This window comes from Hemitrygon akajei, chromosome 10, assembly GCF_048418815.1.
Source record: "Hemitrygon akajei chromosome 10, sHemAka1.3, whole genome shotgun sequence".
Taxonomy (NCBI): domain Eukaryota; kingdom Metazoa; phylum Chordata; class Chondrichthyes; order Myliobatiformes; family Dasyatidae; genus Hemitrygon; species Hemitrygon akajei.
Window position 1 is genome coordinate 5,336,234 of NC_133133.1, and position 72,089 is coordinate 5,408,322.

Below are 72,089 nucleotides of genomic sequence, written 5' to 3' on the forward strand. Positions count from 1 at the left end.
AAGATCAAGGTTCAAAGTAAATGCACCATATACAACCCTGAAATTCATTTTCTTATGGGCCTACTCGATAAATCTACAGAATAATAGAATCAATGGAAGACCGCCCAACTTGGTGTTCAACCAGAGTGCAGGAGACAACTAGCTGTTAAAATACAAACATAAATAAATAATAATACTAAATAAATAAACAATAAATATCAAGAACATGATATGAAAAGACCATGAAAGTGAGTCCACAAGCATTTCAATGATGAGGCACGTAAAGATGAGTGAAGTTATCCCCTTTGGTTTAGGAGCCTGATAGTTGATGGGTAATAACTCTTCCTGAACCTGGTGATGTGAGTCCTGAGGCTCCTGTACCTCCTTCCTGATGGTTGAGGGGTAATAACTGTTCCTGAAGCTGGTGGTGTGAGTCCTGAGGCTCCTGTACCTCCTTCCTGATGGTTGAGGGGTAATAACTGTTCCTGAAGCTGGTGGTGTGAGTCCTGAGGCTCCTGTACCTCCTTCCTGATGGATGAGGGGTAATAACTGTTCCTGAAGCTGGTGGTGTGAGTCCTGAGGCTCCTGTACCTCCTTCCTGATGGTTGAGTGGTAATAACTGTTCCTGAAGCTGGTGGTGTGAGTCCTGAGGCTCCTGTACCTCCTTCCTGATGGATGAGGGGTAATAACTGTTCCTGAAGCTGGTGGTGTGAGTCCTGAGGCTCCTGTACCTCCTTCCTGATGGTTGAGTGGTAATAACTGTTCCTGAAGCTGGTGGTGTGAGGCCTGAGGCTCCTGTACCTCCTTCCTGATGGATGAGGGGTAATAACTGTTCCTGAACCTGGTGGTGTGAGTCCTGAGGCTCCTATACCTCCTTCTTGATGGTTGAGTGGTAATAACTGTTCCTGAAGCTGGTGGTGTCTGAGGCTCCTGTACCTCCTTCCTGATGGATGAGGGGTAATAACTGTTCCTGAACCTGGTGGTGTGAGTCCTGAGGCTCCTGTACCTCCTTCCTGATGGTTGAGGGGTAATAACTGTTCCTGAACCTGGTGGTGTGAGTCCTGAGGCTCCTGTACCTCCTTCCTGATGGATGAGGGGTAATAACTGTTCCTGAAGCTGGTGGTGTGAGTCCTGAGGCTCCTGTACCTCCTTCCTGATGGTTGAAGGGTAATAACTGTTCCTGAAGCTGGTGGTGTGAGTCCTGAGGCTCATGTACCTCCTTCCTGATGGCGGCAGTGAGAAGGGAGCAGGGCCTGCGTGGTGGGTGAGGATGGATGCTGCTTTCCTGCAGATGTGCTCAATGGTTGGGAGGTAGGTGACACGGCTCTCGGCAGCAGTGGCCTTTCAGATCTGGTGCTACTTTAATTTGTTTTTTAAATTTAATCTTAAATTAAAATTTAATTTTAAGGCACAATTAGGGTTTAGGGCAATGGATAACAGAGCGACTATCTACTATCGCCAGATACTGTACAATACAGAGATCACTCAAAAACAGCCCTTCATGAAAACCTGCTGGGTAGATTGCGCGACCCCGACTTGCTGAGGGAATCGGGCCTGCAGTCCTCGGAGTCGCCTGATGCCAATAGCCGGAGTTGGGACATCATAGGCGGTGTGCGAGGAAGCGGAAGCGAGGCGAGTGGGCAGGAGTCCGTGCCAGGAAAAAAGCAAGCCCTAGCCGGCCAGCCCTCCCGTCCACTCTGCTCTCCAATGGACATTAAATTGACTACATCTGTGGCAACAAAATACTCGGCGGGAGTACAGAAACGGACGGAATACTGAGCACCGCCATTCAGCTGTTTTATTTATGTAACAGATTTTCCCCCAAGCCATCGGACTACCAACCTACAGACCTCTGCTGTGCCTATTATCTTGTTTATTATTTATTGTAATGCCTGCACTGTTCTGTGTACTTTATGCAGTCCTGGGTAGGTCTGTAGTCTAGTGTAGGTTTTTTTGTGTTGTTTTACGTAGTTCAGTATAGTTTTTGTATTGTTTCATGTAGCACCATGGTCCTGAAAAACATTGTCTCGTTTTTACTGTGTACTGTACCACAGTTATGGTCGAAATGACAATAAAAAGCAACTTGACTTGACCTGTGAAGGACTGAACAGTGCCCAGTATTTTTAGTGGGAGTTTCTATACAAGGGCAGTGGTGTTACCATACCAGGCTGTGATGCAGCCAGTCGATATACTTTCCACTAGGACAGGTTCTACGAAATAATAACACCAAAGAATTTAAAGTTTAACTAAACCGAACCTGAATGTGAAATGTGTTGAGGGGAATTGAATCCAGGAATGGCCCCATAAACCTTGGCCACATCTCTACAAACCTGTGCTCTTTGCTTTCATTCCCCGCTTAGCTCTCTGGAACTGTCTTCGTTCAAATGGCTTCATTCCATTGTTCAGTCATCAAATGTAATCAGTCTACAGTTACTGCCAGGTCTCTGAGGCAATTCAGATCCATCTGAGGCTTTTTATTAAGATGTTACTTGAATCTTCCTGTTCGGAACACTCTTTACAATCATCCCTCCGATGTACTATACAGTACGTTATTTAAGCATTCCTTTAATATTTGGCTTAAAAGTATGGCTGGTGAAACTGTATCTTAGCCAAGGGATTACATACAATCCTCATGGCTGACCCAGATGGCAGGTCCTCAACAGATTGTCCTTTAATTACTGAGTCAGTGTACAAACACACTTTAAAAAGAATAGACAGTGGCGCTCTTATATCAGGGCTCTCTTGTGTAGATCCAGCTGCTCACAATTCTTCCCAAACTATTTCGGTGTTTGAACTGTCTGACCCCAAGATGCTGTGGTCAGCTTTTTTTTCAATATCAATTCCAACATGTAATGAAATATTAAAGGTTAAAGATTAGCTTTATTTGTCACATCTACATTGAAACGTACTGCATCATCTACATCAACGACCAACAGAGACAAAGGAGGTTCTGTGAACAACCCGTGCCTCAGGGTGCCCACAACTCACTAACTCTGTCCCGTACGTCTTTGGAGTGTGCGAGGACACTGAAGCACCTGGAGCAAACCTGGACATTCAAGGCAGACTCCTTTCGGAGAGTGGTGGGAATTGAAACCTGATGGTCTGCACTGTTACATTAATGGCTATGCTCCTGTTCTACCTTTTATCAGGGGCATGTTGAATTGCTGTTGGTTTACTAAGTTAATAGTTAGGAAGTCAAACTAGCTTTTAACAAGGGTAGTACACAGAAAATTCCATAAGAAATTTCTTTTCTTTCTAAAATGCTGGAGGAACTCAGCAGGCCAGGCAGCATCTATGGAAAAAGGGTGGTGGGGTGGAGATAAATCTCAACCAAAGGAGGGTAAGGCACTCCTTCCCACTGTTAGCCTGCAGGTCACCCTTGTGCAAGGTGTAGCACCTGCTTACCGCTCATCCACCCCCAAATTAGGGTCAGATGAAGTCATAGGAGCAGATGTTGGATGGTCATTTGAGCAAGTCGTATCGCAAATTTTGGTTATGTGACCACCGACGCCAGGCAGACAATCTCTGAAGAGTGTTGATAATGGCTGGGGTCACCCATCTTGTAAAGACACTGCCCAGAGGAAGGCAATGGCAAACCACTTCTGTAGAATAATTTGCCAAGAACAATCATGGTCATGGATAGAGAAAAGAATAAGGACAACAGTGTGAAGGGGTCAAAAGACAGATGGAAGACCATGATCACCAACATCATATGACACGGTACATAATGATGATGGAAATGACCATTTAACTGCATAACAAATTATGTATTTGAATGAATAACCCTAAACGTAACATCTTTGGAATAGGGGAAGAAACTGAAACCCACACAGCCATGGGGAAAATGTATAAACTCCTTCCAGGCAGTGGCCGGAATTGAACACCTCTCGCTGCTGCTGTACTAGCATATGCTAACTGCTACGGTACTCTGCCACCTTGAGCCTTTGGAAGCCAGCAGTTATATTGCATGAGACGGACCAGAATGGTAAACTGTGACTTCTCATCCAAGACTGAGGCAGGTTGTCTCTTCCCGTGGGATCGTGGAATTGCATGGTAAACAATTACATGTTTCTCAGAAAGATTTGGTGATTTCCATCACTTCTTGCTTGGAAAGAGGGAACAGTTTGCACACTGAATCCCTTGCACAGAGAGCAATTCTCCCTTCAGATCAGAGCAGAGGGCAATTTATTTGACTGGCTGCTCTCCATTTTAACTCACTTACCCCAATTATCTTTCAGATGCACTTAATATCTGTCAGCCAGACGTTGTGGCTTCCAAAGCTGTCAAACCTTTTCTTAATTCATCCATTCATTGCAGGGAAATCTCAAAGACGGGTGATTAGCAATGGGACTGAGATGCAGGGTGATTCAGAGGCACACAGCTATTACTGAATGGACTGGCGCAAGAAAATCAATAATTCCTTTTGAACGAATTGAAGTTACAGTAATTAAGAAGGCAGTGCATTATATTCCACATCAAGTAACCGGTCAGCCAAAGCCTCTGTAGAATGAAATCTCTGTGCTGTATTTTTATAATTGTCTGTCAATGATGCAAAAGACCCTTGGTATTTAAAAATTAAAGATTAGTTTCATTTGTCACATGTACATTGAAACATACAGTGAAATGGGTTGTTTGTGTCAAAGGCCAACACAGTTCGAGAATAGCATCGCTGCACTTCCAGCGCCTACCCTTGTGTATTATCACTTAGAACATAGAAGGTAGAGCATAGATCATACAACACCGAACATAGAAGGTAGAGCATAGATCATACAACATCGAACATAGAAGGTAGAGCATAGATCATACAACACCGAACATAGAAGGTAGAGCATAGATCATACAACACCGAACATAGAAGGTAGAGCATAGATCATACAACACCGAACATAGAAGGTAGAGCATAGATCATACAACATCGAACATAGAAGGTAGAGCATAGATCATACAACATCGAACATAGAAGGTAGAGCATAGATCATACAACATCGAACATAGAAGGTAGAGCATAGATCATACAACATCGAACATAGAAGGTAGAGCATAGATCATACAACACCGAACATAGAAGGTAGAGCATAGATCATACAACACCGAACATAGAAGGTAGAGCATAGATCATACAACACCGAACATAGAAGGTAGAGCATAGATCATACAACACCGAACATAGAAGGTAGAGCATAGATCATACAACATCGAACATAGAAGGTAGAGCATAGATCATACAACATCGAACATAGAAGGTAGAGCATAGATCATACAACATCGAACATAGAAGGTAGAGCATAGATCATACAACATCGAACATAGAAGGTAGAGCATAGATCATACAACATCGAACATAGAAGGTAGAGCATAGATCATACAACATCGAACATAGAAGGTAGAGCATAGATCATACAACACCGAACATAGAAGGTAGAGCATAGATCATACAACATCGAACATAGAAGGTAGAGCATAGATCATACAACACCGAACATAGAAGGTAGAGCATAGATCATACAACATCGAACATAGAAGGTAGAGCATAGATCATACAACATCGAACATAGAAGGTAGAGCATAGATCATACAATGTCGAACATAGAAGGTCAAGTCAGGTCAAGTCAAGTCTCTTTTATTGTCATTTCGACCATAACTGCTGGTACAGTGCATAGTAAAAATGAGACAACGTTTTTCAGGACCATGGTGTTACATGACACAGTATAAAAACTAGACTGAACTACGTAATAAAAAACAACACAGAGAAAGCTACACTAGACTACAGACCTACACAGGACTGCATAAAGTGCACAGAAACAGTGCAGGCATTACAATAAATAATAAACAGGACATTAGGGCAAGGTGTCAGTCCAGGCTCTGGGTATTGAGGAGTCTGATAGCTTGGTGGAAGAAACTGTTATATAGTCTGGCCGTGAGAGCCCGAATGCTTCAGAGCCTTTTCCCAGATGGCAGGAGGGAGAAGAGATTGTATGAGGGGTGCATAGATCATACAACATGAAACATAGAAGGTAGAGCATAAATCATACAACATCAAACATAGGACATAGAACATTAGATCATAGTACAGTCCCTTCAGCCCATGATGTGTGCTAATTTTTTAACCTAATCTAACATCAATCTCGTTCTTCCCTCCCACACACCCGTTCATTTTTCTATCATCCATGTGTCTATCTAAGAGCTTTTTAACTGTCCCTAATGTACCTGCCTCTACCACCACCCCTGGCAGTGCATTTCACACAGGTACAACTCTCTGTATAAAAAACCTACCTCTGATTCACCCCCTGTACTTTTCTCCAATCACCTTAAAACTATGCCTCCTCCTATTAGCTATTTCTGCCCTGGGAAACAGCCTCTGACTGTCCACTCTATCAATACCTCTTATCGTGTTGTACATCTCTATAAAGTCACCTCCCATCAGCCTTTGCACCGGAGCGTAAAGCCCAAACTCACTGAACCTATCACTTGCATGTTTTACCATTTTAGTCGTTAAAACATTTGCTTTAACTATTTAACATTTTAACATTTGGTTTACCTATTTAACTGTAAATAAAACATTAATGTAATATAAATATAACTATAAATAGAGTATGCCCTTTATCTTTATATCCACCTGGCTTCACCAATCACCTTCCGGCTGTCCTCCTTCCCTCCCCCAACTGTTTATTCTGTCATCTTCCCCCTTCCTTTCCAGTCCTGATGAAGTGTCTCGGCCTGAAACGTCCACTCTTTATTCCCTTCCATAGATGCTGCCAGCATTTTGCGTGTGTTGCTCTGATTTTCCAGCATCTGCAGAGTCTCGTGTTTTTTATTTACCTGTAGTTTTAACTATAGTTTCAACATGTGAAATCAATCACCAGAAAGATCAATGCTGCCTGCTTGTGTAGCCTTCCCATAATATATACACAAAATCAACAACAATGCATTGCATTTATATAGCACTTTTGTGTTATAGAATGTCCTGGGTATCATAGAAAAGCTGGAAACATTAGCCCAGAAGCTGCATTGCCTGTAGGGATTACAAGGAAGAGAGTGGGAGAGATGTGGAGCGCTGTAGACCAAAATGTGTGGCAACACTTTTCCCAGAATCTGGTTTTCAAACAAATTACTGTATGTGATAAATACATCTGAATCTGAAGCAGCAAACGGTATTTGGGTAAATCCCCATGGGTGTAGGACAGACTCGGTTCCTCAAGGTTATCACTGCCGAGGGAGGTGGTGGGGATAAGCTCCCGCTACCTATTAAATACTTATTAAAGGGTATGCATCTCAATTAGCCTCTGACAACCAAGTCCAGCTTCTGGCTTTCACATGTGGCTTAGCTACTAAACTTGCTAGAGCCATTTTTACTGACAGGAGAAGGGGTAACGGTGGGTTACTAGCACCTTAAAACCAGTTACTTCGGGCAGATGGGGCTCGTCAGTTGTGGTTGACAGCTCACTTAGGAGAACGAAGGCTCTGATCTCAAAGCTCGCGGAGAAGGCTTCGGAGTAAGTCCTGAGGAAACATCCAGAGCTGGAAGGCAGTCCTGCGTTGAGTTCAGCTTCTGAGATACTGCTGGAGCCAAATGTATCAGTCTCTGCCATTCCTTTGGGTTCATCAGCTGCGTGGGCAACAGCTGGCTCTCCATATTGAACGGCCCTGGCTTGTGTATCAAACGAATACAGTTCAAAGTATTAAATCTAATTCCTGTGTATAATTAATTGTCTTAACTTTTACCTCCATTGCCAACAATTTTGACACAAAAGCAATACACTATGTGTTAATAAAAAAAGACACCGGTTTTAATGCAGTTAACGAGGTGCCAAGAATTCACTTCACACATATAAGGAGTTCTATTGAAAGGTAGAAACCTGTTTTTTAAAATATCTAGTTGTTGTTCTATATCATCAGGTAGGAGGTACAGAAGCCTGAAGGCAAACACTTAGCGATTCAGGAACAGCTTCTTCCCCCTGCCATCCGATTCCTAAATGGACATTGAATCTTTGGACACTACTATACTTTTTTTTAAACATACAGTATCTCTGTTTTTGCATGATTTTTTAAAAATCTATTTGATATACTTAATTGATTTACTTGTTTATTTATTATTGTTATTATTATTTTATTTATTATTTTTTCTCTGCTAGATTATGTATTGCTTTGAACTGCTGCTGCTAAGTTAACAAATTTCATGTCACATGCCGGTGATAATAAACCTGATTCTGATTCATAAACCTGAGTTTCTTCTGAGTATGACGTACTCAAACACTGGCTGATAATTGACGTTGCATTTCTCATATCATTCAGGTATTATTGAAGAGCCATAATTAGCTTAGGTAGTCACTGCACCTTGGAAAGTATTTAATTATCTACTGTCTGAAATAATTAGCTTTGGATTACTGATGATTTCATCACCTTTGGTTTCTGCGCTTCACACAGACACTGAGGTTAGGGTAACTCTGCCAGGTCTGGTGACAGGAAAATGGATAAGGAGCCGAGCAAACATAATGGCAAACTCGACCAGCGTAATGAAAAGGAGAACTAGAAAGACAGAGGAGAATATAATGACTCTTGGACTTGGTCTTAAGATGCATTGTTTAAAAAAAATGTCATGAATCAAACTATAGAATGAATCCCCAGTAACAAATGCAAAGGTCAGGATCTTGATCTTCCAAAGTCCGTATCAATAAATGGGAGGAGACAGATTGGAAACAGTGTGAAAATATTTTGCATGTCAGAAGCACAGTGTAATATTATAGGCGCAATTCCCCACTGGATTTCCGATGCGTGGGTGTTTAGGGAATCAGTTTATGTTACATTTTAGCCACATTTGAGGCCCTCCATTGGTTGGGGTCACCCCGGAGGCTGTGAACTATCTTCCAGGGCAGTTTGATATGAAGACCAAGTTGTTGCCCACACAGCAGGCTCCCCCTCTTCACGCAGCTGATGAACCCAAAGGAACGGCCGAGACTGATACGATTTGGCACCAGCAGTGTCAGAGGAGTTGCCAGTCTGCGTTGAACTCAATGTAGGACTGCCTCAGAGACTCCACCAATGGATTTTTCCCTCAGCGTTTACTCCAAAAACCATCCCCATGAGTGGGTATAGCTGCAAGGCAGCGGAGGTTTGAGATCAGAGTTTTCCATCTCTAAGTGAGCTGCCAACCACAGCTGACAAGCCCCATCTGCCCAGAACAACTGGTTTTAAGGCAGCAGTAACCTGCCGTTGCTGATTCTCCTGTCAGCAGAAGTAGTTGCTCTGGGCTCAGCAGCTAAACCACACATGAAGGCCGGGAGCTATATTGGTTGTCAGGGGTTATTTGAGGTGCACATCATAGGGATCATTTTATAGGTAGAGAGAAATCATCCTTGCTACCACACCCAGCCCACTCAGCTATGACAACCTTAATCACATTAAAGGCAGTATATAAATACAAGTTATTGCCCTCCTTTTGGTCTATTCTCTAGTCATCGTTTGTGTCCTGACCCTCACCAATTCCCGGCCACTGACCAGCCAGCCACCCTATCCTCTGCTCTGAGCCCTACCTGGGTACGATTACCTTGGGGCAATAATCCCACCATCCTGGGATTCTTCTCTTTACTTTCAATCCCCTTCATGATCAAACATTCACTTATCTTTCAGCGGCACAGTTAATGAAACCCGGGTTAAATTCCCGCTGCTGTCTGTAAACCATTCCTATGTTCTCCCTGTGAATATGGGGGTTTCCTCTGGGTGATCTGGTTTCCTCCCGCGTTCCAAAGACTTGCTGGTTATTAGGTTAATTGGTCACATGGACATGATTGTGTAGCTTGGGGTCGTTAGGCAGAAGGGCCTTGTTATCGTGCTGTATCTCTAAATGAAAAGTAAATAAATACAAATTCAGATTAGTTTACTGTCATACAGTTTTATTTATTTTATTTAGAGATACAGCGTGGAATAGGCCCTTTGGGCCATGCAAGCTGCACTGCCCAGCAAACCCCAACAAGCCCCTATTTAACCCTAGCCTAATCTTGGGACAAGTTGCAATGAGCAATTAACCTACTAACTGGTATGTCTTTGGACTGTGGAAACCCACGAGGAGGTTCCTGCTGAAGGGTCTTGGCCTGAAATGTCGACTGTACTCTTCTCCATAGATGCTGCCTGGCCTACTGAGTTCCTCCAGCATTGTGTGTAGATGGCTCGGATTTCCAGCAACTGCAGATTTTCTCTTGTTTCTGAGGAGGATGCACAGACTCCTTACAGAGGATGCTGGGTTTGAACCCTGAACTCTGACACTCCAAACTGTAGTAGTGTTGAACTAGCTACTTTGATACCATGGTGCTCAAGTTCAAATATGCCAGGGTGCAATGAAGTTCCTTGTTCTTGTGAAACTCAAAGAGTAAACACTGTACTTGATTATAATAGATGCAACGATGATTGACTAAACAGAGTGACGTAGTCTGAAGAAATGCAGATTAGGCCCCTCTGGCTCTTTGAGCAAGGCCATCCCAGCATCCCTCGACTAACCCTGTTAACCCTAATGGGACAATTATCAATGACCAGTTAATCAACCTGCTACAAGTTAGGACTGTTGGAGGACTCGGGGAAAATCCATGCATTCCAGAAGGAGGATGTACTGAAACTCCTTACAGAGGAGCGGCAGAATTTATCTCCGAACTCAGAAATGCCCCGAGCTGTAACTGTGATGCACTAACTGCTACGCTACCATGGTGGCCAATGCTAAATAATAGGATAACTGAGAGAGAGGGAGAATTAAGAGCTCAAGGACATGATCACTGAGAAGTGGGTGGCCGGTTCTGGAGTCTGACAGCTGCTCTTGCGTCTGTTTGTCTGTGTTTTCAAGCTCCTGTAATTTCTCCCAGAAGGTGGGAGAGAGAAAAGGGTGGCAAGAATTCTTGATGATGCTTGTGGAGGTATTAGTAAAGATCTTTCAAGAATCACTAGTCTCTGGAATGGTTTCAAAGGAATAGATGACATTTCTAGCCTTCCCAATGCAATGCACCATGGAGATGGAGTGGATGGAAGCAACAACTTCGATCTCTGTGTTCTCCTCATTTTGACCTCTTGGGTGCCCCTAAATGTAATCAATCCACCATTTACTGTACATTGATGCCATCAGCTTCCTGGACCTTAAGCTCCAGAATTTCTTCCCTAAACTTCTCCACCTCTTCTTCTGCCCCTCAGAAACACCTTAACATGTTTCTCTTTGAGTTTTGGCCATCAACTCTAAAATCTCCACAGTGTCACATTTTTGTCAAAGTCTCCCTTGAACTTTTATATCACTTCGTGTCTGTTGCTTGTCAAATAGTTAGAATTTGAATTCGAATTGGTTTATTATTGTCACATATACAAGATACAGTGATGAGCTTACCTGTTCATACAGATCAGATACCATGGACTTCAGAAAAACAAAGTAAAACGACAGAATACAGAATAAAGTGTAGCAGCTACAGAGCAAGTGCAGTGCAGGTAAACATAAGGTGCAAGATCATAATGATGTAGATTGTGAGGTCAAGAATCCAGCTTATTGTGCTAGGCAATCATTCAATCAGCAGGATAGATATTATCCTTGAACCTGGTGGTAAATGCTTTCAAGCTTTTGTAAGGTCTGCCCGATGGGTGAGGAGAGAAGGGAGAATATCCAGGGTGGGTGGGGGTTTGATTAAACTGGAATTTAACTGAGACAGTGAGACGTGTAGACAGAGCTCATGGAGAGTCCCTGTGATGTGCTGAGCACTGTCCACAACTCTCTACAGCATCTTGAGGTCACACGTAGAGTAATCGCATTATTGGACTGCAGTAGTGTTGTGGTTAATGCGACCCTATTACAGCTCACCCTCGGAGTTCAGAGTTCAATTCTGACATCATCTGTAAGGAGTCTGTACGTTCTCCCGGTGAAGTGAGTGGGTTATCCCCGGGTGCTCCTGTCTCCTCCCACTGTCCAGTCCAAAGACATTCCAGTTAGTAGGTTAATTAGCCAATATAAATTGTTCTGTGCTTAGGCTAGGGTTAAATATGGGGTTGTGGGAGGGGGGTGTTGGGGCGGCACAGCTTGAAGGATTCGAAGGGCCTATTCCACACTGCATCTCTAAATAAGATAAATAAAATTGTATGACAGTAAACAAATCAGAATCTGTATTCATTTTACATTTTATTCAGAGATAACAGCCTGGTAAACGGACCTTCTGGCCCACCGGGCCCTTGCCACTTTCTGGGCTGGAACGACCTGGAACTTTGGGGTTTCTGGGCAGCGTGGCTCGAAGGCCCTTTGCTGCTCTCTATCTCTAAATAAATAAAACTGTCATTCAGTCTCGTCATCCACTGTCCCCACAGGCAGTGTGTTCCCCATTCCAATTCCACCCCTCCCCAGGTGAAAAAATGATTTACAAATCTCCTCCCCTTTACCTTCTACCTACGCCACCTAGTTTCACACAGCTCAGCCAACAGCAAAGCTTTCAACTGTGGTGTCAACAATTTCTTTCTCTACACAGATGCTGATTGATTCACCAAGATCCTCCAGTGGCTCTTTCAAACTACTTATTGTTCTATATGAGCCTGCGCCATCTGGATTAATATTATCATTATTATTGGTGAAGATGGCTTGGCGAGATGATGACGTTTTGCCGGTTCCATGCCTATAGACTCACTTTTGGGGCCACTGCAGTTCATGTTCTCTGTTTTATTTGTTTACTTTTTATTGTTTCCACAATTTGTTCTTTTTTTCTCACATTGGATGTTGTGTAGGGTTTCCGTGGATTCTGTTGTGTTCCTTTGTTTTGTGGCTACCTGAAAGACAATGAGTTGTCTGTGGTGCACAAACTCTGATACTTGAGAGGGGACCTCATAGAAACAGAAAATTGTGAAAGGGATAGAAAAGATAGAAACAGGAAAGTTGTTTCCACTGGTAGATGAGACTAGAACTAGGGGACATAGCCTCAAGATGCAGGGGGAGTAGATGCAGGGATCAGGAGGAACTGCTTTTCCCAGAGGGTGGTGAATCTGTGGAATTCTCTTCTCACGGAAGCAGTGGAGGTTACCTCAATAAATATATTTAAGACAAGTTTGGATAGATTTTTGCATAGTAGGGGAATTAAAGGTTATGGGGAAAGGGCAGGTAGGAGGAGATGAGTCCATGGCCAGATCAGCCATGATCTTATTGAGTGGCGGAGCAGGTTCAACAGGCCAGATGGCCACTCCTGCTTCTATTTCTTACGTTCTAATAATAAATGTATTTTGAATTTTGAGTATATACTGTATGTCTAGGACAAAAACCATGAAGATGAACTCTGCAGCTTTGGGGAGTTCCTTTGTTAGCACCATTGCTGCACAGTTGAACTGCTTCCAAAACTGAACTCAGTTTCTTCAAAGCCCATCACTCCTACTGGGCAAAGGTCACTAATAGCACTCACCAGAGTCCCCTGCCCTCTTCAAGCTGTCCTCACCAAGGATCCTTCCTGTCTCAGGAATGAGGTCTATGGAAATTCTGTTGACATTTCTGTAGCTCTCGGTGTTTACAGGATGGGGTTGTTAGTCCCATGCCCAACCCTCCTCCTTTTGCAGCCGGGCTTGGGACTGTCCATGGCAGAGTTGAACACAGCTTAAAATTAAAATTGCCTAATATTCATATGTGATGGAATTGGTTTAAAATAATATCTCCTTGTATTTGCCATAATGTTAGAACTTGGACCAAAACCACTGGAGACAGCATTGTTAATGGTCAATTAATGCAGTGCGGAATACCCACATGCCCAAACGAGAGGAACGGAGGGAGCTCAGAGTCTGTGGGTCTATGGGACGAAATGGTCAGAAGCAAAGTCAAGGTCAAAATTATTTTCATCTGCTCAAGTTGGTTTCATTGATTCCATTATAGTTATTATTTTATTATGGAATGATAGATAGAGTGTGCCCACAAGAAAATGAATCTCAGGGTGGCATATATGTATTTTTGGTAATAAATTTACTTTGAACATTAAAGTATATGTATGCAGAGATGGAATAAAACTTGTTTGCAGCAACACCACAGGCACACAGCATCAGATAAACACTGTTTATGAGTAATCAAATGGAGGAATGAGGATCTGATAACTTTGAAAATAAAGCCAACATCGGAGAAGGAAGGAGTGAGTATTCATAGGTATTGTGGGCCTTCCATCACTGAATATGGTCAAGGCTGGGCAGTAGATGCTTGGACACTCAGGGAATCTGAGGATAGAAAGTTGTAGAGGTCAGATCGCTTTTTGTGAAGGAGCAGTGTAGACTGGAGGAGTCTTGTGGTCTTCTCTCCCAGGTCGACCTCCGCTTTTCTATCACCCTACCGCCTAAATGTCTCTTTATTGAGGTGGAGGGGCAAAATCTAAATACCGTACAAATTTCTGGTGTCACATTCCAATTAAAACCACAGATAAGTCTAACTTATCTGTGTATCACTGATGGTATGGTGGGAACTATGAATTTTTCAAGATGAGGGTCTCAGACAATCTGGTCTTTTTCTCCAGAGAATAGCTGGAAACTAATTTTATCACAAATTTGACTTCTCCCTTGTGAGGGCAATTACAGAATCAGAATCACATTTAATATCACTGCTGTATGTGGTGAAATTTGTTGTTTTGTGGCAACAGTACAATGCAATACATAAAAAATATTATTTTACTTAGAAATACAGTGCAAAACAGACACTTCTGGCCCAGTGAGCCACACCGTCCAGCAGCCCACCTATTTAACCTGAGCCCGATTTCAGGACAGTTTACAATGACTAATTAACCTATTAAACAGTGTGTCTTTGGACTGTGGGAGGAAACTGGAGCACTTGGAGGAAATCCACTCAGTCACAGGGAGAAAGTACAAACTCCTTACAGATGGTGCCGGAATTGAACTCCAAATTCCAGCGTGCCCTGAACTTTAATAGCGTCCTGCTAACCACTACACTACTGTAGCGCCTTAATTCTAATTTACAATAAGAAATATAAAAATATATAAGTAGTAATAAAAGAGAGCAAAATTGTGAGGTAGTACACATGGGTTCATGGACCGTTCACAAATCAAAATGGCAGAGAGAAAACAGCTGTTCCTGAAATGCTGAATGTGTGTTTTCGGGCTCCTGTACCTCCACCCTGATGGAGCACAGCAGGCCAGGCAGCATCTATAAGGAGAAGCACTGTCGACGTTTCGGTAGTAAGATAGTAAGAGATTTGAATGTAGTGGGGGGGAGGGGGGAATGCGAAATGATAGGAGGAAACCGGAGGGGGTGGGATGAAGCTAAGAGCTGGAAAGGTGATTGGTGAAAGTGATACAGAGCTGGAGAAGGGAAAGGATCATGGGACAGGAGGCCTTGGGAGAAAGAAGGGGGGGGGGGAAGAAGCACCAGAGGGAGATGAAGAACAGGCAAACAACTAAATATGTCAGGGATGGGGTAAGAAGGGGAGGAGGGGCATTAACGGAAGTTAGAGAAGTCAATGTTCATGCCATCAGGTTGGAGGCTACCCAGCCGGTATATAGGGTGTTGTTCCTCCAACCTGAGTTTGGATTCATTTTGACAGTAGAGGAGGCCATGGATAGACATATCAGAATGGGAATGGGACGTGGAATTAAAATGTGTGGCCACTGGGAGATCCTGCTTTCTCTGGCGGATCGAGCGTAGGTGTTCAGCCAAAAGATCTCCCAGTCTGCGTCGGGTCTCACCAATATATAAAAGGCCACACCGGGAGCACCGGACGCAGTATACCACACCAGCCGACTCACAGGTGAAGAGTCGCCTCACCTGGAAGGACTGTCTGGGGCCCTGAATGGTGGTGAGGGAGGAAGTGTAAGGGCAGGTGTAGCACTTGTTCCGCTTGCAAGGATAAGTGCCAGGAGGGAGATCGGTGGGAAGGGATGGAGGGGACGAGTGGACAAGGGAGTCGTGTAGGGAGCGATCCTTGCGGAAAGCAGAAAGGGGGGGGGGAAGATGTGCTTGGTAGTGGGATCCCGTTGGAGGTGGCGGAAGTTACGGAGAATTATACGTTGGACCTGGAGGCTGGTGGGGTGGTAGGTAAGGACAAGGGGAACCCTATCCCGAGTGGGGTGGCGGGCGGATGGGGTGAGGGCAGATGTGCAGGAAATGGGAGAGATGTGCTTGAGAGCAGAGTTGATGGTGGACGAAGGGAAGCCCCTTTGTTTAAAAAAGGAAGACATCTCCTTCGTCCTGGAATGAAAAGCTTCATCCTGAGAGCAGATGCGGCGGAGATGGAGGAATTGTGAGAAGGAGATAGCATTTTTGCAAGAGACAGGGTGGGAAGAGGAGTTAGTCCTAACGAAGGGTCTTGGCCCGAAACGTCGACAGTTCTTCTCCTTATAGATGCTGCTTGGCATGCTGTGTTCCACCAGCATTTTGTGTTTGTTATTTGAATTTCCAGCATCTGCCGATTTCCTCGTGTTTGCTCCACCCTGATGGTTGTGATGAGAAGAGGACATGCCCTGGGTGATGAGAGTCCTTCATAACAGATTTAACTTTTTGGGGCATCGCCTTTTGAAGGGTTCCTGGATGTGTGGAAGCAACTGAGAAGGCAATTGATGGGAAATTACAGAAACAGAGAAATTATGTAAAATTCACCCAAACTCCCTGGCTAGAAAAAAACATGAGGTATATTTATTGTCATTTGACTGTACATATATCTATATATAAGCAAATGAAACAGCTTCCTCTGGACCACAGTGCACCCACAGAACATATATCACACTCAGCACATTAGCAAAATGTTACCACAAATAAGTAAATAAAATATAATTTAAAATGCACTTAGTAGTACACAGCAGTGGAACAGCAAGCAGTCCAGTAAACAGCTCGCTGTCCTAGTGACGAGACATTGGTGGTGGCAGGGTACTCATTAGTCTCACAGCCCGAGGGAAGAAGCTGTTACCCAGTCTGGTACGTCCTATAGAAGTCTGCAGACTCAGCCAGCTCCATCATGGGCACTCGCCTCCCCAGCATCCAGGACACCTTCAAATGCTAGTGCCTCAAAAGGCAGCATCCATCATTAAGGACCCTCACTACCCAGGACAAGCCCTCTTTTCACTGCTACCATCAAGGAAGAGATACAGGAGCCTAAAGACACACACTCAATGTTTTAGGAACAGCTTCTTCCCCACTGCCTTCAGATTCCTGAGTGGACAATGAACCCATGAACATAACCTCGCTATTTTTTTCTTTTTCTGTTTTCTGTTTGCACGACTTATTTAAGTTTATTAATATACTGTATCATTTTCTTATTGTAATTTATAGTTTTTTACTATTATGTACTGCAGTGTACTGCTGCCGCAAAACAACAATTTTAATGACATATGCTAGTGATATTAAACTTGATTGTGATGGTGGGAAAGCTAATGCCCATAGTGGGCTGGCTGTGTCTACCACCCTCTACACCACTCTTTCTAACCTGTTGACTAATGCCTGGTTCTGTTGTAGTGAAGGTCTCCACTTGTATTCAAACTTTCTGCTTCCTCGCATTAGTCCCTGTACCTTTTGGTAGATTTGTCAGTTAGGAGAGTTAACAACGGCAGATTTCCAAAAGACATCAGTAGTTGGGAGGTTAATCCTGATTATGCGTGTCTATGGAAAAGTCTTGGGCTGGGTTTTAGTCTTCACCCTGAATGCCGTTCAACTCCTTAGTTTCAGTGGAACGCGTGGGGCTCTTTTTCAAGCATTCGTTCCACCAGGGAAAAGGCTGTCATGTTTGAAGCAAAAAGTTCCGTTTCTTTTTAACTGTTTGTGGAGCAAGGTGACAGCAACTTAAACGGTATCTGCATGCTTCAGCATGTGTACAGATTATTTCTTTCAATGTGGACTAAGGAAAAGCAATGCCTTTTGAATAATTCACATAAAGTTCTGTTGGTCTGAGTGAAATCTGACTGATATATTGTACAGCGATGTACATAAGCTATCTTATGTATTTATATTATAGTGCTTTTTAAATTATTGTGCACTTTATCTTAGTGTGATTTTTGTGCTGTTTTGGATCCAGATTAACTGACTGCATCACAGCCTTGGTATGGAAACATCAACGCCCTTGAATGGAAAATCCTGCAAAAAGTAATGGATACAGTCAGTCCATCACAGGTAAAGCCCACCCCACCATTGAGTACATCTACATGGAGTGTTGTCACAGGAAAGCAGCATCCATCATCAGAGACCCCAACAACACAGGTCATGCTATATCTTCACTGCTGCCATCAGGAAGAAGGTACAAGAGCCTCAGGACTCACACCACCGGGCTCAGGAACAGTTTTTACCCCTCAACTATCAGGCTCTTGAACCAAAGGGGGTAACCACTCAACTTCACTTGCCCTATTACTGAACTGTTGGACAGCCTATGGATTCATATCTTTATCTCATATTCTTGATATTTATTGCGTATTTATTATTATTATTATTATTATTATTGGTTCTTTCTTTTTACATTTGCACACTTTGTTGTCTTTGCACTGGTTGTACACCCATTGTGTGCAGCCTTTCATTAATTCTGTTACGGTTATTGGATTTATTATGTATGCCCGCAAGAAAGTGAAATCTCTGGGTGACATAAATGTACTTTTATAATAAATTTCTTTGAACTTTGAATTTTGAAGAATAAAAAAGGTGGGTGGAGAGGAAGGAGGACAAGCTAGAAGGTGATAGCTGAAGCCAAGTGGGTGGAAAAGGTAACCACACAGAGAGGAAGGAATGTGGTAGGAGAGGAGAGTGGACCACGGGGAAAAGGGAGGAAGGAGGCAGGGGGAGGTGATAGACAGGTGAGGCGAAGATGTAAGAGGTCAGAGTGAGCATGAGAGGGGAAAGAAAAAAAATATCGGAAGGAGAAATTGATGTTCTCCTTTACACTTTTGAACTGGAAATGACATTAAGCAACCTTGAATGTGCACTTGCAGCAGAATTACAGGCACAGAGCATCAGGTAAGCAGTATTCACAGGAAAATGTAACAAAATATATATAAACTATGTACAACTTTTTACAAGTAAAAGTCCATGTTATTGCAAAGTGATCAAAGTTGTCATGGTGTTGTTAAACTGTAGAGATCAGGGATTTGATGGTTGGTTCAAGAACTGAATGGTTGAAGGAAAGTAACACACACAAAGTGCTGGAGGAACTCAGCAGGTCAGGCAGCATCAAAAGAGCTGATATTTCGGGCCAAGACCCTTCATCGGGTAGGTTGAAGGAAAGTAACTGTTCCTGAACCTGGTGGTGTGAAACTTCAGGTTTCTGTAGCTCCTGCCTGATGAAAGTTGCAAGAGGACGGCATGGCCCCAGTGGGAACCTGTTTAACTGTGAAGGTGACAATCTGCATACTAACTTGTTAAAATTGCAATATCTCTCAATTTGGAAAAAATGATTGAACAGGTCTCATCTGAGTAGAAGCTCACAGTAAAGGGATGCTTCAGTTTACTCCAGAGCTATTGCCGGGGTTAGGCGGTGGGATTGTGCATTTATAAAGATTCATGGACTTTTACTGAATCCAGTGCATCACACCCAAAATTCAAGAATTAAGATTCAAGACTTTGATATAATTTCCTGTACACAAGTGTAAAGGAGAATGAAATAGTTGTTACTCCTGATCCGATGCAGCATGAAAAATGCAAAATAGTAAAGAACACAATAAATGTAAATGCGTAAGATAGCTTATATACATAGATTGATTGTATGTCCATAAAGTGACGCATGGTTGTATAGAAGATGACAGACAGGAAATAATAAAGTAGTGTTTGGTGGAGTTAGTGGGTGGAGGAACTCAGCAGATCAGGCAGCTTCTATGGAGATGAATAAACATTCCGTTTTTGGGGACAGGATGCAGCCTGACCTGCTGAGTCCCTCCAGCATTTTGTGAATGTTGCTCTGGATTTCCAGCATCTGCAGAATCTCTCACGTTTATGTGTTACGGAATCTCCCTCTGGAAATGGGTGAGCAGCCGACCAGTTCAAGATTGTTTAATGTCATTTCCAGTACACAGGTGTAAAGGAGAATGAAATAATCGTTACTCCGGATCCAATGGAGCACAAAAAAACATAATAAGATAAGCAAAGTAACAATAAAAAAGCACAATAAATATAAATAAATTCTCAGCTGTTCACAAACTGCAAGCAACAGTTCTACTCCCACAGACTCCAACACGACAAAAAGTTCGGCGAGCCACCTCCAGGACACTCGGCCCTTTAGCCCCCTCCTCTCCCCTCTCCCTTGACCCACTCTGCGGCACCGGTTGTCTCGTGGGTACAGTGCTAGAGCCTTCCTGAATGATTTGGAGAGCGAAATGCTGATGAACCGAGGGACTTACCGTTTGCTGCTGCAACAGGGAGTCTTCTCTCCGGAGAAGCGGCATTGTCCTGAGAGTGAAGGACCAGGAGAGGGGGCAGGAGGGGAACTGAGCTGGAGATGCTGACTTAACAAACTCGCTAGCCCGCACAGTGTGAGAAGTTGCAGTGAATGTGATCAAAAAGAACACCAGCACTGAGACACTCTCATTCAACCCAGTTCGATTCATACAACTGTTGACAATACTCCATTCAAAGCTATTGTGGATATTCAACATTTTTTAAATAGCTGAGCAGACTGGACAATATGGGAGGAGGTGACGTGGGAGAGAAGAGGGGGTGGTGGTGCGGTTGGTAAGTGAAGAAATTTTGGCTGGGAGTTGACCTGGAATTACAGCGTTTTGAAAACAAAAATGGGGCCATTAAGTTTACATCTGTAATGCAGCGGCCCTGATGGACAGTGACTTCAGCCGCTGTTTGTCAAGAATGAACAGTCTTTAAACAAACAAGGGTGTTTTTACAGTCAAGGCATTAACATGTAAAGGAACAATGCAATGTGTAAATCCATCACCTTGCACAAAAACCAAGGCCATTGATCAGAAAATGAGAGATGCTTTCACCAGTAACATTTGCGTATTGTGCTGATGCTTTTTAACACCAGTCTCACAGTTTGGAGCTGCACAGGGAAGCGTTAGAAATATATAAAAATCTGAGTGCAGAGATTGAAAGACCACAGCTAAAAACTATTCATTCAGAATACTCTTGTTAATTATTTCTATCATTTAATTAATGAATGCAAGAGGACTCTGTGTGGACATACGTGTGTATGTGTATGTAAACATGTGGGTATACTGTATGTGTGTGCATGTACATTTGTACATAAATGAATGTGCACATGTATGTGTGTGAGTGTATATGTGTGTGTATGTGTGTGTGGGTGTGCATATGTGTGTGTATGTATGTGGGTATGTGTATGTGTGTGTGTACGTGTGTGTGTACGTGTGAATGTCTGTGTGAATGTGTATGTGTGTGTGAGTGTGTATGGGTGTATGTGTGTCTGTGTGTGTGTATGTTTTTGTGAGTGTGTGTGTGTGTATCTGTACAAACATGTGTGTGCCTATCAGAGCACGACTGAGGATATAGAACTATGTTCTAAAGACTCTGTCGCTCCTGACCCATAGGTGTCACATTAAACTTGAAGCATGAGACTTGCCGGGTGGGGTGGTGGCAACAGCAGTTAAACTGAACCCTGTCAAGCCAAACAGAGCTCCTGATTTCTGCTGGGCGTCACCTTTACAGAGAATAAGATCATCTGTCTGACCGATGTCACTTTTAAATATGACAGACGAGGTTTTCATTGCTATCATCCTGGGGCTTCTGAGAGGGAGAGCAAAAAATCTCTTTGAATAACTGGTGGAGACCGCTTAAATGTGTTACATTCATCTGAAAATTGTAGCTATCACACACAGCCCTATCAATGCATTAGCTGATCAGCTATTGAAACCAATGCTGCATGACTTCCTAGCTAAAAATGCCAGCTGTCTGCCTGAAGATCTGAGCTACACCTGAACTATTAGACACCATCAAAGACTTGATTTAACTATTCCATTACAGCCGTTCAATGCCTGTCTGTGATCATCTGCGATATTGTGGGAAATGGATATGTAATATCAGTACATGCATGGGAAAAAGAGCAGTGAGCAGATGTCCCCATTTCTGTATGACATTAAACACAGGTTACAGAACACTGAAGCTGTCCATTGTTAGCACAGTATGAAATATGCTTTGACTTTTTAAAGAATAACACATTAATTTTGAAGGCCTGTTTTCTCTGACATGTCCCTGAAAACACTTTAGATATCTGTGACTCCAGCACAATGAATATTGGCTGGAAGGGAAGTATTCTTCGTCTCGTTACTTTGTTTTGCATGGTGACACACCTTAGTGCCTGAATTTAAAAATATACAGCACCAGAGGGCACAGCCTCAGAATAGAAGGATGTTCATTTAGAACAGAGATGAGGCAAAATTTCTTTAGCCAAAGGGTGATGAATCTATGACATTCATTGCCACAGACAGCTGTGGAGGCCGAGTAACTGAGTATATTTAAATCAGAGGTTGGTAGGTTCTTGATGAGTCAGAATGTCAAAGTTTATGGGAGGAAGGCAGAAGAGGGATAATGAATCAGTCATGATAGAATGGCGGAGCAGTCTTAGCGGACAGAATGGTTTAAGTCTGTTCCTATGTCTCTGGTATTATGGTATTTTAAAACTGACAAGGATGTAGCCCGGACTTGAGGACCCGAGTTATAGGGAAAGGTTATATAGGTTAGGGTTTTACTCCCTGGAGTGTGGAAGAATGAGAGGAGATTTGATAGAGGTGTACAAAATTATGAGGGGTATCGATGGGGTAAATGCAGATGTGTAAGACTAGAACTAGAGGTTCAGGGTGAAAGGTAAAATATTTAACGGGAATATGAGGAACGAGCTGCCAGTGCAAGTGGTGAATGTGGGTTTGATTGCAATAGTTAAGAGAAGTTTGATTAGGTACGTGGATGGGAGGAGTATGGCTGGATGTGGTCAGTGTGTAGGTTAGCATTTGGCATGGACTAGATGGACCGAAGGGCCTGTTTCTGTGCTGTAGTGTTCCATTAGTCTCTGACTCTGTTGCATTCGTACTTTCATACTAACTTTTGTTCACCAACTCTAGTTTGCTAAATAGTTTAAATTAAAGAATCAAAGTCACAGAGCATCACTCAATATTTCTACCCCCTCATTCATATAGTCCTGTCAGCTTTTAATTAAAACTTAAGCAATGTTTTTCAAGAATAAAGGAATTGCGGCTTTTAATTCTGCATGATGTGGAAAAGATATGTGTCATCCTATGACTGTGTGAGGACAATGATCAGAGGAGGAGAACGTAATCTGTTGCTATAGCAATGGAGTCAGATCTTGTAAACAGTAAGAGGGTAGAGAAATGTAAGTCTATGTTAACACTACAGCAAAGGTGGTCTCAGCTAAAACTCATACATGATATCCCCCCATTTTACATGAGGACAAACCACTGCCAAAATCTTTGTTTAACTAGAACTGTGACCTTTCACAAGATAAATTCATGACCAGATGTCCATTTAACCTATTCTGCCCAGCTGTTACTTAATTAGGTTTACTTCACCTATAACTATAATGTGCGAAAAGCTGACCTCCTCCACTCTAAGACATCTCGGGCGACCCCTGACCTTTGGCCTCCCCTGTGACCGGCAGGAACCCAGATGTTTATTGGAGAAAACTCAGAAGTGTCAAAGCATCCTTGCCAATTGTTGACTGATTTGAAAAGAGTGAACAAGGAAACAAAAATGGGAGATCATCACAACAACTCAGTCCTGCTTTCTTACAGAATTCTCTGGTGTGAATGAAATGAAGAAGCCATTATCTCTGACCATAATTATCCTGGTGGGGAAATGGGAATATAATTCACTGGGAGCCTTATGTATCAGCCACCAAAATGGAAATGGTATTGGTTTATAATTAACAACACGATTCACTGTACACATGATGAATAAATCTGAAACTGAATTTGTATTGTCACATGGTCTTGCATATTGTTCACACGGATCAAATCATCACATAGAACAACATGACATGATAACTCTGCAGAATAAAGTGTAACAGCTGCAGAGAAAGTGCAGTGCAGACAGACAATAAGGTGCAAGATCAAAATGAGGTAGTCTGTGGAGTTTAGTCCATCTTTAGACTTGTTCCAGTGGGGCAGAAGCTGTCCTTGAGCCCGGTTGTACCTGCTTGTGGATTGTTTCAGGCAGTGAATTGTAGCTCGGTGCCAGAGTACAAAACAACATTTCCTCACAGCTCCTCCAAACAGTGATTCAGATTCGCATTGAGGTTCATTTATTGATCTCATGCACAGTACTGTGCAAAAGTCTTGGGCACATTTAGAGCCAGGCTACCTGAAAGTTTTGCACAGGGCTGCAGTGGTATTGCACTGTACTGCTGCTGCAATAAAAAGCAAATTGCACGACAGACGTGAGTGATGTTAAACCTGATTCTGATATGGGTCTCTGTTATGGACTGAAAGAGGGAAGGGGGCAGGGAGAGGGGAATCATGGCTGCGAAAAAGTGAAGAGGGAGGGGACGGAGCAGGAAGCACCAGAGAGACATTTTGTTTGGAATCAAATGGCCTTGCCTGGTGTCTCAGGTCTGAGTGTGTTCTCACCGTGCCACCTCCCCGACCCTGGCACTCCTTTTCTGCCATCTGTCCCACACCCCTCCACCCTCACTGTTCCGAACATCCTTTGCTCTTGCCAAATTTACAAACTCGCCCTCTATCCACATTGGCAAACACAGCACTGTGCAAAAGTCTTAGGCACCTGAGCTATATATCTATATATATGTGTGTGTGTGTGTGTGTGTGAGTGTGTGTGTGTGTGTGTGTGTGTGTGTGTGTGTGTGTGTGTGTGTGTGTGTGTGTGTGTGTGTGCGCCTGAGACTTTCGCACAGTCCTGCAACTCGGAACATACAGTGAAATGTGTCATTTGTGTTAGCAATCACCACACTTAAGGATGTGCTGGGGACAGCCCGCGTGTCACCACACATTCCAGCACCAACAACACAAGCATCAGCTATAACTACAAAGCAAAGCCAGTTCAAGAACAGCAAAACAAGCCTCTTCCCCCACCCTCCCAACCACCAACCCTACACACACACACACACACACACACACACACACACACACACACACACACACACACACACACACACACACACACACACACACACACACACACACACACACACACACACACACACACACACTCTTAGCCCTTAGGTCAAAGGGACTGCCGGTCTCTCGCTGGCAGGAGGTCCTCCCCGAGGTACTCCACTCCATCCGCTCCATATAACCAAATAACAATTACAGCACGGAAACAGGCCATCTCGGCCCTTCTAGTCCGTGCCGAACACTTATTCTCACCTAGTCCCACTGGCCCGCACTCAGCCCATAACCCTCTATTCCTTTCCTGTCCATATACCTATCCAATGTTACTTTAAATGACAATACCAAACCTGCCTCTACCACTTCTACTGGAACCACTCCCTGTTATGCACATCCACCAATGCCACCCCTCATGAGCGACTCTTTTCTTTTCCCAGGAAGGCGACCATCGGGACCACCCTACTGATTTGGCTGACGTTTCCGGGGCCAGTGCTGCTCCAGAAACATGCGAGGAGCAACAAATACTCCCCGATGGTCGAGAGGTTTCACCTACTACATGCGAACCCCCAGTATGCCTACGTGGTCTTACCTGATGGGCGGGAGGACACGGTCTCCGTCCGCGACCTGGCGCCCACAGGAGCACCAGACCTCTACCCTGAACACTCCATGGTGACTATTAACCCCGTACCCACTGATGTATATACCCACAAGACACTGTGCACTCCAAGCCCTACATAGACACCTCACGACACTCCTATACCAGGCGCGATGCGCACACACGAGGGATTACCGATGCCTAACGGCCTGGCACCTCAAGTCAGGCCGGAGCCAGCACAACCACCGTCACCGGTGCAATCACCACCGGTGCTACGTAGATCGCAGCGACGGACTCGACCGTCTGATAGACTTGACCTGTAAATATACTTGTCTTAAATATTGACAGTCACTTCACCCCACGGGACTCTGTTTTTAAAAAGGAGGGGTGAATGTGGTAAACCATGTATATCTGTCTGGACACGTCCCTCTGCTGACTGCCCCTGTGGCTCCTCCCACAGACTCCTGGATAAAGGCGATTGTGTCGCTGCTCCTCCCACAGTCCAGGGCGGTCATCTGGCATGGACGTGTTCCGTTTTACTGCTAATAAAAACCTTTCAGTATTTACTCTACTTTCAGTCTTTTGGAGTTATTGATTTTCTCTCTCTCTCTCTCTCTCTCTCTCTCTCTCTCTCTCTCTCTCTCTCTCTCTCTCTCTCTCTCTCTCTCTGTCTCTCTCTCTCTCTCTCTCTCTATATTTTGACTCCTCATGTATGTGAATGATGTAAGAAATAAAGTCAATTCAATTCACACACACACAGATGTAAGAACTGCTGCGTGAAAGCTGTTTTTCTTTTTTCTTTAGTGATTCATCAGTAGGCTGTTCAAATGAAAATATTAATGTAATAGAATTCCAGTACATACCCTAACAATCAAGTTATAATATCCCCTTGGATCCCCCTCCCATCATGGCAGCTGGGGATTGAATGTCAAATGAATACACTCTATGGCCACATTATTAGGTAAAGGAGATAACTAATGTTTGGGGGTCTTCTGCTTCTGTAGCCCACTTCAAGGTACAATATGTTATGCATTCAGAGATGCTCTTCTGCACACCACTGTTGTAACGCGTGGTTATTTGAATTACTGTCACCTCCCTGTCAGCTCAACCTATCTGGCCATTCTCCTTTGGCCTCTCTCATTAACGAAGTGTTTTCATCCACAGAACTGCTGCTCAGTGGGTGTTTTTTATTTTTGCGCCATTCTCTGTAAGACCATAAGATCTAGGAGCAGAATTAGGCTATTTGGCCTATTGATTCTGCTCTATCATTTCATCACGGCTGATCCATTTTCCTGCCTTTCTCCCCGTATCCCCAACCAATCAAGAATCTATCAACCTCTGCCTTAAATATGTGTAAAGACTTGGCCCCCACAGCTGCCGGTGTCAATGAATTCCACTGATTCACCACCCTCTGGCTAAAGAAATTCCTCTTGATCTCCATTCTAAAAGGACATCCTTCTATTATGAGGCTGCGTTCTCTGTTCTTAGACTTTCCCACCATAGGAAACATCCTCTCCACATCACAGTCTTTCACCGTTCCATAGGTTTCAATTCGGTCACTCTACGTTCTTCTGAATTCTAGTGAATACAGGCTCAGAGCCATCTACGCCAAGTGAGGTCTTACCAGTGCTTTATAAAGACTCAACATTGCAACCTTTCTTTTACATTCTAGTCCTCTTGAAATGAATGCCAACATCATATTTGCCTTCCTCTCCACAGACTGAAGCTGCATATTAGCCTTTAGGGAATCCTGCACAAGGCACTTGGCACCTCAGATTTTTGTATTTTCTCTCCATTTAGAAAATAGTCAACCCTTTCATTTCTTCTACTGAAGTGCATGACCATTCACTTCCCGACATTGTATTCCATCTACCACTTCCTTGTTCATTCTCCTAATCTGTCTATCCTTCTGTAGCCTCTCTACTTCCTCAAAGCTACCTGCCTCTCCACCTATCTTTGTATCGCCTGCAAACTTTGCAACAAAGCCATCAATTGCATCATCCAAATCATTGACAAATAATGTAAAAGGAAGCAGTCCCTACACAGACGCCTTTGGAACACCACTAGCCACCAGCAGCAAACTAGAAAAGGCTCCCTTTATTCCCTCTCTCTGCCTCCTGACAATCAGCCACTGCTTTATCAATACTAGAATCTTTCCTGTAATACCATAGGCTTGTAGCTTGTTAAGCAGCCTCGTGTGTGGCACCTTGTCAAAGTCTTCTGAAAATCAAAGTACACAACATCCACCGATTGTCCTTTGTCGATCCTGCTTGTTATTTCCTCAAAGAACTCCAACAGATTTGTCAACTCTAGAAACTCTAGAGACTATTTTGCATGAAGATCCCAGGAGATCAGCAGACTGTGAGATATTCAAACCACCCCCATCTGGCAGCATCTATCATTTCATGGTCAAAGTCACTTAGATCACATTTTTTCTCCATTCTGATGTTTGGTCTGAGCAACAATAACTGAACCTCTTGACCATGTCTGCACGCTTTTATGCATTAGTGAGAGCCACATACACTAATTAGTTGTTTAGATATTTGCATTAATGAGCAGGAGTACAGGTATACAGGTGGACACTGAGTATAGATCTGGATAGAAAATGGAGTTTCAGACACATTGATCAAGTAACACTTTGTTCCAGAGGCTTCTCTGGTTTATAATGGAAAACATGCAACAAGATGGAGGAACTCAACATTTTAGGCAGCATCTGTGGAGGGAAAGAAATAGTTGATGCTTTGGGTTGAGGGTCTTCATCTGGTCCATTTCCTTCCACAGATACTGCGTGACTCACTGAGCTTCTCCAACAGATTGTTTGTTGCTCCGAAAACTACAAGTTTTACATCATATCATAATAAACCTTATTCAGATTCTGTTTCTGATTGTTATCGTGGTTCTGATTCTGGCTCCAATTCAAATCAGAATTCCAGTTCTGCTTCTGATTCCTGGACTTGCAGTCTCTTGCATCCGCAAAGTGGAAATTTGCTGTTCCTGGGCTAATTCATATATAGTTAGAGGCCATCTGAAGTGGTTAACATTTGTCTGAAACAGCTTGGCAAACCAATCAGCTCAGGGAACAATTAGAGCAAGCACACCCCTGGACATATCAACCTGAGGTTTGCTAAAATCTGGTTTTTGGCTGCTGGGCACAGCAGGTAATATTGGACCCAATGGGGGTGACATGCAATGTTGTGCTTAGCACAGGTTCAGTTCTGCCACCATCTGCAAGGAGTTTGTTTGTTGTCTCCATGACCACGTGTGTTTGCACCGGGTGCTCCCACATTCCAAAGACATACAGGTTAATCGACTACCGGTAATTGTTTGCATTAGTGAAATTGGGTGTTATGGGCTTGTTGGGCCAGAAAGGTCTGTTAGTGTACTGTATCTCTAGATAACAGTAAAATATAAATAAAATATTCTACATGCAATTCCAGAACAGACAATGTGGTTAACTTTGATTTGAAGTTGTCTGGCAAACCAATCAGCTCAGGGGACAATTAGATTTGAACAAGGAACTTTGCCAGCAGTGGCCACACCCCTGGACATATCAGCCTGCAGTTTTGCTAAGGTGTATCCTTTGGCTTGTTAAGCACAAGAAGTTTTGATGGACCTTAACAACACGAGTAATAATGGACTGAATTTTTAATAATATTTTAATCTAATTAAATACAATCTTACAATTATTTTACTGACTGGTGCATTCACAATTTGAGAAGTTCTCTGTAATTATCTTTCTGTTGCTAATATTGGGGTAGCTCACGATTACCCCTATCTTTATTTATGGTGGATAACTGTTTGGATTCGATTAAATAAAGCACTTATTCAGATTCACATTCAGTTTATTCATCACATGTATATTGAGCCATACAGCAAAATATGTATTCTCCATTAACAGTCAACACACTCTAGGCGGTGCTGAGAGCAACCTGCAAGTGTTGCCAACATAGCATACCTACAATGCACAGCAACACAACACAGGACACAACAAAACAGAACATGCCAAGTGGCAAAGCAACAACAGCAAAACAACCCCGTCCCACCCTTCAGACTCCAGCAGACTTGGGGATTAGTAGACACTGGGCCTTCAACCTCCCCATGTGGACTTTCAGACATGGGGCTTCGGTTATCAGTCCTCAACTTCTGGACTTACTGGTGATCTTTGTGGCTAAATCCCCAAATCTCTGAACACAAAATGGGCAGTGAAGTCTCACTGGTGACCAGGCCTTAGAAAGCACTGATAGGGGGCAGGAGTGACAGAGCAGAGGATGGGGCCTAGGAAGGAGCAGGGTAAGGGGATGGGGCATGACATGTTGGCAAGGGGAATGGTAGTACCTCTGTTATATGTCTACAATTAAGGATGAACTCTTGTTCTGCCAGTCTGCTTGGTCATGACCTTGCACTTTATTCTCTGCCCACACTGCACTTTCTCTGTAACTCTTTATTCTGTATTCTGTTTTCCTTTTGTAGTATCTCAATGTAATTGTGTGTGTCTGGTTGGCATGTAAACAAAAGCTCTTCACTGTTTCTCAGTATATGTGACCATAATGAACCAGTTCTGATGAGGGGTCTTGACCTGAAATTTACTCTTTATTCCTCTCCATAGATCAGGGGTTCCCACCCCAACCGTTAACCAATGGGTTCATGGACCCCAGGTTGGGAACCCCTGCCACAGACGCTGCCTGATCTGCTGAGTTCCTCCAGCACTTTGTGTGTGTTACTCTGAATTTCCAGCATCTGCAGAATCACTTGTGTTTCCAACAGTGAACCAATTACCAATCTTCTGTCCATTCCCTTTACCCATTGAGTCCACCTTACACCTAAAATATGTCCATTGGTCTCAATGTATCCAATTAATTGACAATTCTCCATAAAAGTTCCAAAGATCTATAAAGCTCTGAATGAATAACAATTTAGGAATAACTTTTAAAAAACATTTGGACAAGTACATGATTCAGAAACATTCAGAAGGCTGAGAGAATGAACAGGGTCTCTCTTCGACCCATCTGAGATATTTATCAGGAGCGCTTTTTACGCTTGGCCATTACCATCTTGTACACCTTGGTCCGAGGAACATTGTTTCGTTTGGCCATGTACATGTGTATGGCGAATGACAATCAACTTGATCTTGGCTATTGGCCAAACACAGGCAACTGGGACTAGCCTGGATGCGGCATCTTTGTCAACATGGACCAATTGGGCCAAATGGCCTGTTTTCATGCTGTACAATTCTATGACTAAATTCTCTTTCCTTGCTGTCTCAAAAGGGTAACCCCTGATTCCCACCCTGTGCCCTTCAGTATAACAGTCCCTCATGAGAAGAAATTTCCTCCCAACATCAATGAAGTACAAAGAGGTAGAGATATTCTGAGGTTGAATTTCTCCAACTGCTTTCAACTCCTCAAAATATCTCACACTGTGAGCTAACACGAGGAAATCTGCAGATGCTGGAAACTCACTGTGAGCTGTTGTGCAGGTTCAGGAACAGTTACTAACTCTCATTCATCAGGTTCTTGAACCAGAGGGGATAACTTCACTCAACCCATCACTGAACTGTTCCCCCAACCTATCGATTCACTTTCAAGGACTTTTCATCTCATGTTCTGAATATTCATTTATTTATCTATCTATCTATCTATCTATCTATCTATCTATCTATCAATTAATTAATTAATTATGATTTCTTCTGTTTGTATTTGCACAGTTTGTTGTCTTCTGCACTTTGGTTGAACACCCTAGTTGGGCAGTCTTTCATTGATTCTGTTATGCTTATTATTTTATAGATTTATTGATTATGCCCACAAGAAAATTTGCTTGTAGGTATACTCAATAAATCTATAGAATAATAGATTGTGACATATATGTACTTTGAAAATAGAATTTACTTTGAACTTTGTACTTATTTATTTTAATTACAGATACAGCACAGTAACAAGCCCTTCCAGCCCAACGAACCATGTGACCAATTAATCTACTAGTCCGTATGTCCTTGGATAGTTGGAGGAAACTGGAACACATAGAAGAAACCCACACAGTCATGGGAGAACATACAAGCTCCTTACAGGCTGTGGCGGGAATTGAACCCAGATCACTGTCGAGGTTAGTGCTTTTTGTTCATATTTAAGCACCCTGCTATAGATTAGATTTGAGTAGATTAACTTATATATATATATATATATATACACACACACACATATAGAACATAGAACAATACAGCACAGTACAGGCCCTTTGGCCCACAATGTTGTGTCGACCCTTAAACCCTGCCTCCCATATAACCCTCCAGCTTAAATTCCTCCATATACCTGTCTAGTAGTTAGAGCTAGAGTGCCTAAGACTTTTGCACAGTACTGTAGTAATTTTATGTATTGCACTGTACTGCTGTTGCAAATAAAAAAATCAAAACATGCGTGAGTGATGATAAACCTGATTCTGATACAAGTCTCTATTGTGGACTGAGAGTGGGAAAGGAACAGAGAAAGGACATTCATGGTTGAGAAAAGCGGAAGGGAGAGGGGAGGGAGCTGGAAGCACCAGAGAGACATTCTGTATTGATCAATAAACCAGTTGTTTGGAATCAAATGACCTTGCATAGAGTCTTAGTGCTGGGCGTGTCTGCATCTGCACTGCCTCCCATCCCCGGCCTCTTTCTCTGCTACCTGTCCCACACCACACCCCTCCCGTAGCACTGCACCCTCACCATTCCCAAGATCCTTTGCTCCCGCCAGATTTACAAACTCGATCTCTGCTCCACGATGACAAACACAACACTGTGCAAAAGTCTTAGGCACGCTGGCTACAGTATATATGTGCATGTGTGTGTGAGTGTGCCTCACACTTTGCACAGTACTGTACATTGAAACATACAGTGAGATGTGCCATTTGGGTCAATGACCGACACAGTCTGAGGATGCACTGGGGGAAGCGTAAGGGTCGCCACGCTTCGGGCAACACCACAGCTTGCCCACAACTTACTGACCCTGACCTGTACATCTTTGGAATGTGGGGCGAAACCAGAGCACCCGGAGGAAACCAGTACAGTCACGGGGAGAACGTACAAACTCCTTACAGACAGCAGCGGACCTGAACCCTGGTTGCCAATGATTTAATAGCATTACGCTACTTGTTACTGCAAAGAAGTTGCCAAGTAGAAAGAGATGTGACCCATTTTGACATTCCATCTTCAAGAGCCTTGCCCAATGCATTTTCTATGTAAATGTCTAAAATAACTCTCCAAATAATCATGTTCAAAGTGCAGTGTTCATTCTAAAATAGCAGAGCACATTGTATGCAAATGGAGTATCGATATAAGTATAAACATGTTTAAAATGACATTCCCTAGAAAATGTTTTATGGAATTAAGATGCCAATCTGAATCTCAAAGGCAGTAACATCATGTTTAATAAGTAAGATTCTTACCGTTAAATATATAAAACTTGATGCTCTCAGACAGAAACAAGAAATTCGATGAGGCAGCTGAACGTCTTATAGCAAAAACGAGGCCTTTCAAACTTCCTGAAAATTTTAATTGGCTTTTCCTCAATGCTCATTTTTGATTGTGCAGTTACAGCTGCTTTGAATAAAATTGCTGAGCTTTCCAGAAATATCCAATCAGACCCAAGACTCCAAAGGGCTGCCTCTGTCAGTCTGTAACCATTTAACCCACCAGCAAATGTTGCTTTAGCGCCGTGGCATTGTAAAGTCTGAATTTAAAAAAAACAAACCGTGGTTCCCACCAGAGCTGAAACATCAGGCATTCTTCTGGAGAATGGACAAGATCACCCGGACGTGCTGAAGTCTGAGAAACTGCGTTCCAAGTAGAGCACAATAAAGCGAGAAAGAATCTGTTGGTGTTGAGACTGAAAGTCATGCATTTAGAGCAGGGGTCCCAACCTGGGTCCACAGACCCCCGGTTAATGATAAGGCTGGGAACGCCTGAGTTGAAATTAGAATCACGTTTAATGTCACTGATACTCTAAGTTTTAGGGTACCTTTGTGATTTCAATGTACTGCTGCAGCAGAACAACAAATTTCACAACATGTGCCAGTAATATTAAACCTGATTCTGATTCTGACTCCTATATCATGAAATTTGTGTTTTTCAGCAGCAGTACAATACAATACATAGAAAACACTATAAATAAGAAATATACAAAAATACATGTTATTTAGTAGAGGATATCAGGATCTGCACACTTTAACACTATGCTTGGGTGACAGGGTAGCACAGTGGGTAGCTATTACAGCTTGGGATGTCAGAATATGGAGTTCAATCCTGTCACCGTCTGTAAAGATTTGCACATTCTCCCCATGAACACATGAGTTTCCTCCAGTTTCCTCCCTCAGTCTACAGATGGACGAGTTAGTGATTTAGTTGGTCATTGTAAATTGCCCCGTGATTAGGCAAGTTGTTAGACAGCACGGCTTGAAGGGCCTGTTCCGTGCTGTATCTTTAAGTTAAAATAAATAAAATAATTTGCCAGCAGCCAGCACGGACAAGTTTACTAACAAGGACTGATGTTTCATTGTCTGTGATTTCTCTGTTCTGTTGTGTTAGTGTGAAGTCACCCTGTTGCCAGTGGACACAATTCCATAGTCCGGCCTCAGTACTGCGGTTACAGCTCAATGTCTTAAATCTGGCCTGTGGGGACTTTGCCAACAGAGAACAAGCACAAAAAAAAACCCGTGTCTGCATTTAAAATAACTTGATTTCAGGTCTGATCTACTTCAATACATTTTGAATAGGGAGAACTTAAAGAGGGAGAAATAAACTGAGTAATTTGCCTTGAAATACGATCAAACTACAGGCTGAAAATTCAAAGCTATTTTCTTTTGGTTTTCTTATACCAAAAAAAGCACTTTATAAACTGGCCTTTGCTACGAACCTAAAGCATTACAGCCGCTTAATTTCTATTTTAATTGATTTTCAGGGTGTGTCTGTCATTGGCAAAGACAACATTTGTGGCCTAGCCCTAACTGCCTGACCTATGTTATTTTGGGGCACTTCTGAGGGCAGATTAGAGTAAGCCATGTTGTCATGAGTGTGGAGACAGAGACAGAAGCAGACAAGGACATCAGGTTCCCTTTCCTGAAAGGGATCAGTGAGGCAGATGGGTTATTACAACAATGCAGCAGCATTTCATGCCACACTTATTTAATTAAGTTGATTTAAATTCCCCAGATGTCGTGGTAGGATTTGAACTCCTGCTTCAGGATCAATAGACCTATCCATTGGTTGCAGGCCCAGTAATTTAACCATAATGTTCCTGTACCTCCCGTTACAACGTTCCTGTACCTCCCGTTACAATACTCCTGTACCTCATGTTACAATGTTCCTGTACCTCCCATTACAATGTTCTTGTAACTCCTGTTACAATGCTCCTGTACCGCGTTACAATGTTCCTTTACCTCCTGTTACAATGTTCCTAAACATAACATTACAATGTTCTTATACCTCCTGTTATGTTCCTCTAGCTCCCATTAAACCATTCCTATGCCTCTTGTTATAATATTCCTGTACTTCAACTTATAATGTTGCTGTACCTCTCATTACAATGTTCCTATACCTCTTGTTACAATGTTTCTGTACCTCTCATTACAAACTTCCTGTAACTCTCATTACAATGTTCCTATACCTCTTGTTACAATGTTTCTGTACCTCTCATTACAATCTTCCTGCAACTCTCGTTACAATGTCCCTGTAACTCTCGTTACGATGTTCCTGTACCTTTCATTATAATGTTTCTGTAACTCTTGTTATAATGTTTCTGTACCTTGCCCAATCTACAACTCCCATGATTTTATCCACCCCTATAAGCTGTATACCAACTTCGATGGATAGGTTATGTCACCTGGATGCCTAACTCCCCCCAAACATATCATTTACTCCCAGTTGAAGGTAGTTCTGCGAGCCTCTGGAGGGCAAAGGAAGCACATCAATGAGCTGGATGAAATTCAACATTATGTACATCTAAAAAACTGGCAATACTTTGCACTCAATAGATGCACCTGGAGGAAATCTATTCAAGAGGGAACTGCGCTACATGAGAACAACCTCTGCTGTGTCACAGAGAACAAGCATCAGCTGTGACAGGAGAGGGTGAACAAGCAAAAGATCCAGCCACTAACCACAGCCACCACTTAGTCTTGTCCACACAACACCAGAATATGTGGATTGCGGATCGACCTCTACAGTTATCTGAGGACACACCATAGGCAACTCCTTAGGAGAACATCATACTCGATTTGAGTGATCCCAAGAAGAAGTAGTAGTTTCTTGGCCTACAAGATGACTGGTTCATGTTTGACCTTTCCCTTGCGCTCTCCTTTTCTGCTCTAACATCCAACCTGATGGCATGAACTTCTCCAACTTCTGTTCAATTTTATTTGCCCTCCCTGTCCCTCTTCATCCATTCCCCACTCTGGTTCCACTCTTACCTCTTCTCTTCTCATCACCTGCCTGTCATCTCCCCCTGGTTCCCGTCCCTGTCCCTCCTTCCCTTTCCTCCATGGTCCACTCTCCTTACCTATCCTTACACCCTTCTCCAACACTTTAGCTTTCTCACCTCTCACCTCCCAGTTTCTTACATCATTCCCTCTCTCCAGCCACATGGATACACCATTCACATTCTAGTTTGTAATCTATCCCCTCCCCTCAACTTCCTATTTTGGCTTCATTCCTCTTACTTTCCAGTCCCGATGAAGGGTCTCAGCCTGAAATGTTTTCCAAAAATCATTTCCATAGATGCTTCCAGCATTTTGTGTGTTTTGGTTTCAATATGTAATAGACTTCAATGAGATCCCTTCACGTTCTTCGAAGCTCGAGTGAGTACAGAGCCATCATAACCTCCTCACATGTTAACCCTTTCATTCCCGGGATCGTTCTAGTGAACTGCCTCTGGACGCTCTCCAAAGATAAGGGGCCCATAACTGCTGAAAATACTCCAAGTGTGGCAAGCAAGAAGTCTCAGGGAAGCTTTAACTAACTTTTAGAGCAAATATAAACATATAAATATATAAACATATACAACAGCCCTAACCCTAACCCTAACTAAATATAAACATGTAAATATATAAACAACAGATTTAAATCTGACTGTGCAATGTGAATTCACAGGAGATTAACTTTGAGATAATTTCCCCAGTTTTTCTGCTGCATTCCTGATGAAATTTACATCCATCTGCTTGACAGACACGTCAATGTAGAGTGTTGGAATGTTGAATTACTAGAGGTTGCAGCTTCCCAGTGGATCGTTTAGGTGATGTAACCAGCAGTTTAGGTCAATGCACAGGATTCCAGTCTGTCAGTCAAGGTAGTGGTACTGGTGGTATGATCACTCAAGTTGAGTAAGATGTCCTCCTAAGAGGTTTTATCCCAGAGTGATCATTTCTAGTTGAGAATATTATTTGTGGAACTTTTAGGTGCTGAAGAAAGGTGATGATCCTCTTTAAAAAGGATGTTCTGGGTTTGGAAAAGGTCCAGAGGAGGATCATGAGAATGATTTCAGGAATGATAGGATTAATGTGATGAGGAGCATTTGATGGCTCTGAGCCTGTACTCACTATAGTTTAGACGAATGAGAAGGAGATCTTACTGAAACCTACTGAATATCAAAAAGCCCAGATAGAGTGGATCTGAAGAGGATGTTTCCAATAATGGGAGAGTCCAGGACGAGAGGGCACAGCCTCAGAATAAAGGGAAGTCCATTTAGAACAGAAATGAGGAGGACTTTCTTCAGCCAAGCAGTGGTGAATCTGTGAAAATTATTGCCCCTGATGACTGTGGAGGCAAGTCATTGGGTATATTTAAAGTGTCCTGATGAAACGTCTTGGCCCGAAACTTTTCCATTGATGCTGCCTGGCCTGCTGAGCTCCTCCAGCATTTTTTGTGTATTTGATTTCCAGCATCTACAGATTTTCTCTTGTTTGCATATATTTAAAGTGCAGGATGATAGGTTCCTGATTATTCGGGACATCAAAGGTTGCAGGGAAAAGGCAGAAGAATGGGGTCAGCCATGATGGAATGGGCCGAATGGCCTAGTTCTGCTCCAATATCTTATAGACCCACTACAGCTGGGTCTAAAGACTGGATTGTAACACAGTCATGGGCTCATGGACCGTCCAGAAATCTGATGACTGGAGGGAAGAAGCTGTCCCTGAAATGTGTCTCGAGAAACACAAGGGTTTCTGCAGATGCTGGAAATTCAGAGCATCCCACATAAAATGCTGAAGGAACTAATGGAGGAATGAAAGCTATGTAGCATCCACGTCAGGACCACCAGACTCAAACACAGTTACTAACCCCAAGCAGTAAAGCTGATCAACACCTGCACCCACTAACTCCACCACTACTTTATTATTTCTCATCAGTACAGCCTAGAGTCACTTTATCCATATATAATCAATCCATGTACGTAAGCTATCTTAGGCATTTACATTTATTGTGATTTGTGTATTATTGTGTTATTTTTGTGCTGTATCTGATGTGGAATAACAATAAATTTGTTCTCTTTTACACTGTGTACAGGAAATGATCCTAAACAATCTTGAAAAAGCTGGAGGAACTTGGCAGGTCCTATATATCACCTAACATTACGGTCATTACTGCAGAAGTGCAGCTGATGACGTAAGCACACACTTCAAAATTAATCTTATGAAGACATAATGATACAGACAATACAGGGTAGAATTGTGCTTATTGTACTTTGTGGAGAACATCTGTATGTTAATTGAGACCATTATGAAGCAGTTTTTTCTAATTAGTTAATTAATGATAAATTATTTCCAGTACTAAAACTTTTGTAGAAGGTGCGGCTTTCTGAAGGTAATTAAAACACCATCCTGAACTACCCGAGATACAATGAGACTAATTGGCATACATGTTGAATTATTCAGTTATATAATGTTCTTATGTAATGTTATATACTGTAATTTACAAACTGTATATTCTTATAGTCAGTTATATATTGCTGTGTGACAGCAGCCACACCTCGATGCACTGCCTCGACAGGCAGGCTAAACCGGGTGAGGGTAGCCGACGGGCTACGTACCCTGGTGAGATAGGATGAACTAAACATCACAGGGTTGACAATTCTCATATTTCATACCCCCTCCTGATATGGAAAACATGCCTAACCAAAAATACCAAGTGGGTGACCCACCTCAGCTTCCTCTTGAGGTCTTCATCATCACAGAAAGCACTCCTCATTTGGGGGAACACACACAATAATGCTGGAGAAAATCAGCAGGTCAGGCAGCATCTATGGAGAGGAATCAACAGATGATATTTTGGGCAGAGACCCTTCATCGTGACTGAATTGGAAGGGGGAAGAAGCCAGAATAAGAAATATAAGAGATTCTGCAGATGCCAGAAGTCCAGTGTAGCATACACAAATGGGTGGTGGGGGGGGGGGGGTGCGATGGAGATACATCTCTACCAACGGAGATGTAAAGTACTCCTTCCCTCTGCTACCCTGCAGGTCATCCTTGGGCAAGGTGTAGAACCTACTTAGGCCCCCTGATCAGGGCTACCAAAAGCCATGGGAGCAGATGGTGGATGGTCCTATGAGCAGCTGAAGTATAACACAAGTCCTGGTTATGCGACCACTGAAGCCAGGTAGAGAGTCTGTGAAGAGTATTAATGATGGCTGGGGTCACCCATTTTGTAAAGGTGCTGTCCAGAAGGCAGCAAAGGTAAACCACTTCTGAAAAGATTTCACCAAGATGAATCATGGTCATGGAAAGACCATGATCAGCCATGTTATACGACATGGAACATAACAAATGAAATGCTTGAGGAACCCAATGATATACCTACCACTATGCCTCCTCCCTCACTACCCATTTAGGGTCCTAAACAGACCTTCCAGGTGAGGCAACACTTCACCTGGAGTCTGTCGGTGTCATATACTGTATCTGGTACTCCCAGTGTGGTTTTCTGTATATCGATGAGACCCAATATAGATTGAGAGACCACTTCACTGAGCACCTACCAGATAAAGCAGGATCTCCCAGTGGCCATGCACTTCAAATCTACTTCCCATTCTTTCTCCAACATGTCAGTCCATGGCCTCCTCTACTGCCACGTTGAGGCCACACTCAGGTTGGAGGAACAACTCCATATATTCCGTCTGGGTAGCCTCCAATCTGATGGCATGAGCATTGATTTCTCCAACTTCCGGTAATGCCCACTCTACTCCTCGTTCACCATTCCCACTTCCCTCTCTTACTTTATCTCTTTAATTGCTCATCGCCTCCCTCTGCTGCTCCTCTCCTTCCCTTTCTTCCATGATCATCTACCCTCTCCTATCAGACTCCCCCTTCTCCAGCTCTTTATCTTTTTCACCCATCAGCTTCTCAGCCCTTTACTTCATCCCTCCCTCTCTCCCAGTTTCACCTATCACCTACCACCTTGTACTACTTCTTCCCCATCCCACACCTTATTGCTCTAACTTCTCATTTTTCCCCCCGTCCTGATGGAGGATTTCAGCCGGAAAAGTCAAGTTCACTCTTTTCCATAGGTGCTGCCTGGGCTGCTGAGTTCCTCCAGCGTTTTGTGTGTGTTCCCTTTTGTTGATCACCTCAATGGAGCTTTCCCCATGAGTCCATCACTCCTGCAGCCTCTTACCATTTGTGCAGTTGGGATTCCATACCAGGCCATGATCCAACCAGGCCTCGTTTCCTACTGCACATCGGCAGAAGTTTGTCAGAATCCTGACAGCATGTCGAATTTCCTTAAACTTTTAAGAAAGTAGAGACACTGGTATGCCTTCTTCATGGTTATAATTATGTGCTGGCTGGTCCCAGGGTGTTAGAGGAAATGGCTGTGTCCACCACTCACTGTAGCCTCTTGTGTCTCTGTGCATTGGGATATCCATAGCAACCAATGATGCAACTAGACAGAAAAAGACCTTGACGTGAAAGTTCCCTGCCTCTTGCAATTGTGGGATTAGCTGGTTACAAGCTAAGCATTTTCTGAGATAATGGACAACAACTTGGCATTGTGGTTGCCCAATCATTTGTGCAACAATCAATAAACACACAGTTTGTCAAACTTTGTTAGGACACAATTCAGATTAGAGATCTTGCATTAATGAGCAGGTGTACAGGTGTACCTAATAAAGTGGCCACTGAGTGTAGGTCACATAGAGGCAGAAAGGATTCATTAAAATTGTCATTGTCATTGTGGACAAAGAGCCTGTTCACCTACCGTATTCTTCTATTGAAGCGGTACTGTAGAATAATGGTTAATGCAACACTATTACAGGGTTCAATTCCTGCCTCTTTCTGTGAGGAGTGTTTCCTCCGGATGCTATGGTTTCCTCCCACACCCAAAAGACGCATGGATCAGTAGGTTATTTGGTCACATGAGTGTAATTGGGTTGTGTGGGCTTGTTGGGCTGGAAAGGCCTGTTATTAAACAAATTGCACTGCCTGAGTCAGTGGTGGAGGCAGATACACTAGAGAAGTTTAAGAGAATACTAGACAGGTATATGGAGGAATTTAAGGTGGGGGGGTTATATGGGAGGCAGGGTTTCAGGGTCGGCAAAACATTGTGGGCCGAAGGGCCTGTAACGTGCTGTACTATTCTATGTTCTATGTTCTAAATTAAATTAAATTAAAATGCACAGAACAGAAGCAGGTTCTTTGACCTGTTGTACTTGTTTACACTGATCCTGTTTGCCTATGTTTGACTTGCAGATCTTTGCTTTGGTGTTTGAGGTCTCAATGGTTCTCAAGTGTTAAGTGTTAGAGTTGTGCAGTGAGTTGGGAGAGGTGGCTCTGATGCCTGGTCTCCAGAGCTAGCATGGATTCAAAGGGCCAACTGGTCTCCTTCCATGAAGTTTCTCATTTGAATCTTCTCCTTATAATGCTATTACTGGCCACTGTGGGAAATGGGCCGGTAGTAAGGAATCACTGAATGGACACGGTTGTTCATGTGCACAGGAATGAAAATATTCCCGCAGAGGCAAAATGGCTGTCTTCGCATGGCTTCTCACGCTTAAATAAATGAACATTAATACTGTCAGTTTCTCGCAAGACACCAAGGAGTTGTGACAACAGCAAGACTCAAGTGAGATAAGAAAATGACAGATTAAGGGAATTAGGGAGATTACAAGTAATTGATGAATAAAATTGTCAGAACGAGTGAGTAAAGACTGCCTGGTGTTATTTCTGCCTCAATCCTTTCCTTTGGAGGTTATCAATTTATTAGGAATTAGGATTTCTCTTTACAAGGGTGTATGTGACTTCTAAGCAGAGGAATTGTAGCTGCTGCTAACATATTACAAACAAGTGTGTTTCCCTTGGACTCCTGATGTGTGAGAAAATTGTAATAAACACAATACTATCCAAACTCTTGTAACTGAGCTGAATGTATATTGTATTCTACCTCCTTTAAAATTATACAGACAGAGAACACACAGCATAAACATAGCTTTAATCTGCAGTTGGGAGCCTGCTGGCAGTGAATTGGTTGCAACACAAGTTCAAATTCAAACTTAGTTTGTTGGTATTCAATTATACACATGTAGTCTGCCAAATAAAACAACATTTAACAGGTGAATGCATAGCTGAGGAATCAGTTCAGGGAGTAGCATTTAAGACCATAAGGAGCAAAATTAGGCCATTTGGTCCATTGAGTCTGCTGCGCCATTTCATCTTAGCTAATCCATTTCAAACCCAATCACCTGATTTCTCCCCATAACCTTTCAAAACCCTATCAACTTCTGCCTTAAATGTACGCAATGACCTGGTCTCCATTGCTGCCTGTGATAATGAATTCCGCAGATTTACCACCCTCTGGCTGAAGAAATTCCTCCACCTCTCTGTTTTAAATGGACGTCCCTCTATATTGAAGCTGTTCCTCCTGGTTCTAGACTCCTCCATCAAACGAAACATCCTCTTCACATCCGCTCTTTCTATGCCTTTTAACATTCAACAGGTTTCGAGGGGATCACTTGCCCAGAGTCCTCATTTGCTGCTCATATGATAACTCTTACATTTCTGAATTGTTTTCATGAACTTCCTCTGAACCTTCTCCAATGTCAGCACACCTGTTCTTAAATAAGGGGCCCAAAACTGCTCAAAATACTCCAACTGAGGCCTCACCAATGCCTTATACAACTTGAGATTTCAGATTTTTGGGTCTCTTCTGGGGCAAGTACAATCTGTACTAAAAGGACAGATTACACCTGAACCCGAGGAGGACCAATACCCTTGTTGGACGGTTTGCTAGAGCTGTTGGGGAGGGCTTAAACTAATTTGGCAGGTGGATGGGAACTGGGGTGATAGTGCTGAGGATGGGGCAGTTAGTGTACAAATAGATGCAGTGTGTAGTGAGACAATGAGGAAGAACAAGTAGATGATAGGGCAAAATTGCAGTCATTGGGATGAACTGAAGTGTAACATGGAGGAAAATTGAAAAGGCTGATAAATACAGGATTGAAAATGTTATATTTGACTGCATATAGTATATGACATAAAGTAAATGTTCTTATAGTGCCATTAAAGATTGGCAGGTACATGCCTGATAGAAGACCATTGTGGGGAGCTTAACATCCAAGGATACAACTTGTATTGAAAAGAAAGGTAGGTAAGCAGAAGAAGTGGGTGACTCCACTGGAATAAAATAAAATAAAATCCTTAGAAAGATTTGTCATAGGATCGAAAGATGTAGAATCTTAGTGAGTAGAGTTAAGAACCTGCAAGATTTAAAAGATTCTGATAGAAGTTATTTACAGGCCTCTGAACAGCAGCCAGGATGTGGGATACAAATTACAATGGGAAATAAAGAGGTCATATCAAAAGGGACTGTTGTTATAGTCATGGAGGATTTCAATATGCAGGTAGATTGGAAAAATCAGGTTGGTGCTGGATCCCAAAAGAAGAAATTTGTAGAATGCCTATGAGGTGGCTTATTAGAGAAGCTTGTGGTTGAGCCCACTAGAGAAAAGGTAATTCTGGACTGGGTATTGTGTAAGGAATCAAATTTGGTTAGGGAGCTTAAGGTAAAGGAACCCTTAGGAGACAGTGATCATAATATGATAGAATTCAGCCTGCAGTCTGAGAGGGAGAAGATAAAGTCAGATGTATAAGCATTATAGTGGAGTAACGGAATCACAAAGGCATGACGGAGGAGCTGGCCAAAGTTGGTTGGAAGGGATGGTAGCAGACAACAATAGCCGGGGTCTCTCGGGCAATTTGGAAGGCGTAGGATAGATACATTCCAAAGATTTAGAGGTATTCCAAAGGGAAGATGAAGAAACTGTGGCTAACAACGGAAGTCACAAAAGCAAAACAGAGGGCATGTAATATAGTCAAAAATAGTCAAAAATTAGAGGATTGGGAAAAGATGAAATATGAAGGTAAGCCAGCCAATAGTACAAAACAAGATACAAACATTTAAAAACTCTATATATAAAGAGTAAAAGAAAGGTGAGAGTGGATATCAAAATGGAGAGGTAGTAATGGGGGCACAAAGAAGTAGTGGAGAAAATTAATAAGTATCTTATGTCATTCTTCACTATGGAAGACACCAGCTGTATGGCAGAAATGCAAGAGTGTCGGGGCAGAAGTGAGTATTCTTGCTTTTACAAATGAGAAGATGCTTGGGAAGCAGAAAAGTCTGAAGGATGTAAATAAGTGACCTGGACCAGACGGACTACACCCCAGGGTTCCGAAACAGGTTGCTGGAGCCACAATCCTTGGGCAGGATTTCCTAAATGTTAACCTGCAGGATGAGTCAGTGGTAAGGAAGACAAATGCAGTGTTAGCATCCGTTTTGAGAGGACTGGAATATAAGAGGAAGGACGTAATGCTGAGGCTTTAAAAGGCATTGGTCAGGATATACTTGGAGTACTGTGAGCAGGTTTGCATTGCTTATTTATGAAACAAAATGCTGGTATTGGAGATGGTCCGGAGGTGTTCACAAGAATAATTCTGGAAATGAAAGGGTTAACACATAAGGCACGTTTGCTGGCTCTGGGTCTTTACTCACTGGAGTTAAGGAAAATGAGGGAGCAACTCATTGAAACCTATGAAAGGTCTGCATAGTGAATGTGGAGAGTATGTTTCATATAATGGGGGAGTCCAGGACCAGAAGGCGCAACCTCAGAATAGAGGGATGTTCATTTACAGAAAGACAGACAGACAGACATACTTTATTGATCCCGAGGGAAATTGGATTTTGTTACAGTCACACCAGCCAAGAATAGTGTAGAAATATAGCAATATAAAACCATAAATAATTAAATAATAATAAGTAAATTATTCCAAGTGGAAATAAGTCCAGGAGCAGCCTATCGGCTCAGGGTGTCTGACACTCCAAGGGAGGAGTTGTAAAGTTTGATGGCCACAGGCAGGAATGACTTCCTACAGAACTTCCTTTAGAACAGTGATGAGGAGGAATTCCTTTAGCCAGATGGTGGTGAATCTGTGGAATTCATTGCCACAGACGGCTGTGGAATCCAAGTTATTGTGTCTATTTAAAGTGGTGGTTTATAGTTTTTTGGATAGTCAGGGCATCAGAGGTTACGAGGAGAAGGTAGGAAAATGGTGTTGAGAGGGAAAATATCAGAATCAGAATCAGGTTTACTATCACTGGCATGTGACGTGAAATTTGTTAACTTAGCAGCAGTTCAATGCTGTACATAATCTAGCAGAGAGAAAAAAAAGATAATAAGATAATAATAATAAATAAACAAGTAAATCAAGTGTGTATATTGAATAGATTAAAAAACAGGCAAAAACAGAAATACTATATATAAAAGTGAGGTAGAGTCCAAAGATTCAATGTCCATTTAGGAATCGGATGGCAGAGGGGAAGAAGCTGTTCCTGAATCGCTGAGTGTGTGCCTTCAGGCTTCTGTATCTCCTACCTGATGGTAACAGTGAGAAAAGGGTGCTGGAGGTCCTTAATAATGGACACTGCCTTTTTGAGACACCGCTCCCTGAAGATGTCCTGGGTACTTTGTAGGCTAGTACCCAAGATGGAGCTGACTAGGTTTACAGCCTTCTGCGGCTTCTTTCAGTCCTGTGCAGTAGCCCCTCCATACCAGACAGTGATTCAGCCTGTCAGAAAGCTCTCCATGGTACAACTATAGAAGTTTTTGAGTGTATTTGCTGACACGCCAAATCTCTTCAAACTCCTAAATGAAGTTTTGCTGCTGTCTTGTCTTCTTTATAACTACATAGATATGTTGGGACCAGGTTAGATCCTTAGAGATCTTGACACCCAGGAACTTGAAACTGCTCACTCTCTCCACTTCTGATCCCTCTATAGGACTGGTATATATTCCTTCGTCTTACCCTTCCTGAAGTTCACAATCAGCTCTTTCATCTTACTGACATTGAGTGCCAGGTTGTTGCTGTGGCACCACTCCACTAGTTGGCATATATCGCTCCTGTATGCCCTCTTGTCACCACCTGAGATTCTACCAACAATTGTCAGCAGATTTATAGATAGCATTTGAGCTATGCCTAGCCACACAGTCATGTGTATATAGAGAGTAGAGCAGTGAGCTAAGCACACACCCCTGAGGTGTGCCAGTGTTGATCGTCAGCGAGGAGGATATGTTATCACCAATCCACACAGATTGTGCTCTTCTGGAAGAAGTTGTGGATCCATTTGCAGAGGGAGGTACAGAGGCCCAGGTTCTGTAACTTCTCAGTCAGGATTGTGGGAATGATGGTATTGAATGCTGAGCTATAGTCGATGAACATCATCCTGACGTAGGTGTTTGTGTTGTCCAGGTGGTCTAAGGCCGTGTGCAGAGCCATGGAGATTGCGTCTGCCATTGACCTATTATGACAATAAGCAAATTGCAATGGGTCCAGGTCCTTGCTGAGGCAGGAGTTCAGTCTAGTCACGACCAACCGCTCAAAGCATTTCATTACTGTAGATGTAAGTGCTACCAGGCAATAGTCATTAAAGCAGCTCATACTTTTTCTCAGGCACTGGTATAAGTGTTGCCTTTTTGTAACAAGTGGGAACTTACGCCCATAGCAGCAAGAGGTGAAAATCATCAATCATGATGGAATGACAGAGCAGACTCAGGGATGAATGGCCCAATTTTGCTCCCATATGGTCTTTATACAGATCAAATTAACTAAAACAATGATAAAATTAAAAATGTAGAATAAATTGTCAATGCTACTGAAAAGTGAAGTGGAAATAAATGATAAAGTGTAAAATCATAACCAGGTAAATTGTGAGGCCGAGTCCATTTTATCGTAGAAGGGGTCCATTCAACAGTGGAATAGAAGCTGTTCTTGAGCCTGGTGGGATATGCTTTCAGGCTTTTGTATCTTCTGTCTTATGTAAGAGGGGAGAAGGGAGAATATTTGGAGTGGTTCAAGTCTTTGATTATGTTGGCTGCTTTCCAGAGGCAGAATCTGTAGAGGAGAGGTGTGGTAGAATTTAAGGAAGATGTTATTGGAGAATATTTAAATACTTAAACACAAACAAGGCAATTTAGCAAAGTGCAGTTCATCAACATTGCCATCAAGCAGGGATTTCCAACCTTTCATGTGCCATGGACCCCTACCATAAACCAAGAGGTCCGTGGACCATTGTTGGGAACCCCCGTCACAGAGTCATACAATGAAAATGTCTCAAAAGTGGGTCTTCTGTTATTAAAGGGAATGATTTTACGCTCAAGGATTTACTTAACAGTTGGCATTCTGTTGTATCTTGTTTGAAACTAGAATTTCCTCGTCAAGGAATTACTGTACTTCTTAAATTCTAGTCATTATGATTAAATCACATGGCAGCCAAACACTCCGTCCAACAGGGATTTCCTGGTGGCCTCCCATTTCAATTTGACTTTCCGAGATGTCGGTCTATGGCCTCCTCTACACTCACAATGAGGTCACCCTCAGGTTGCAGGAGCAATGCCTCATGTTCTGTTTGGAAAGCCTCCAGCCTGATGGGATGAACAGGAATCATCTGCAGTAATTTATCTCCCTTCTCTCTTTTTCCATTCCCCTTCCTGGCTTCTCTCTTATCCCCTCCCTACCAACTCATCTACCCATCAGCTCCCTCTGGTGCTCCTCCTCCTTCCTTTTCTCCCATGGTCCACTCTCCTCTCCTATCAGATTCCTTCTTCTCCAGCCCTTTACTTTTTCCACCTATCACATCCCAGTTTCTTACCTCAGTTCCCCCCGCTCCACCAAACTTCCTCCTCACTTGGTTTCACCTATCACCTGCCAACTTGTAATCCTTTCCCTCCACCCACCTTCTTATTCTGCTTTTTGCCCCTTCCTTTCCAGTCCTGATGAAATGTCTCAGCCCAATATGTTCGCTGTTTATTCCTGTCCATAGATGCTGCCTGACCTGCTGCTTTGTGTGTGTGTGATCCAGGTCTCATCACGTAAGAAGTGCCAGTAGCATTAGACTGTTTGCTTTTTGACTTGTATCATAAATGCACCTTATTAATTGCAAATTTATATGTGGTAATATATGTTGTGTGTGAGTTATATATACCGTGTTGTGCACCTTGGTCCGGAGGAGCATTGTTTCTATTTACCCTGGGCACGTGTATGCATGAATGACAATAAACTGCATTTGAACTTGAACTTTAATGCCAGCAAAAAAATGAATCTCAGAGCAATGTACGGTGAATCATAATAAAGTTACTTTGAACTTTATTCATTGCTGTATAGATGCTGCCTGGCCCACTGAATTCCATCAGTAATCTGTGTCTCTCCCTCTGAATTTCCAGCATCTGCAGAATCTCTTGTGTTTATAACATCGTCCTGGTATAGAAATCTGAAGGTGCGATTAAGGCAATGGGTGCCTGCTAGTTGGAATGGAATGACTGGCTAAAATCTTTTATGTATGTTGTATGACTCCATGACTCTATGAATAAATAGATGAACTGGACTTTGCTAAATACAATAGTTTATCCATCAGGGATGAGATTCAAAAACAGTTACTTTCCTCGAGAAGTAAGGCTGACCAACACCCCCAACCACCACTGCGTTATCATTTCCTGCCAATCACCTTATTTTACAGATACTCCTGTGCCTAACAACACTTATTGTTGTACAATCAATCTATGGATACTTATGTCTTACGTGCTGTATTTATAACTGTTCAGAACCTACTCTCTCCTTGGCATCAAAATCAGGTTTAATACCACCAGCATATATCATGAAATTTGTTGTCATTACAGGGGCTGCAAAGAGCCATCAGGACTATCACTCAGGCTGCTGAGCAAGACGCCAGGTGGCTAAGGACTCTCCACCCTGCACCAATGACCCCCTCCTCCAGTCTTCAACCCTTCTCCTCTTCCTGGACAGCCTTCCCTGGGTCTTCTGCCTGCTCTGGACCTTTTCATTGCCAACTGCTAATGGGATATTAACTGTCTAGACTTTAACATTCCTCTCTCCTATACCAACCTCACTCCTTCCGAAAGCTCAGCTCTCCACTTCTCCACACTAATCCTAACCTCTCCATCAAACCCGCAGATAAGAGAGGTGATGTAGAAGTCTGGGGGACTGACCTCTACCTTGCTGAGGCCCAGCACCAACTCACAGACATCTCCTCTTATTTACCCCTGGAACAGGACCCCATTAGGGAACACCAGACCATTGTTGCCAACACCATCACCAATCTTATTGACTCTGGGGATCTCCCATCCATAGCCACCATCCTTATAGTTCCCACACCCCACACTTCCCGTCCAGTCTCTTTACCCCTCCAACCCCTCCATCCCTCACCAGGAAGGCCTCAAAGTTTTCCCTTTTTTTCTGGACACTAGACCTGACTAGCTCTCCTTCACCACCACTCTCCTCCACCTAGAGGAACGTCCTCACTCTAAATGATATTCTCCTTTGGTTCCTTCCACCTTCTTCAAACTAAAGGTATTGCAATGGGCACTTGCATGAGTCCCAGCTATGCCTGCCTGTTTGTCGGCTACATGAAACAGTCTATGTTCCAAACCTACACTGGTGACTGTCCTGCACTGTTCCTACGCTACATCAACAATTGTACTGGTGCTGTTTCCTACACCCGTGCTGAACTCGTCAACCTTATCCACTTTGCCTCCAATGTACCTGGTCTATTTCCAACACCTCCCTCCCCTTTCTTGATCTCATTGCTTCTATCTCCGAAGACAGCTTATCCACTTACGTCTACTATAAACCCATGTACTCTCACAGCTACCTGGACTATACCTCTTTCCAACCTGTTACTTGTAAAAACACCAGCCCCTTCTCTCAATTTCTCTGTCTCCACCGTATCTGCTCTCAGGATGAGGCTTTTCATTCTAGAATGAAGGAGATGAACTCCTCTTTCAAAGAAAGGGGCTTCACCAACAACGCTGTCTTCAATTGCATCTCTTCCATTTCACACACGTCTGCTCTCACCCCGTCCACCCACCACCCTACTAGGGATAGGGTTCCTCTTGTCCTCACCTACCACCTCACCAGCCTCCGTGTCCCACACATAATTCTCTGAAACTTTCAAAACTCCAACAGGATCCTACCACAAAGCACATCTTTCCCTCTCCCTCCCCAACTTTCTGCTTCATGCAGGGATCACCCCCTATGTGACTCCCTTGTCCATTCGTCTCTTCTCACTGATCTCCCTCCTGGCACTTACCCTTGCAAGCTGAACAAGTGCTATACCTGCCCCTACACCTCCTCCCTCATGACTGTTCAGGGCCCCAACACTCCTTCCAGGTGAGGCAACACTTCATCTGTGAGTCTGTTGGGATCATATACTGTGTCTGCTGCTCCCAGTGTGGCCTCCTGTAGATTGGGAGACTGCTTCGCCGAGCACCTATGCTCCATCCAGCAGAAACAATGGGATCTCCCAGTAGCCACCCATTTTAATTCCACTTTCCATTCCCATTCTGATACGTCTGTGCGTGGCCTCCTCCTCCACTTTCGTGAATGAGGTCACACTTAGGTTGGGGGAACAACATCTTTTATTCCTTTCAGGTAGCCTCCAACCTGATGGCATGAACATCAATTCTCAAACTTCTGGTAATGCCCCCCACACCCACTCTCCTTCACCATTTCCCATCCCCTTTTTCCTCTATCCCCTTATCTCCTTGTCTGCCCATCGACTCCCTCAGGTGCTCCTTCCCCTTTTCTTTCTTCCATGGCCTTCTGTCTCTTTCACCAATCAACTTTCCAGCTCTTTACTTCATCCCTCCCCCTTCAGGTTTCATCTATCAACTTGTGTTTCTCTCTCCCATCCACCCCCCTTTTAAATCCATTCCTCAGCTTTTTTTCTCCAGTTCTGCTGAAATGTTTCAGCCTGAAATGTCGACTATACTTTTTTCTATAGATGCTGCCTGGCCTGCTGAGTTCCTCTAGCATTTTGTGTCTCTTGTATGGATCAAGATGTGTGATTTGTGGACCAGAGCTGCTGGGACACAAGCCAGGGCCTGGCCAACCTTGGCTCGGTCGCCTGGGCGAGAGTGACTGATGTTGAAAGAGTCGGAGCACACGATAATCCCAGGTTACTTCACTCTTGATGTGTCCCTGTGCACCCTAGAGTGTATCTCAGCATTAAACTTGTGTTCTTTACCTTATTGTGCTTTTTTTTTTGCTTCTGCATTGGATCTGGAGTAACAATTATTTTTTTCTCCTTTACACTTGTAGACTGGAAATGACATTAAACGATCTTGAATCTTGAATATTTTAATATTTTCTGAAAACTTCTATTTGTAAATTCTACCATGCATGTAAATAAAAATTATGTGGGAAATGGGGAAAAATTCATTGCAACCAACACCTTTTTATTCTGGAAGAGACAATTATAAAATGGTAACAGTGGAAGTGAAACTGCAGTGGTATTTTGTCCAAGGGAATTGGAGGAGTTCGATTCTGCACTTTTTTTGTAAATTAATCTGCAGTAGATTTTCTCTTCCATCGAACTCTTTCGCAATATAGCAGAGAGACACTGTCAGATCTGAAAACTAACCCAATTACATTCGCTGCCAGAATATGGTACAGCTTCCCTGATAACACTTCTGACTTTATCAAAATTGAAATTAATGATGAATGAACCGTGGATTTTGGACCTCACATGCAACGACAAAATTGTAATTAACATACTCAGCCTGCTGCTTCTGGAAAAGTCAGCAAGATTGCGTTCCTAAAATATATGATTTTGATATTTTTATAAGGTGGGTTAATAGTACCAAAGACCGAACAAGGCAGAGGCCTTGAAATAAATTGATGCCTGAACTTGCTTCATTCAAGGGATATATGTACGGAATTAGTCTATGCAAAATGCTAAGGAGTCCAAGAACAATATTGTGGCGGCTTTGAGGAGGACTCAAAGAGATTCACCAGGACTATTTTCTGGTCAAAATGGCATCGAACTGTAATCTCTGTCGAGCTTGTGGCTTGGACTTGGTTGAGTTTTTAGCTGATTTTTTTTAATTTATAGGGATGGTTTTGGGGACAAAGCGGAGAGTAAAGTGTCAAGTTAATGTTGATGGACAGGGATGAGGGAAGATAGAGGTCAAATTCTTTACTTGAGTATTCTTGAAATTCTTGAATATTTCTTTACTCAGAGAGTGATAGCTGTGTGGAATGAGCTTCCTGTAGAAGTAGTAGAGGCCAGTTCAGTTGTGTCATTTAAGGTAAAATTGGATAGGTATATGGACAGGAAAGGAGTGGAGGGTTATGGGCTGAGTGCGGGTAGGTGGGACTAGGTGAGATTAAGAGTTCGGCATGGACTAGGAGGGCCAGAATGGCCTGTTTCCGTGCTGTGATTGTTATATGGTTATATGGTTAAATTCTCTTTACGAAGGACAAAGAAGTCCTGTAGTCAGACCAGTGAGGATAAGGGCTGGTGTTCCACTCTCCCCTCAACATTTCAGTGAGTCATTGGTAGGTTCAGGGATCAGAGTTCTGTCTAGTCAGTAGGAACACATGATAGTTATCTTGGTATGCAAATCGATGAGAAGGAATTTGTGACCTAGTGTTCAGTATCACATCGTCAGAGGTGGGTGTTTGAGGCCTAGTGTCTAGAGACCTCGCTCAGAGTCTTCATTCTTCTTTATCAGAGAGTCCTGGGATCGATTCCAAAGTTCCAAGTCCGAAGGTTGATCAGAAGTCTGGAGGTTGAGCCCTGAGTCCACTATGAGTCCACTAGGGAAGCTGAAGCCCAGTGTCTGTAAATCCAGGAGTCTACTGGAGGCTGGAGGCTGGAGACAGCCTGTGCTGGGGTTGGAGATCAGCGTGCGTGGGAGAAAAGGGGCTTGTTATGCTGTTGTTTTGTTCCTTATTGTACTGTGTGTTGTCCTGCCAACCGTTGTGGGCATGCTATGTTGGTACTGGAATATCTGCCAATCCCAGCACATCCTTAGGTTGTGTTGGCTGTTCGTGCAAATGACACATTTCACTGTCTGTTTCAATGTTTGTTCGTTCATTATGTACCCTGTCATATGACGTGGGCAATCATTGTCTTTCCATGACTATGATTGTTCTAGGCAAACTTTTCTACTGAAGTGATTTGCCATAGCCTTCTTATGGGCAGTGCCTTTACAAGACAGCCATTATCAATACACCTCAGAGATTGTCTGGTCACATAACCAGGGCCACTGCTGATATGATCATCCATCACATGCTCCTATGGATTCATGTGACCCTGATTGGGGGGTTACTCAGGTGCTACACTTTGCCCAAGGCTGACCTGCAGGCTAGAGGAGGGAAGGAGCAACTGACACCTCCTTTGGTAGAGACGTATCTCCACCCCATCACCCAAAAATTATACTATAAAGTGAAAAAAGACTGCAAATGTAAGAACTTAGTGCAAAAGCACTTAAGAAGTATGTGATACACACAAGAGATTCTGCAGCTGCTGTAAATTTTGGGAAACACACTGGACGTTGAATACGGTAGTGCCATGGTTAGCATATCCCCAATGTACATACGATAAACAAATGAACCTGAATCTCACGGATGCTGCCTGACCTGCTGAGTTCTTCCAGCATTGTGTCGTATTCCTGAACCTGATTGTTGCCTGGATTCGAATGAGTCATTCCTAATGAGAGGTTGGACAAACTTGGATTGTTTAGAGGATGAAGGGAAAACAGATAGCAGTTTAGAATTAGGATTAGAACAGAACATAACAGGAAAAGGCCCTTCAGGAATCTCGGCAACCACCCCCACCCCCCCCCCCCAGAAAATATTGGAAATATTCAGCCAGTCAAGCAACAAGTGCAAAGAGAGAAATAATTAGCACTGCAGGTAAGAAACCCTTCATGGGAACTGAGCAAGAGATTTTTACAGGTCATTTTCAGCTTTGGCTGATGGCAATTAGTAGGGCAATTTAACTGGGTCTTTAGTTATTTACATTTTAAATTTAGGGCAAACAAAGGAGACGTAACATTTGCAAAAGCTTTGTGTAAGCAAACTGTGAGGAAAATGCAAAGGGGTTTAGAGAAGAAAGTTGAGTTGGCATGAACGTGTGATGGCGCACCACGGGGGTGTAGCAATTATGGGCACCGTGGTAGTCTAGTGGTCGGAGGAGCTGCAGTAATGTAGCGGTTAATACAACGCTAATACAGCTTGGGGTTTTCTGGAGATTGAAGTTCAATTCCAGTTTAAGGAGTTTCTACATTCTCCTGTGAGACTGTGTGGGTTTCCTCTGGGTGCTCCGGTGCCCTCCCACAACATTTCATACGTTAACTGGTCATTGTAACTTGCCCTGCGATTGGTACCTTAAATAGGTGTAAGGGCCTATTCCATGCTGTATCTCCTAATAAATAAATCGACGAACAAATAAATAAATAAACTGAGGTAATTCACATCACAGAAAGAATAAAGAAAGGTAATATTTTGGAAATGGAAGACAATGATTCTACGTTGGTGTTCAAAGAGTGTCAGAAACGAGCCACGCTCCCGAATAATGGCTTCAAGACAAATTCAAGGAAACAAAGTTTATTAACAGTTCTGCAGAGCTGGGTGCCTTCAGAGAAGGGAACCCTGAACCTTACAGGGCAGCAGGTTTTATCCTTCTTCCTTACCCCTCCCCTCCCTGACTCGGGAGGTACACAGTGTTTTCCCATTCCATATTTGGAGTTGTTTTTTTACACATTTCTGTAAAACAATAGTCCATATCTCAGGACTTCAATGATTCCACAAACAGTTAATCTTGTCAGGGCTTCTGCATTCATAATTAAATCACATTTGTTTTCTGACTTTAACCCGGACCTCTTTCAGAAACGCACATCTTAATTTACTTCGACTCTCACAAAGAGTTTTGTGTGTCTTTTGGGAGCAGGGATTCCTGGGGTACACAGACACCTTGCTTGATGGTATTAGTCCATAGCATGATAAAAGTTTTCAAACCCCTGCTCTAGAGAAATCATAAAGCATTTCTGTACAGAAAGTAACTAGAAATATAAAGGGCAAGTTGCCCTTTATTGCAAGATGACAAGATGGGTCGGCATGGTAGCATAGGGATCAGCGCAATGCTTTACTGCCTGCCAACTCTAAGATCAGGGTTCAATCCCCACTGTTGTCTGTAAGGAGTTTGTACATTCTTCCCATGACCATGTGGGATTCCTTTGAGTGCTTCAGTTTCATCCCACGTTCCAATGATGCATGGGTAGGACTGCACACACAAAACTCAGCAGGCCAGGCAGCATTTATGGAAATGAATAAGCAATTAACGTTTCAGGCTGAGACCCTTCCTCAGGACCCTTGCTTCATGAATTCTGATGAAGGGTCTCGGCCTGAAACGTTGACTCTTTCTTCATTTCCATAGATGCTGCCTGATCTGCTGAGTTCCTCCAGCATTTTGTGTGTGTTGGTTTGGACTTCCAGGTTCTGCAGAATTTCTTGTGATTCTGGTCAGTGAGTTCTGGGCATGTTATATTGGTGCCAGAAGCGTGGTGACGTTTGTGGGCTGCCCCCAGCACGATCTGCACTGATATGATTTGACGCATTTCACTGTGAATTTCGATGTACCTGTGAGAAATCTTTAGACAACTTAAAAGTTCAAGAGGAAAATGTCTTGGTGCAATTCTGTACAACTCAGATACAAGAGGTGAAACGTTGTCTGCAGGTCTGATCTCAGCTTACCTTAGAGACAGTACAACTCCAGATTCCTGAGATCGGAGACCTGTAAGGAATGGTGGAGAATCCCAACCAATCTTACTCTGAAAGACTAGAAAGGGGATTGTGGGTAAGGGGAAGGAATGGGGGTGGGAATCCCTTACTTCATTAGGAGATTCAGTGCGTCACCAAAAACTATTGAAAATTTCTCCAGATGTACTGTAGGGAGCAATCTGACTGGTTTCATCATTGTCTGGTATGTAAACTCTATGCACAGGATTGGAAAAAGCTACAGTAAGTTGCAAACTCTCTCAGTTCCATCATGGACATTAGCCTCTTCAACACTGAGGGCACCTTCAATGAGTGATGCCTCAAAGAAGTAGCATAATCACTAAGGATCCCCATCACCCAGCACATGCCCTCTTCTCATTGCTACCATCATGGAGAAGATACAGGAAGCTAAAGACACACGCTGAACATTTCAGGAACAGCTTCTTCCCAACTGGCATCCTGGAAGTTTTCATGTTTCTTTGCATTACAACATTGAATCACAGTGGATTTAATCTGGCTTTTTTGACACTGATCAACAGAAAAAAGATTCTTTCATGTCAAAGTGAAAACAGGTCTCTGCAAAGTGATCTAAATTAATTACAAATATAAAACACAAAATAATCGATTGCATAAGTATTCACCCCCTTCAAGTCAGTGATAGATAGATAGATAGATAGATAGATAGATACTTTATTCATCCCCATGGGGAAATTCAACTTTTTTTCCAATGTCCCATACACTTGTTGTAGCAAAACTAATTACATACAATACTTAACTCAGTAAAAAATATGATATGCATCTAAATCACTATCTCAAAAAGCATTAATAATAGCTTTTAAAAAGTTCTTAAGTCCTGGCGGTTGAATTGTAAAGCCTAATGGTATTGGGGAGTATTGACCTCTTCATCCTGTCTGAGGAGCATTGCATCGATAGTAACCTGTCGTTGAAACTGCTTCTCTGTCTCTGGATGGTGCTATGTAGAGGATGTTCAGAGTTTTCCATAATTGACCGTAGCCTACTCAGCGACCTTCGCTCAGCTACCGATGTTAAACTCTCCAGTACTTTGCCCACGACAGAGCCCGCCTTCCTTACCAGCTTATTAAGACGTGAGGCGTCCCTCTTCTTAATGCTTCCTCCCCAACACGCCACCACAAAGAAGAGGGCGCTCTCCACAACTGACCTATAGAACATCTTCAGCATCTCACTACAGACATTGAATGACGCCAACCTTCTAAGGAAGTACATTCGACTCTGTGCCTTCCTGCACAAGGCATCTGTGTTGGCAGTCCAGTCTAGCTTCTCGTCTAACTGTACTCCCAGATACTTGTAGGTCTTAACCTGCTCCACACATTCTCCATTAATGATCACTGGCTCCATATGAGGCCTAGATCTCCTAAAGTCCACCACCATCTCCTTGGTCTTGGTGATATTGAGACGCAGGTAGTTTGAGTTGCACCATATCACAAAGTCCTGTATCAGTTTCCTATACTCCTCCTCCTGTCCATTCCTGACACACCCCACTATGTGCTTAGTAGATGCACCTTTGGCAGAGTGGATAGGTCTCTATCAGCTTTGCACATCTATGGGGGTGCAATTTTTCCCCATTCTTCCTTACAAAGCTGCTCAAACTCTGTCAAACTGCATGGGGATTGGGAATGGACAGCCCTTTTCAAGTCCAGCCTCAAACTTTCAATTGGATTGAGGTCTGGACTTTGACTTGGCCACTTCAGGTCATTAACTTTGTTATTTTTAAGCCATTCCTGTGTAGCTTTGCATTTATGTGTGGGGTCATTGTCTCGCTGGAAACAAATCTTCTTGCTGGAAACAAGTCACAGTTCTCTTGCAGACTGCATTAGGTTTTCCTCCAGGATTTCCCTGTATTTTGCTGCATTCATTTTACCCTCTGCCTTCACAAGCCTTCCAGGGCCCGCTGCAGTGAAGCATCCCCACAGCACGATGCAACCACCACCATGTTTCACGGTAGAGATGGTGTGTTTCTGATGATGTGCGGTGTTTGGCCAAAAAGCTTAATTCCGGTTTCATCAGACCATTGAACCTTCTTTCAGCTGTCTTCAGAGTGCCTTCGGCAACCTCCAGCTGAGATTTCACTTGAGTTTTTTTTTTGACAGTGGCTTTCTCTTTGCCACTCTCCCATAAAGCTGTGACTGGTGAAGCACCCGGGCAACAGTTGTTGTGTGCACAGTCTTTCCATCTCAGCCACTGAAGTCTGTAACTCCTCCAGAGTTTTCGTAGGTCTCTTGGTGGCCTCCACCACTAGTCTCCTTTTTGCACGGTCATTCAGTTTTTGAGGACAGCCTGCTCTGGGCAGATTTACAGCTGTGCCATATTCTTTCCATTTCTTGATGATTGGTTTAACTGTACTCCATGGGATATTCAGTGAGTTGGAAATTTTCTTGTATCCATCTCCTGACTTGTGCTTTTCAATAATCTTTTTTGTGGAGTTGCTTGGAGTGTTCCTATGCAATCAATTGTTTTGTATTTTATGTTCGTAATTAATTTAGATCACTTTGCAGAAATCTGTTCTGACTTTGACACAAAAGAGTCTATTTCTGTTGATCAGTGTCACAAAAAAGCATGAATTCTTCTGGTCAAAAGGTGGACATTCAGGCATTCTTGAAACATTGACCATTCGCTTCCCCCCATTCAGGAAACATTGACCATTCGCTTCCCCCCATTGTCTGACTCCCCAGATTGCAGTGCCTGCGGTCTCCTGTGTCGCTGTGCTCCGCAAGGGGAAGATAAGGACCGGGGATGGTTGGAAAACAGGAGGACCAAGGAATGTGCGTTAGAGCAGAAAAGCAGAGTACAAGGGAAAGATCAGACATGAGTCAGTTGTCTTGTGGGCCAGGAATTCTTGGATTTACTCAAATTGATTAAGATGTTCTCCTAAGGGGTTGTCTATTGCTGGCTGTAGAGGCCGATCTGGGATAAACGTATTCTGGAGCAGTGTGGTCAAGAGTAAGTGGTGGGTGTGGTCTTTTCGTTGTTTAGTCTCTCCTTTCACATCTGCTGTTTGTTCTCTGTGGCACAGCATAGGCTGTTCTCGTGTAACACAGCTCCCTCTTGAACAGATTTCCTCCGGATGTATCTACTGAGTGAGTCTTCAGATGTAATGTTGAATTTCTTCCGACAGCTTCTGATGTTATCTTTGAAGTATTTTATTTGCCCTCCAGGGACTTGCTGACCTTCTTCGTTCAACTGTGAATAAAGGATCTGTTTGGGGAGATGTGAGTTAGGCATGAGGATGACATGACCTATCCATTGGAGTTGGGATTGCTTTATCATATTGGAAATGCTGCTCATGTTGTCTTCTCCAGTATGCTGCTGTTAGTACATCTGTCCTTCCAGATGATCCTCAAAATCTTTTGAAAGGTTCTTTGGTGGTATTGTTCCAGGGCTTTCAGGTGCCTACTGTAGGTGGTCCATGATTCAGCTCCATACAGTAATGTAGGAAGGACAACCACTCTATAGACCAAAAGCTTTCTTTGATCCTATAGGTCATGATCTTCAAAAACTCTTCAAAGAACAAGGTTGTTTCTTGGTCGTGGCCAAGAAGAATTGCACTGGAGGAAATCAGCAGGTCAAGTAGTTTCTTTGGGAGAAAGAAATCTTGGTTTCAAAAAGCATCACTTAAGGTTTTGTCGACGGTTCGAGCCAAAGCCCTTCCGCGGGACGGTTTTGGCCCAAAATGTACTTTTTTCCAAGGATGCTGCCTGGCCTGCTGATTTCCTCTAGAATTTTGTGTGTGTTGCTCAGATTTCCAGCATCTGCAGAATTTCTCTTGTTTGTCAGTTAAGGTCTTTGTGAGACAGCATTAATACCACCACTTAGCATACCAGCAACAAAAAAAGAACAAATGGTGAAAATCTGGTGAAGTTTTGGTGAAATCTGCTTAGAAATCCATTGCACGACTGTGCTATTTGTTAGCACAATGTACTTGGTTCAGGGTGAATTGAGTTTGGGGCCATTTCAGTCAGAAGTCAAGACAGTAGGTTGAGATGAGTAACACTGGTCAACCCAACACAACCTGGACATTGACAGGGTGACAGCTTTCCCAGTGCAGACACTGGGGAACTGGGAGTTTGAGGAAATTGGGTAAGTCGACAAAAACTCCAGCAAATTTCTACATACAGTATGTACAGTGGAGAGTATTCTGAGAGGTTGCAACAGCACCTGGTATGGAGGCTACAGTAAAAGGAATCATAAGAAGCTAAAGAGGGAGTAAAATGGGAAGGAGATTTAATGGGACATAAGCCAAATCTGGCTCATGGAATCCAAATTTTAAAAAAATTTAAAAGCAATACACTTCATAGATGGGTGGTGGGGTGGAGATAAAACTCTACCCAAAGACGTGTAAGGTGCTCCTTCACTCTGCTAGCCTACAGCTCATCCTTGGGCAAGGTGTGACATCTGTTTAGCTCCTGATCAGGGTCACATGAAGCCATGGGAGCAGGTGGTGGATGGTCGTATGAGCAGCTGGTGCACATCACAAGACCTGGTTAATACAGGCAGACAATCTCTGAAGAGTATTGATAATGGCTGGGGTCACCCGTCTTATAAAGACATTTCCCAGAAGAAGGCAATGGAAAACCACTTCTCTAGAAAAATTTGCCAAGAACATTCATAGTCATGGAACGTTCATGACTACCCATGTCATCTGACATGGCACGTAATGAACAAACACTTTATAAGAATCTGCTAGGACTATAGTTAAAATGTGTTTTTATTTCAAGGGGTGTGTATTTAAACCTGCAGGTGAAACCCAGATTCCTTCCACTGAGTTCATGGTTAATTCATAGAGGAAAAGCCAATGGATATGCATATGGTATTCAGGGCTATTGTCTGCTTAAACTTGTTAGCAGTGTGAAACTTTTGTGTTTCCCCCTCCCAGGAAACATTTAAATTCTGATGTTTTTCCTTGAATACTTGTTAAAAGAGATTATCTACAGCCAGAGGTGTAATACAGCATATTTTGTTTTCAAATGGCAATTCAATGGGCACAATTTTAAGATGCTTGGGAGAAGTGTTGGAGGATTAAGGGTTAAGTTATTTTTACAGTGAGTGGGACATCTGTGGAATGCATTGCCAGGGGTAGTGGTAGAGGCGACACTCCTAATAGGCATATGGATGGATGAAAAATGGAGGCTATGTGGAGCAGAAAGGTAAGATAGTTCTTGGAGTGGTAATATATATAGGTTGATACAATTGAAGGCCTGTTCATGCTGTCATGTTTGATTTTCCATGTTGTAAACTGTATTTAGATGTGATCGGCTTTACAATCAGTTGCTACAGACAAAAAAGATGCTTCATCACATCCTGAAATATTGACTATTTGTTCCCCTCCATAGATGCTGCCTGACCTGCTCAAGCCCTCTTGTATTTTCTGAATGTTACTCTGAATCTCGTTTACAGATTTAAAGTTGATTGTTCTGGGTTTACAGCACACTACCTTCACAAATGACCACTTAAACAGGTCACCTCATTGTAGTGAGGCACTCCATTGGTCAAGGTCAACCATGGATATTCTGTCTCATCTGTCCATGTGATACGTAATTACGCCTGGGCAGTAAGATATGGAGAGCAAGCTGTTACCCATGCAGCAGGCTCCCCTCTCCATGCAGCTGATGAATCGAAAGGATTGGCAGAGACCGATACAGCTCGGCACCAGTGGCATCGCACGAGTTACCAGTCAGCGTTGAATTCAACATAGGACTGTCTTCTGGACTCCAGCTCTGGATTTTTTCGGCGGGGGGGGGGGGGGTTTAACTCCTGAGCCTCCCCCATGAGTAGGTAAAGCCACAAGGCAGCAGAGGGTTGAGACCAAAGTTTTCCTTCTTCTAGATGAGCAGTCAACCACAGCTCAAAGTGTCTGGTTTAAAGGTACCAGTAAGTCCTGCTCCTGTCAAAGAAATGGTTCTGCTAGGTTTAGTAGTTAAGCCATACATTAAGGCCAGGAGCTGGGCTTGGCTGTCAGAGATTATTTGATATACCTGCCATTATGAACATTTAATAGGTAGTGGGAGCTTATCCCCACTACCAGTAACAGCAGCTACGATAACCTTAAGGAACTAGTCACTCATCAACATTACACATTTGCACAAAGAAATGTTTTGTATTTTCTGTAAATAATGGGTTAAATCAACTGGAACTGTGTGCTTTTGCTATGGTCAGTCCGATTCCTTTTCAGCTTTGTAGGTACAATTGACTTAGGAGGCAGAATGGGAAACAAGTAGCGGTCAGCTGATTCAAACCATAAGAGATTGGCGCAGAATGAATCTGTTAGTCCAGGAGCACATGAACACACCTCATTCTTCCTTTGGCAATGCACAGAAAACGCAGGAGGAACTCAGCAGGTCAGGCAGCATCTGTGGAGAAGAATAAGTGGGCGATGGTTTGGACTGAGATAAGGACCAGAAAGGAAGGGGGAAGGTTACCCTTTTCTGGCACTATTTCTTTATTATTTAATTTATAGTAATTTTATATGTTTGCAGTGTACTTCTGCTGGAGAACAACAAATTTCATGTTTAAGTCAGGGATAATGAATCTGCTTCCGATACTGATGGTGACAGATAATAAGGACATAAAACAAGGAACAGAATTAGACTATTTGGTACATTGAGTCACATGGCTGATTTCTTTCTTTTTTCTTTAATTTATTGAGGTATAGCAGAGCAGGCCCTCCCAGCCCTTTAAACCTCACTGCCCAGTAACCCCAATTTAACCCTAGCCTAATCACAGGACAATTTGCAATGACCAATTAACCTACTAACCAAACACCTTTGGACTGTGGGAGGAAACCAGAGTACCTGGAGGAAACACACATGCTTATGGGGAGAATGTACAAACTCCTTACAGACAGTGTCAAGAGATGACCCTGAACATTTGGTACAGTAAAGCATTGTGCTAACCATTACACTACGTACAGCCTTGCTCAACCCCATTCTAATGCCTTCTCCCCAGTTTGATACCCTAACAAGAACCGATCAGCCTCTGCTTTAAATGTACCCTGATCCCTGTCCCAGAATGCACTGTTGGCTTATGACAGCTGATTGCTGTCAAAGGGCTTTGAGCTACTTTTAAATGTTTCTGATTGGAATTTGTTTATTATTATCACATGTCCCAAAACTTATCATGCATACTGTTCACACAAACCAATTCATTGCATAGAGCACTGAGGCCATTCATTCATTACGTGGCCGTGCCATATGACTTGGGTGATCATGGTCTTCCATCTGTCTTTAATCAGAGAAGTTCCAATAAGCTCTTCAAAACTTTTGCCTGTTCATCCCTTGATGTAACTCATGAATGCCGTGTGCTGTCCACCACAATTGTTACCTCCATCAATTTTTCCCATCAGTGCAAGATGTTTGAGCTTTTCTTTCCTCAGTACATGTCCCAGAAATTCCAACTGCTATTTCCTGATTGACTATATCAGCTCTTTTCTTATTCCGGCTTTTCACAACACTTCCTCTTTTGTTACCCTGTCCTTCCACGATATTTTCATCATTCTTCTCAAAATCCACATTTCTGCAGCTTCGAGTCTTCCCTCATTGTGCTTTGACATTGTCTGCCATTCACTTCCATCTGTTAGTGTGGAATGAACATGGCACCACAACACTCTGAGCTTCGTGCCCGGAGAGACTGATATTCTTCAGTATCTTCTCTACGTTTGCTATATTTAGTACTTTGCACGAGGTAGTACAAGGTAGAAACAGTATCAGAATGCAGAACAAAATTAGGATCAAAACCATTGAAAAGCAGTTCCGAGGGTTTTAAATAATTAAAAAACAAAATTATTACCAAAGGGAAATAAATGCAAGTAAAACAACTTTAAGTAGATAGATAGATAGATAGATAGATACTTTATTCATCCCCATGGGGAAATTCAACTATTGAACTACAAGTTCAAGTATGAACATATAATCAATAAGATTAAGTCCCTCCCATTTTGATGAGGAGGTACAGGAGCCTGAAGACTAACACTCAGGTAATCCAAGAACAGTTTTCTCTACTCTATCATCAGATTTCTGATGGTCCATATACCCATGAACAGTACCGCATCATTACTTCTCCCTCCTGGGGTCGAGACTGCCCACAGCAGCTCACCAGAGTCCTTTGTCCTGGGCCATTGTTTTGAATTGTCTCCAGGTGTAGTCCATCCTCTTGGTGTATCCCACCTCTCCCAGGGATGAGGTGCTTGGGGCTTCAATTGACGTTTCTGTAGCACTGGGTTTTTAGGGGATCCAGTTGCTAGACCTAACATTATTCTGCAAAGAAACAAATTTCACATTACAAAAGTCAGCCATACTAAATCTGCTTCTGATTCTACTTTGTCTGTTGCTGTTATTTTGCATTGGTTCATTAAGGTTGTTGTAGCCAGGGACAGCCGCATTGATAATCTCCCATTATCTATGAAATTCTCCCAATGGTGTGAATCTCAAATAGCCTCTGACAACTAAATCCAGCTCCTGGCCTTCGCCTCTGGCTTAGCTACTAAACCCAGCGGAATTGAATGTAGTGACAGTAGAAGAGGCAAAGGCAGGTTATGAGTGCGTTAAAATCATCACTTTGGGCAGATGGGGCTTGTCAGCTGTGGTTGGCGGCTCATCCAGGAGAAGGGAAACTCTGATCTCAAACCTCCACTGCTTTGTGGCTATATTCACTGGTCGGAAGGCTTCAGGAGTAAACCCAGAGCTGGCGATCCTAAGGCAATCCTCTGTTGTTCAAAGCAGACTTGCAACTCCTGTGACATTGCTGCTGTCAGTCTCCGTCATTCCTTGGGGTTCATCAGATGTGTGAAGAGCGGAGCTTGCTCTCCATATCATACCGCTCTGGCTTGTGCATCTAGACAGCTAAGGCACAACATCCATGGTTAACACTGACCGATGGACGCCTCATATTCTGCATGGCTTATCTAGATATATGTCTTAATGAGCAGGTGTACAGGTGGCCACTGAGAGTATGGAGCATACTAGTTCTGTGTATAGTCTGTACCAAGGGGTCTGTGAGGCTGCAGGTGAGTTCTTCATTGTACTCGCACCTCACTGTATTTGTGCACGTGGGAATGAATTTGATTTAACCGACACAGGGAGGCCCTGTCCATTTAAAAAGCAAGGGAAGTGAAGTAGCAGTTTATTTGTAGCGGTAAATACAAGAGATGCTGTGAAGGAGAAATCGATACTCATATCTGATGCACCATCAATAACTCTCGGAGACTGGAAGTGAACGATAGGCTTTTATTAACAGCAAAAAGGGAGCACGACATGCCGAAGACTGAGGGAGGAGCAGTGCCCCAATCGCCTTTATACAGGGGTCTGTGGGAGGAGCCACAGGAGCAGTCAGCAGGGGGTCTGTGGGAGGAGTCACAGGAGCAGTCAGCAGGGGGTCTGTGGGAGGAGCCACAGGAGCAGTGGGTCTGTGGGAGGAGCCACAGGAGCAGTCAGCAGGGTCTGTGGGAGGAGCCACAGGAGCTGTCAGCAGGGGGTCTGTGGGAGGAGCCACAGGAGCAGTCAGCAGGGGTCTGTGGGAGGAGCCACAGGAGCAGTCAGCAGGGGGTCTGTGGGAGGAGCCACAGGAGCAGTGGGTCTGTGGGAGGAGCCACAGGAGCAGTCAGCAGGGGTCTGTGGGAGGAGCCACAGGAGCAGTCAGCAGGGGGTCTGTGGGAGGAGCCACAGGAGCAGTGGGTCTGTGGGAGGAGCCACAGGAGCAGTCAGCAGGGGGTCTGTGGGAGGAGCCACAGGAGCAGTCAGCGGGGGTCTGTGGGAGGAGCCACAGGAGCAGTCAGCAGGGGTCTGTGGGAGGAGCCACAGGAGCAGTCAGCAGGGGGTCTGTGGGAGGAGCCACAGGAGCAGTCAGCAGGGGTCTGTGGGAGGAGCCACAGGAGCAGTCAGCAGGGGGTCTGTGGGAGGAGCCACAGGAGCAGTGGGTCTGTGGGAGGAGCCACAGGAGCAGTCAGCAGGGGTCTGTGGGAGGAGCCACAGGAGCAGTCAGCGGGGTGGGGGGGGGGTGTGTACAGACAGGTATACATAGTTTACCACAATATCATTAGCTTGGAGGCTACTAAGATGGAATATAAAGCGTTGCACCTCCACCCTGATGCTGGCCATATCATGACACAAGAGGAGACCAAAGACCTGACATGTCCAGATTGTAAACATCGGGAGCTGTTAACTAAACAAACTATGCAAATACAGATATAAATAAATAACAAGCATTAAATAACAATATAGCAGAGTCCTTAAATGAGTGTAGCTATGCCCTTTCGTTCAAGAGCTTGATAGCTGAGAGGTAGTGACTGTTCTTGAACCTGGTGGTGTGAGGCCTGAGCCAATTGTACCTTCTACCCGATGGCAACAGCAAGAAAAGAGCATGTCCTAGGTGGTGAGGATCTTTGATGATGGATGTGGCTTTTCCATAGCAATATTTTATGTAGATATGCTCAATGGTTGGGAGGATTTTACCTGTGATGTACTGGGCCAAATGCACAACCTTTTGTAGGATTTTCTGTTCAAAGGCCGTGTTCTCATACCAGGCCGTAATGCAGCCAGTCAGCACACTTTCCACCACACATCTATATAAGTTTGTCAAGGCTTTTGATAGCATGCCGATTCTCCGCAGACTCCAGAGGAAGTAGAGATGCCGTTGTGCTTTCTTTGCAATAATATTTATAGGATGGGTCCAGGATAGATCCTCTGAGATGGTCACACCCAGGAATTTAATGTTACTGACCCTCCTGCCTCTGATCCTCCGATGATTACTGGCTCTTGAACCTCTGGTTTCCCTCTCCTGAAGTCAAGACTGTCCGTTGGGCTTATTGACATTGAGTGAGAGGTTGTTGTTATTACGCCACTCAGCAAAGTTTTCAATCTCCTTCCTATATGCTGCTTCATCACCCCCTTTGATACAGTCCACAACATTGGTGTTATCAGCAAACTTGTATATGGTGTTGGAGCTCTACTTAGCCACAGTCATAGGTAGAAAGCAAGTAGAGCAGGGGCTAAGCACACATCCCTGCAGTGCTCCTGTGTTGATGGAGGTTGTGGAGATGCATTTATGTCAATCCAGACTGAGTGGGGTCTACAAATGAGGAAATCCAGAATCCAATTGCGTAAGTGGATATTGAGGCCCAGGTCTTGGAGTTCACTGATCATTTTTCAAGTCAAGTCGCTTTTTATTGTCATTTCAACCATAAACTGCTGGTACAGTACACAGTAAAAATGAAACAACATTCCTCCAGGACCCTGGTGCTACATGAAACAACACAAAACTACACTAGACTATGTGAGACAACTCAAGGCTACACTGGACTACGTAAAACAACACAAAGCTACACTAGACTACAGACCTACGCAGGACTACATAAAGTGCACACAACATTCTAAGGAATAGAGTCCTCACCTATTCAATCTTCCCATAAAACTCGGGTCCTTCAGACCCAGCAACATCCTTGTAAATGTTCTCTGTTTTCTTTCAACCTTGTTTACATCTTCCCTGGTGGTAGGTGACCAAAACTGCACACAATACCCCAAATTAGACCTCAACAGCATCTTAAATATCTTCAACATAACATCTAATCTGCTGTAGACAATACACTGATTTATGAAGCTCAATGTGCCGAAAGCTTTCTTTACAACCCTACCTATTTGCGACACCATTTTCAACAAATTATGTACCTGTACTCCTAGATCTCTTTGTTCTACCACACTCCTCAGGGCCCTACCATTCCATACCATAGACCTACCATAAGAACTATCTTGGTTGGTCCTACCAAAGTGCAAAAACTCGCAATTGTCTGCATTAAATTCCATGCATCTGCCATTTTCCAGCCCATTTTAAGAAACATAAGAAATAGGGGCAGGAGTCGGCCATCTGGACTGTCGAGCCTGCTCCGCCATTCAATAAGATCATAGCTGATCTGGCCATGGACTCATCTCCACCTTTTCCCCATAACCCTTAATTCCACTACTATGCAATAATCTATCTAACCTTTTCCTAAATATATTCCTGATGTGGCCTTCATTGCTTCACTGAGCAGAGAATTTTACAGATTCACCACTTTCTGGGAAAAACTGTCCCTCCTCGTCTCTGTCCTAAATCTACTCTCCCAAATCTTGAGACAATGTCCCCTAGTTCTAGTCTCACCTACCAGTGGAAACAACCTTCCTGCCTCTATCTTATCTATCCCTTTCATAATTTTATATATTTCTATAAGACCTCCTCTCATTCTTCTGAATACTGTTCACTGAACCCCCAATCTTGGTGTAATCCGCAAATTTGCTGATCCGGTTAAGCACATTATTATCCAGATCATTGATGTAGATGACAAACAACAACTGACCCAGCACGATCCCTGCAGCACTCCGCTAGTCACAGGCCTCCAGTCAGAGAGGCAACCATTTACTACTGCTCTCTGGCTTCTCCCACAAAGCCAATATTTACTTGCATACTTTTCTCTATTTATTTATTTTAAATTGAAATTTATATAATATTCTTTTATGTCTTGCACAGTACTGCAGCCTGAGAAATATAAATGTCACAACATATGTCGCTAATCCTACACTGGATTCTGATTCTCGTTCAACGCTGATGGCGAGCGACCTGCTTGGCCTCAGATGCAGCGCTGACCAGGCCTCATGCTATGGGCCCACTTGTTGCAGCCGCCCAGGAGGGAAGACACCAGGGGCTGTGTGGCACGGTGTCCATGCTGGATTGGGGCAGGCCCTCCCGTCAGTGCTGCCCTCCAGTGTTCACGTGGCAGGAGACAAGCTGGAATGTGTGCATTTGTCTCCTGACTACTAAGGGCTTGTTCTTGCCGGCAACATCCATGGTCCAAAAATCTACGGGAAAGGTTACCTAGGGACTTGGGCTTTAATATATTTTTTTGTGCCTGTAGGTTGCTGCTGTCATACTTATATGTGCTAATGTGCCTTGTACTGTGTGTGACTGTTGATAATGTGTTTTGCACTGTGGTCCTGGTGGGATGCTGTTTTGTTCGGCTGTTCATGTATGGTTGAATGGCAATTAATTTCAAAGTTCAAAGTTCATTTCATTTGAACTTGAACATCATACAGAGAACATACAATTGTTTAATGACCTTGATGGATAAGATAAGATTAGTTTTATCACAGGTGCATCAAAACATACAGTGAAATGTGTCATTTATATCAATGAGCAGCACAGTCTGAGGATGTGCTGGGGTCAGTATGCAAGTGTGGCCACAATTCCGGAGGCAACATAGCATGTCCACAACTTACTAACACTAGCCGATACGTCTTTGGACTGTGGGAGGAAACTGGAGCACCTAGAAGGAAACGCACACAGTCAATGAGAGAGCGCAGAAACCCCTCACAGACAGCGAGAGGGCATAGAAACCCCTCACAGACAGCGAGAGGGCGTAGAAACCGCTCACAGACAGCGAGAGGGAGTAGAAACTCCTCACAGGCAGCGAGAGAGTGCAGAAACCCCTCACAGACAGCGAGAGGGCGCAGAAACCCCTTACAGACAGCGAGAGAGCGTAGAATCCCCTCACAGACACCTCACAGAATGAGAGGGCGTAGAAACTCCTCACAGACAGCGAGAGGGGGTAGAAACTCCTCACAGGCAGCGAGAGGGTGCAGAAACCCCTCACAGACAGCGAGAGGGCACAGAAACCCCTCACAGACAGCGAGAGGGAGTAGAAACCCCTTACAGACAGCGAGAGGGGGCAAAAACCCCTCACAGACAGCGAGAGGGCGCAGAAACCCCTTACAGACAGCGAGAGAGCGTAGAATCCCCTCACAGACACCTCACAGAATGAGAGGGCGTAGAAACTCCTCACAGACAGCGAGAGGGGGTAGAAACTCCTCACAGGCAGCGAGAGGGTGCAGAAACCCCTCACAGACAGCGAGAGGGCACAGAAACCCCTCACAGACAGAGAGAGGGTGCAGAAACCCCTCACAGACAGCGAGAGGGCGTAGAAACCCCTCACAGACAGCGATAGGGAGTAGAAACTCCTCACAGGCAGCGAGAGGGTGCAGAAACCCCTCACAGACAGCGAGAGGGCGCAGAAACCCCTCACAGACAGCGAGAGAGCGTAGAAACCCCTCACAGACAGCGAGAGGGCGTAGAAACCCCTCACAGACAGTGGTGGTAATTGGACCCGTGTCTCTGTGACACTGTAAAATGTTAAACTAACTGCTGCTTGGGGGATAAATAGTGACTGTGACAACTGTGCTTGAATAATGCAGTGGTAGTGTTAACAATCAAATGTTTGTTAAATGTTCTGGTCTTGGGTTTATCCTCAATGCTGGACATCGGGGTTCCACTCTTGGAGAATGTCTCCCCTCTCTGAAGAGGACATGAAGAGCTCCACCTTTAGAAGCAATAACCCTACTAAGTGAGATGTGGCTGCCAGTTTTCTGTCTAAAAGCAATTGCACAATCTTCTTGTCAGTAAATACAGTCTGAGATTTTTAGAATTCAAAAGCATCAATGTATTTTAGAATGAATTACATTCTTAAACCAGAAACATGTTATTACCATGCTGAGATGAGGTTCAACTAGTCTGTAAAAACTGTGCTATTGAAGTATAGATTACCCTCATCTAGACTTGTTGTTTAGAGAAAGTAATGTGGTATTATAGACTATGATTAGAGTTATAGGATAGGTGGGTACTACTGCACAGTTTAGAACAATGAGGCTGAATCTCACTGAAAGTTATCAAATACTGGAAGGCCTATATAGCGTGGATGTGGAGAGGGCGTATCCTATCATGGGAGTATCTAGGTCCAGAGGGTACAGCATCAGAATAGAAGGTCATCCCTTTAGAACAGAAATGAGGAAGGATTTATTTAGCCAGAGGGTGGTGAATCTGTGGAGTTTATTGCCGTTGATGGCCATGGAAGCCAAGTTATTAGGTACATTTAAAGCAGAGGTGGATAGCCTCTCAATTAGTAAGGGAAGTAAAGGTGTCAGAGGTTACCGGGAGAAGGCAAGAAGATGGAGTTGAGAGGGATAATAAAGCCAAGATGAATGGCAGAGCAGACTTGATGGGCTGAATGGCCTAATTGTATTCCTTTGCCTTACAGTCTTATGGTGGTCTAGTTCCAAGGTTGACATAGAAACATAGAAACATAGAAAATAGGTGTAGGAGTAGGCCATTCAGCCCTTCGAACCTGCACCGCCATTCAGTATGATCATGGCTGATCAACCAACTCAGAACCCTGTACCTGCTTTCTCTCCATACCCCCTGATCCCTTTAGACACAAGGGCCATATCCAACTTCCTCTTAAATATAGCCAATGAACTGGCCTCAACTGTTTCCTGTGGCAGAGAATTCCACAGATTCACCACTCTCTGTGTGAAGAAGTTTTTCCTCATCTCGGTCCTAAAAGGCTTCCCCTTTATCCTTAAACTGTGACCCCTCGTTCTGGACTTCCCCAACATCAGAAACAATCTTCCTGCATCTAGCCTGTCCAATCCCTTTAGAATTTTATACGTTTCAACAAGATCCCCCCTCAATCTTCTAAATTCCAGCGAGTATAAGCCTAGTCGATCCAGTCTTTCTTCATATGAAAGTCCTGCCATCCCAGGAATCAATCTGGTGAACCTTCTCTGTACTCCCTCTATGGCAAGAATGTCTTTCCTCAGATTAGGGGACCAAAACTGCACACAATATTCTAGGTGCGGTCTCACCAAGGCCTTGTACAACTGCAGTAGAACCTCCCTGCTCCTGTACTCAAATCCTTTTGCTATGAATGCCAACATACCATTTGCCTTTTTCACCGCCTGCTGTACCTGCATGCCCACCTTCAATGACTGGTGTACAATGACACCCAGGTCTCGTTGCATCTCCCCTTTTCCTAATCAGCCACCGTTCAGATAATTCTTGCAACCAAAGTGGATAACCTCACATTTATCCACATTAAATTGCATCTGCCATGAATTTGCCCACTCACCTAACCTATCCAAGTCACCCTGCATCCTCTTAGCATCCTCCTCACAGCTAACACCGCCACCCAGCTTCATGTCATCTGCAAACCTGGAGATGCTGCATTTAATTCCCTTGTCTAAATCATTAATATATATTGTAAACAACGGGGGTCCCAGCACTGAGTCTTGCAGTACCCCACTAGTCACTGCCTGCTATTCTGAAAAGGTCCCGTTTACTCCCACTCTTTGCTTCCTGTCTTCCAACCAATTCTCTATCCACATCAATACCATACCCCCAATGCCATGTGTTTTAAGTTTGCACACTAATCTCCTGTGTGGGACCTTGTCAAAAGCCTTTTGAAAATCTAAATATACCACATCCACTGGCTCTCCCCTATCCACTCTACTAGTTACATCTTCAAAAAATTCTATAAGATTCGGCAGACATGATTTTCCTTTCACAAATCCATGCTGACTTTGTCCGATGATTTCACCTCTTTCCAAATGTGCTGTTATCACAT